Source organism: Zingiber officinale, chromosome 3B (genome assembly GCF_018446385.1).
Source record: "Zingiber officinale cultivar Zhangliang chromosome 3B, Zo_v1.1, whole genome shotgun sequence".
Classification (NCBI taxonomy): Eukaryota; Viridiplantae; Streptophyta; class Magnoliopsida; order Zingiberales; family Zingiberaceae; genus Zingiber; species Zingiber officinale.
This window is the reverse complement of record NC_055991.1, coordinates 12,054,732-12,115,178: the sequence shown is the minus strand read 5'-3', so window position 1 is coordinate 12,115,178 and position 60,447 is coordinate 12,054,732. Positions and strand designations below refer to the sequence as shown.

General features: G+C 37.2%; 1 protein-coding gene and 3 non-coding genes across 4 annotated transcripts; 1 reads left to right on the top strand and 3 right to left on the bottom strand.

Annotated features, from left to right (window-relative positions):
- The first annotated feature begins 13,968 nt into the window (after nucleotides 1-13,968).
- On the top strand, nucleotides 13,969-14,074 carry LOC121968864. Its single transcript, XR_006108390.1, has one exon. It is a non-coding gene; the product is annotated as a small nucleolar RNA R71 (small nucleolar RNA).
- A 19,762-nt stretch (nucleotides 14,075-33,836) lies between these two features.
- On the bottom strand, nucleotides 33,837-37,800 carry LOC122055914 (rRNA 2'-O-methyltransferase fibrillarin 1-like). The gene is made up of 7 exons (XM_042617603.1): nucleotides 37,753-37,800; nucleotides 37,297-37,616; nucleotides 37,121-37,216; nucleotides 36,417-36,494; nucleotides 36,146-36,322; nucleotides 34,302-34,370; nucleotides 33,837-34,206 (listed from the first exon to the last, which is right to left on the bottom strand). Exons 1-7 carry the CDS (start codon nucleotides 37,766-37,768, stop codon nucleotides 34,024-34,026), a joined length of 939 nt encoding a protein of 312 aa, XP_042473537.1. The 5' UTR covers nucleotides 37,769-37,800; the 3' UTR covers nucleotides 33,837-34,023.
- LOC121968965 lies at nucleotides 35,308-35,379 on the bottom strand. Its single transcript, XR_006108468.1, has one exon. It is a non-coding gene; the product is annotated as a small nucleolar RNA snoR60 (small nucleolar RNA).
- Nucleotides 35,649-35,720, bottom strand: LOC121968966. Its single transcript, XR_006108469.1, has one exon. It is a non-coding gene; the product is annotated as a small nucleolar RNA snoR60 (small nucleolar RNA).
- Nucleotides 37,801-60,447: the final 22,647 nt, after the last annotated feature.

The window sequence follows — 60,447 nt, the reverse complement described above, 5'->3', positions numbered from 1 at the left end:
AATTTATAATTTTTGAGAACTATATATTTTGGGAAATTATGTCTTATTGAAAATTTAAATTGACCTTTTTGAATTATAAAAATATGTTAGTAATTACACATTTTCGGAAATTCAGTTGAGATTACATCAGTATTAATTTTTTGGGGGTCTTTTTATAATCTTATAATTTTAATCTTCACTTTTATTTTCTAATGTGATAAAATAAAGAGTTAGATGCTGTTTTTGAGTTGCATCATGGGAATATTCTCTAATCCCAGCATTTGCATCAAATTCTTCTGTCTTTAGTTCTGAGATAAATTTTTTATTTGATAATCTTCTTTCAATTTTTTTTGGCAATTTTAAACCATCAATTTTTTTTTATATTTTAATGTTTTTTTTATAAATCATGCTAGTTGTTTGGGATGAAGGATTTGAATTTAATTGTCTGGGATGAAGGATTTGAATTTCAATAAATTGTTACGTTACTGTAAGTATATGATTACATCGTCAGTAATAAAAAAATATCGAACTTATAGGGATTGGATTTAAGCATTAGAGACTTAGCACGATGAATTAGCTAAACAATCAAATATTGTAAATTTACGCACTAAAGTCGAGAGAGAAGTAGAGAAAAGAGAGAGCTAGGAAAGACATTTGGTTGAGGAAATTTGGTCTAGTGAAGTGTTTTAAGAGTTCGGTTTCGTTGTGACGCTAATTAATGTACTATGAATTGTCCATCACCTATCCTCTATCCTTATACACATGTAGGAAGTTTAACTCAATTTCGATACTATCCCGCAATGATCATGTTGGAGTGCTATCTCTAATGGTATTCGATGTCATTAAGTATAAGTAAACTAGGAAGCCCGGTTAAAGGGATACCCTTCTTACTAGGGCCCCGGTCATACAATCGCTAGATTATACAAGAAACTTATTAACATAGGATTAGAAATAACCCATTAAACCTAATTCAATGCTTCCTTGTAGAGAATCGTTCTCCCTTTCAAGATGACACTCTAGATGTCCAGTAAAAAGGATACCCTTATCATTAGAGCCCACAATCATATGATCTAGAGCATCCCTTTTACGGGACAAATAAATCAATACAATCATTCAATTAAATATGATATTTAGGCACAAATACTTCACACACACATTTAATTAAATAAATACAAAGCATAAGCATGTCATACAGATAGGAAATTGACAAATTCAAAGAGTATACATTAATTATACATCACAACTACTCCCTTAATCCTAAAACAAATGAATCTACTCCAAAACAAGAGGAGATGAATCTAAAGACATAGAAATTGCAAGCTTAAAAATCCAATCTAAGAAGAAGAGGGAGAAAAACTTAGCCAAGATGACGAGAGGTTTTCGGATCCAACCCTATGCTTCCGGAGTTGAAGGAGAGGACAGAATCAACTTCGGATCGTCAATCAGAGCACGAAGGATGAGCAGATCTGGACCAAAATCGGTCTCCTCAAAGGGAAGACCTTCCTCCCCTTGAAATGGGGAAGAACACCTCTTATATAGAGCAGGGAACGACCCCAAGCACAGGTCGTGTCATGGCCGTACCTTTTGGCACGACCAGGACTTGAAGCGGCTTTAGAAGAAGCACACGACCGTGTGCTTTCACACGGCTTGAGCTTGATTGGTCTCTGGTCGGGAGACACGATCGTGTCAAACTACACTGCTTGACATTGACTGAGCTCTGCTTAGGGGACACAGCCATGTGAAACCACATGGCCTACCTGGGATAGACTCTGGTGAAGGTGCACAGCTGTGCTAGGGGGCATGGCCATGGCTTGCTTGCTCTTGGGTGATGAGGCACGGTCGTGCCAGGGGGCATGACCGTGCCAGGGGGCACGACCGGGCTTTGCCCTTCTTCTAGGGTTGCTCCGAAGCACACCTTAACTTCATTTTTGCTCAAAAAATGCATTCTATCAAGAACAAAACAAGCATGAGCAGACTTTTGATAAAAAGAGTAATTATGTTGAAAATATAATGAAGAGAAGTATAATAGCATAGAACATACTCGAAGAAAATAAGTGAATGCGCGTCAAGACATGCATAAAAGTGTATAAAATTGTTGGTGCAATATCCCTTAGGTCAAGGTTGACTGGTTTGACCAAGCTTGAGTCTTGGTCATAGTTTTGATGTTTGACAATACATGTAGACACATGGACAATGCAGGTGCAGTTGTTCATATGGGGAGATTCTGATCAGGGACTGATCAGTGTGAATGAAGAAGAGTCAAGTAGGTCAAAAGTGACCGGATACCTGACTGGAAAGTCCTAGTGAGTAAAGCTAGGCAGAAGGAAATCCTGGTGAGTAAAGCCAGGTGAAAGTCCTAGTGAGTGAAGCTAGGCAGATGGAAAACCCTAGTGAGTGAAGCTAGGTGAAAGCCCTGGTGAGTGAAGCCAGGCAAGGGAAAATCCAGATGGATCAAGGATGATCAGACATCTGGTGTTGGGAAGTCCAAGTAGGTCAAAGGATTGACTGGATACTTGGCACGAAGAGAAAAGTCCAAGTGGGTCAAAGGGATTGACCGGACACTTGGTGGGGAGTTCTGGCAGGTCAAGGGAGTGACCAGATGCTAGGTATGATGTACCAACAGGTCAAGGTTGACTGGATGTTGGTTTGAGAGGCTTGGGACTTGGTTTTGGGTAAAAACCAAGAGCTGGATCGATCAGTGGATCGATCCAGGCCTTTCCTAGCGAACAGAGAGCCTCTGAATCGATCAGTGGATCGATCCAGAGGTCCCAATCGATCAGCCGATCGATTGGGACGCTGCTGCTTCGCGCGATAAGCGCTGGATCGATCCGTGGATCGATCCAGGCATTTTTTCAGAGCACAGAGGCGCTCTGGATCGATCTGTGAATCGATCCAAAGCCTCCCCGATCGATTGGGAGTTTTCGAATCGATCGGGATCCGACCGTTGCGTCGTATTTGAGCTGCAGGCAGGCGTCTCCTTCAGTAGTTCTTCCCCGATTCATCTCAGATCTCTCGCCAGCTCCTCCACAGCTCTCTCAAAGCTCAGATCGCCAGTTCTTGAAGGATCTTGGAGGTTTTTCCAAGTCAAGAGGCGGATCAAAGGCAAGGAGAAAAGTTAGGGTTAGGGTTTTCTACGCTTATTGTAAGCTTATGCTTGTATTCTTGTATCCCTTCCCTTTCTTTTATACTGAGAGTCTTGTATGGCTTCTCCGACTTCGGTAGTTACCGAAAAGGAGGTTTTTATTAGTGGAGGGTGCGTGAGTAGGTGTGGATCCTTGGACTAGTCACCTCTTGTGAGGTGGATACCAAGTAAACCAACCTTGTTAGCGTTGTGTGATTTGTTTCTGTATTTTTCGCTGCACATCTTCGAAGAAACAAGCAACGACGAGCATCTAGCACGCGACGAGCTATTCACCCCCCCTCTAGCTACTTTTCGGTCCTAACAAGTGGTCTCAGAGCGAGGTCGCTCTTCATCGGAATCATCGCCGGAAGGGTCAAGCATAACAAGAAGAGCTAGAGGGTGAAGAAGTTGAAGCAAAATTGTCAAAGTCAAAGAAATTCAAAAGCTCAACTTCTACAATGGAATTTCGAGATGGCCTCGGATTCGACACGAGGGTGGCTCCACCATACACTTCCACGAGCTTCGATTCTTGGAAATCAAGAATCGAAAATTTTCTTATGATGGAGATAGAGCAATGGTTTGCTCTTATGGAAGGCTTCAAGACTCCAACAAACTCAAAGGGCAAAGTTCTCAAGAGGAGCAAATGGAGCCAAGAGCAAGTCCAAAGGTGCGAGGCCAATGACAAAGTGACCAAGCTTTTGGTCAATTTATTGCCAAGCACCATCCTTTGCAAAATTGGAGAATTTGAAGATGCAAAGGAATTATGGAGTAAATTGGCCAAGCTTCATGAAGAGATCCCCTCCACTGTACAAGAGTAAGAAGAATCCAGAGAGGGTGACTTTTTGGAGCAAGACCAAGAGGAGGACTCCAAGGTTGAGAGATGCTCAACCTTCGAAGAAGAAGTCCAAGAAGAAGCTTCACCTTCAAGGGAGTGCAATGAAGAGAATAAGGAGGGAGCATACTCCTTGTTCCATGTACAAGATGATGAAGCCTCCACCTCTAGGATTGAGGGGGAGTGTAGATCAATGAACCCGGAGCAAGAAGAGGCCTTCACATCCGGGTCAAGTGAAGAAGAAGAAGATGGTGCCACCTCCAAAATTCAAGAAATATCAAATGGAGGAGCAAGTGTCATCCCTACACAAGAAGGTATAAATATTTCAATTAAAAATAAAAATCATATAATATGTTTTGAGTGTAGGGAAAGTGGGCACTACAAGAGCAAGTGTCCCAACTTGGCCAAGAAGAAGGGTCAAGTGACACAAAAGGGCAAGGAGAAGCCCAAGGAGACCACCCCCGTGACAAAGAAGAGCAAGGAGCACATTGTGTGCTTCTTGTGTCAACAAAAAGGGCATTACCGAAGTCAATGCCCCAAGGGGAAGAAGATGGTCAAGGCTTAAGGAGGCACTAGTCAAGGGGGAGCCTCCAAGGTAAAGAAGAAGGTAACATTTATTGAGCCTACCCCTTTACATTATGGTAAAAAGAATGATAGTTCTAATTGTTATCATCTTAATGCAATTTACCATAAGAATAGAAAGCATAAGGGTGTTAAGGAAAAGCATGTGGCCCTACATGCCAAGACTACCCAACCTAAGGTTAGGAAGGTAGATAAAAATTTGGGCAAGAACACTAAGGATAATAGATACAAGCCCAAGAATAAAAATGCTCATGGATCAAATGAAAAATCAAATACTAAGGACTTAGTAAGGGAAAATCAAGTCTTGAGGTCAAGACTTGATAAGTTAGAAAAGACCCTAAAAAAATTGGAAGATATCCTATTAGGGCAAAATGAGCATAACCTAGGTTTAGGGGTACAAAAGCCATCCAATGGCCATAGAGGTTTGGGATACAAACCCAAAGCTAAAAAGGATGTGCCTAGTTATCATAGGGTTCCATATAGTTATGGAACAAGCCCTAAGTCTAGTGGGCAAGCCAAAAATACAAGGGAAGATATCCCTAGAAGTATCTTTGCAACCAAAGTGACTAAGACGTCTAAGAAGTCTAAGAAAGTCACTAACAAGGTATCTAGGGAAGTTATCCCTAGTGAGTACCTAGAGCATCCAAGGAGCACCAATAGGTATTGGGTTCCTAGGAGCATCTTCTCTACCCCATAGATGGGTTAGAGAGTGTCAACTCCGATTAGAAGGGTAGTTAACCCAACTTTGAGGAAATTGACACTCAAGAAGCATTTTCAAGGTTTTTGTAACCTTTGAAAATGAAATGGAATTATTATTTACTCTTTGAAAGAGTAAAATGTGCCTAATGGTGGAAAATTTGATTTTATCTTTAATGGCATAAATTGGGAAAACCTAGAGAAATACCAAGTTGGGATTTTGGTATTCTCTTAAGAATTTAAGGCAATCCAGGCCTTGATTTATGTGCTTACTCTTGAGGAAAAATGGAATATGCCAACATTTGAGGATATGCTTAATTTTTAAGTGGCATGAACAAATCAAGAGAAATAGAAATGTCAATTTAGGTTTTGGCACTTCTTTGAAGCATTTAGGGCAATCTAGGTTTAATGTTTTAAGTTAAAACAAGTGGAGATAGCTACGTGGTTAAGAATACTTAGATAGGCAATCTAGGTATATTTTATTTATGCTAATCCTTGCCATGATTGTTTGCCCATCATATGTCATGACATCATGTCTATTTTTACATTCATGTTTTATTATGAAAAATCCAAAAAATACCATGTCATGACATTCATACATCATGTAGTTATAGGATATTTTCGTTTGAGAAATTATTTCCTTTTGATGTATGTCATAACATATTCATGCATTAAGCTTAATTCCTTGTAATTAAGGACAAATGACATTTAACAATACTTATTAACAAGTGACATCCTAGATGGATGTCTAATATCTCTAAAATACCTGGATAGATATGCATGCTCCCTAGAATAGGGCAAAACCAAAATCTCACATCTCACAAGGACTATAATGTGACTTGTATGTGTTTTAGTGCACATTAGATACAAGTGAGATGTTAGGAAGATGAATAAAACTCAAGATGCTGATTTAGTGCATTCTTTTGAGTTTAGGGTCATCAAAACACATAGTTATGTGTTTTCCCATCATTGGGAAAACTAATGTACAAGTCATGTGCATTAAGCCCAAGGAATGTGATGGGATATTGGTTTTGAAAATTATTTTAAAATGCTTTTGGAAAACCTTGGTGAAGGCTATCTTTTGATAGTAAATCACCATTGAATAGTTAGACACAAACTTGAAGAAAATGCTAAAGTTTAAGCAAGTTTTCAAGCTTGTGTCAATATTTAAAAATATAATGTATTTTCATAGAAAATTATTTTTCCATGATAAAGTATGCCCTAAATAATGTATACACGAAATTTCATGAATTTTGGATTTTTGTAGAATTTTCTAGGGGTTTCTGAAGTTGGCTGAATTTGAAATTCAGCAACTATCAGAGCTCTGATCGATCCATGGATCGATTGGAGTGTATGAATCGATCAGTGGATCGATTCATAAGGCAATTCTCGCGAGCAGAAGCTCGCTGGATCGATCAGTCGATCGATCTACACATCTTGAATCGATCAGTGGATCGATTCAGCTAGGTTCAATCGATTGGAACCCAACTCCAATCGATCCAGGATTCTGATTTTGGATGGGAAAGCTTATTTTCAGCATTTTGAACCTATTTTAGTCTAGGTAACCATTCCTAACCCCTCAAAATACATTTGTATACATAAAAAGGGTATTTTCATGTTGAAAACAAGGATGATTTGGTTAAGGGAGACTAAGTTGAAGTTTAGGTTGAGGTTTGCTTCAAATTTTTGAACATTTGAACCTCAAAACTTCTAAATTTGGGCTTCCTAAAGGTTTAGGGATTCCAAGTCATTGTTGGTGCAATGACAGAAGTTACTACCATGTCTTTAGGGGGAGGGACTCTTTAAAGACATGAAAAAATTTTCATGAACCTTGGAAGGTGGTTAACCTTCTTTTCAGAAAATGCTCATGAATAAGCGTTTGAATTTGAAAAGGGGAGTGGATATCCTCATTATTTCAAGTGGTATTTCAAATGTAGGGAAAATGAAGGGTATGGGACCTTCATTATGATGTTGATCACGACCATGAGTATCTCTTCAGAGGGGGAGATAGTGGTTGTTTGATGTGTGCCAATAGGGGGAGAATGTGTGATTTAAGTTAGGCCTTCATTACCTATGGGGGAGGTCATAGGGGGAGAATGAAGGGAACCAACATTCATACTTTGGCATGAAGAGAGTTAAGGCTGTGGGATTAGCTTAACTCAGAGTAGTCCTAACTTAAAGGTATTGTCAAACATCAAAAAGGGGGAGATTGTTGGTGCAATATCCCTTAGGTCAAGGTTGACTGATTTGACCAAGCTTGAGTCTTGGTCATAGTTTCGATATTTGACAATACATGTAGACACATGGACAATGCAGGTGCAGTTGTTCATATGGGGAGATTCTGATCAGGGACTGATCAGTGTGAATGAAGAAGAGTCAAGTAGGCCAAAAGTGACCGGATACCTGACTGGAAAGTCCTAGTGAGTAAAGCTAGGCAGAAGGAAATCCTGGTGAGTAAAGCCAGGTGAAAGTCCTAGTGAGTGAAGCTAGGCAAATGGAAAACCCTAGTGAGTGAAGCTAGGTGAAAGCCCTGGTGAGTGAAGCCAGGCAAGGGAAAATCCAGATGGATCAAGGATGATCAGACATCTGGTGTTGGGAAGTCCAAGTAGGTCAAAGGATTGACTGGATACTTGGCACGAAGAGAAAAGTCCAAGTGGGTCAAAGGGATTGACCGGACACTTGGTGGGGAGTTCTGGCAGGTCAAGGGAGTGATCAGATGCTAGGTATGATGTACCAACAGGTCAAGGTTGACCGGATGTTGGTTTGAGAGGCTTGGGACTTGGTTTTGGGCAAAAACCAAGAGCTGGATCGATCAGTGGATCGATCCAGGCCTTTCCTAGCGAACAGAGAGCCTCTGAATCGATCAGTGGATCGATCCAGAGGTCCCAATCGATCAGCCGATCGATTGGGACGCTGCTGCTTCGTGCGATAAGCGCTGGATCGATTCGTGGATCGATCCAGACATTTTTCCAGAGCACAGAGGCGCTCTGGATCGATCTGTGAATCGATCCAAAGCCTCCCCGATCGATTGGGAGTTTTCGAATCGATCGGGATCTGACCGTTGCGTCGTATTTGAGCTGCAGGCAGGCGTCTCCGTGAGTTCTTCCCGATTCATCTCAGATCTCTCGCCAGCTCCTCCACAGCTCTCTCAAAGCTCAGATCGCCAGTTCTTGAAGGATCTTGGAGGTTTTTCCAAGTCAAGAGGCGGATCAAAGGCAAGGAGAAAAGTTAAGGTTAGGGTTTTCTACGCTTATTGTAAGCTTGTGCTTGTATTCTTGTATCCCTTCCCTTTCTTTTGTACTGAGAGTCTTGTAGGGCTTCTCCGCCTTCGGTAGTTACCGAAAAGGAGGTTTTTATTAGTGGAGGGTGCGTGAGTAGGTGTGGATCCTTGGACTAGTCACCTCTTGTGAGGTGGATACCAAGTAAACCAACCTTGTTAGCGTTGTGTGATTTGTTTCTGTATTTTCCGCTGCACATCTTCGAAGAAACAAGTAACGACGAGCATCTAGCACGCGACGAGCTATTCACCCCCCCTCTAGCTACTTTTCGTTCATAACAAAAATCTACACACATCACACCCCTAGATTTGAACCTTTGCTTGCCCTCAAGTAAAATTCCGTAATCTAGATTCATGTGCTAATATAGTGCATCATAATCTCTAGTGAAACATTTTAACTCTATCAACTAGTTTCATTGGTGAACATGATCATAGAATAACCTAAGTGTGACCTAAATGTGACCTAAATGTAAGTTCTCATGCATAGTGCGATGAGTGACTGAAGCTTTACAAGTTTCAATTCATAATCATAGTCAAATCGTCATCATCCAACTGAATTCCTTGTGTTTCCGATGATAGATATTTACCTGTCACACACTTGATTCATTTTTCTTAATCTACCCAAGGTCTTAAAGGTGTGCTCGATATCAAGAGAAACATGACATTTATTTTTTCAATAACCTAACTCGGTCTCAAAGGGATAACTTGCTAGTTTTTACTTGCGAAACTATTTTTTATATCTCTTATTCTATTTTTTTTCAAAGTAATTACATTATGGATTACATGAATTTCATTTATATATTTTTTTATTGGGATATTTTAATTTTTTCAAGCAAGCTTACATGACTCGAGCATTATCTAGTAACCAAGATATTGTCTAAGAAATTACCATGGAAACTTAAGTACTAAACAAATTTAATGAATCATGACTATTTCAAAGTTATCTACTATTCAAACTTAGGCAAAGTGAAAATGAGATTCTTAAAATAGGCCACTACTCAAATTTTTCTTAATACAACACAATGCTCACTTCATGCTACCAGAGATAGAAAAAAGAAGTTCAGTAGACATACTAGCACTATTTCTCATAATAACATGAATCAAGAAATGAATATGTAATAATTTTGTTATCAGACAAGTTAGTAGTAAGGTGAAGATTGATGTTCTCTGATGCCATAAACAATCAAAGCAAAACAACCAAAGCAACTAAAGAAAACTGTAATCAAAATGAAAACTAACATGAAATCAAGCAAAATGCAACTGAAATGAACTAAAATGCAAGGAAAGTATATGTACAACTCCCCTAAACTTAAACTTTTCATCATGTCCTGATGAAATCAATATGGTGGAGGAGGGGGATGTGGTGAGCCTCATGGGGGAGGGTAGGGGGTAAGGAGGTAGATCTGCAGGACGAGGAGAACGTGGTCGAGCAAAGAATCTAGGCACTCCAGGAAGGTGACGAATATACTAATGATATTGGAAAAGAGTGGCCACTTGTTGTCTGATAATGTCCATGGAGCGCCTAAAATCCTCTATTTTCTTTTAATCAGTGTTATAATCACAAATAAATTCTGCCACCTAGCCTTCAAAGTTCCTCGTAAACTAAAATTGATCATGTACTTGTTGGAATTGTTCGTCAGACATTTAAAGGTGACCCTCCAAGAATTGTTGTTGGGAACTATGGTTTGGATGATCGGTTAGCTTCGAGTGTCTAGATAACGAGGGTTCAGGGTGTTCTACAGGGGTGGAGGCAAACTCAGGAGTTACACCCCTAATAATCCAGTTGGCGTGGTTGCAAACCATGATACGTTCAGAATTGGGTAGAGGGAGTGGAAATCCATCCCTCTTGAAAAAGGCAAAGTCGTTCTCATCCCGACAGATCATTTTCATGGCAAGGTATGTATCAATATCGATTTTACAATTATTATGAATAACATTCAAACCATAAAGTGCACATTCTAAATGTAAAGCAATTTGGGTTATCAAACCACCAAAAACTATTGTTCCCATAGTTGCCTTCCCGGATCTCATAAGTGTTTGTAAAAAGTAGAACCTGGTATCCAATTCAACTCTATTTAACATTTCTTAAAATGAATAAGGCTCCACCTTTTTAACCTCCCGACCACTTTCTTCTCTATACTGAAAATGGATTTACTCATTACACGATGGAGATATCAAAATACGAGGTTTTGCATGTGTGAAGCTTTAAATTGAGAAGAGTCCTAGGGTTCATTTAAACTAATAATTGAATTTCAAAAAATATTGCTATTAAAATTATAATTAAATTTGCTAGATCCCCCTTAAGTAGGTCGAAATAATTATTAAAGTCATATAGAGACCATTGAAAATCCTGATTAATTAGCCTAAAGCAGATTCTACCATCATAATCTTCTTTAGAGGTAAAGTTGGTCTCTAGTAAACTAAAAAACTTTAGGGCAAGGCGGGAATAAGTTGGTTGGTATGAGTATATCATATCATTCCAATCGAAAGCACTAATTAACCAATCAACATCATCCTTAATCCTCAAGACTTCCATGGTAGTAGGATCTAAATATATAGTGCAAACTAATTTACGAGTAACGAGAGAATTAAATCTAAATTTTTTCATATTATTTCTAAAGATAATACCAAATTCATTATCGTTACCTTCGTCGCGTGTAATCTATTTGCCTTTATCCTTGGAAGAAGCATTCCGTTTGCCTTTGTCCTTCCTTGGGTCATTCTCTCTACTTGATCCTTCACTTCCACATTGGATCCTCTTCAAAATGTTAGACATGGTTGAAAGAAAAGTAGGGGAGAGCGATTATTGAAGAGAAAAGAAAGTGTTCTTGAAGAAGGAAAGAGGGATCTTGAGAGAGGGGGGAGAAGATCTTGGAGAGGAGTGAAGATTTTGGAGAAAAATGAGGAGGAGAGCTCTTAGATCTAGATTTAGGTCTTGGAAGAGGATATATTGGAGAAGAAATTCAAGATGGAGACATTGAGGAAGAAGAAGGTTGTTGACTCTTGCTTAAGGTTGAGGAAATAGGAAACTTGGAGATGGAAAGAGAGGAGAGAGTTGAAGAGGAAGAAGAGATTTTTTTGGGGGGGGGGGGGGGGGGGGGGGGGGGGCGTGCCTGCCTCCCACAGCCGTGCCTTATAGGCACGAACAAGCCGTGTTGTGCTCGGCTGGTCTGGCACGACCCTGTCAATTTTTTTTTGAAGTACGACTTCGCACATGGTCGTGTCAAAGGACACAACCACACCTTGTTCCTCTCGGCCAAACTCACACAACCGTGTCAAATGACACATCCACAGCTTGTTCCTCTCAGCCAATACTCACACGATCGTGTCAAATGACACGACCACAGCTTGTTCTTCTCTGGAGAGAAGACACGGCCATGTCATGAGGTGTGTGCTTCATCGAGTTTCTCCACAGTCTTCCTCCTTTCCATCTTCAAGGGTGCCTCCATGCCCATGGGAAGGTCATGGCCAACTCGTAAAGGCCATAATAAACTTGAAAATAAAATTAAAAAAGTGCATTAGACTCAATGATAAAGAAAAATAAAGACAAATGAAAAATAAATTCTTGGGTTGACTCTCATGCCGCGTTTATTTTAGGTTTTTAGCTCAACCTCATCTTAGCTCAACTTAGAGCTAAATCCTTGGACGGGTGCTTTTCCCTCCGAAGGTGGTTGTTTCTTGTTTTTTCTTCATCTGGGCTCTCACCAGATAGATGTATTTTTTTATTTTTATTGGGGGCCTCCTTTCATTATTTACCAGACAAGGTACAACATTTGGCGGCCTCCCATGAGGGTGAAACATCCTTGTATCAAGTTGGAATTCATCCAACCTGCTTCAACTATTTTTTTAAAAAAAACATGATTAGAGGATTTAGATAAATCTAATTCTAGCTTTTCCTTGCCTATCACCAAAGATAATTTATAATTCTTCACATCAATTAAAGTTTTTGCAGTGGAGAGGAATGCCCTTCCAAGAATTAAAGGAATCTTGGGATCCTCCTCCATGTTTAGAATGAAAAAGTCGTTGAGGATGATGCAACTCCCCACCTCCATTGGTACGTCTTCAATGATACCCATTGGGTATCTACATGAATGATCCGTAAGTTGCAATGTCATAATGGTCAACTTAAAGTTTTTGAGACCTTATTACAAATTGAAAAAGGAATAAGACAAACACTAGCTCCCAAATCACAGAAAGCTTTACCAATGATTATGATTCCTATTTTACATGGAATTGAAAAACTCCCTGGATCTTGAAGCTTTGGAGGTACGGTGTCCATCAATAGAGCGTTGCACTCCTTGGTCAATGCCACAGTCTCATAGCCTTCCTTCTTGCTTCTACTGGGTATGATCTCTTTCAAAAATTTGGCAAAATTTTGGCATTTGATGCAATACATCTATTAAAGGAATTTTGATGCAGAGTTCTTTGACTTTCTCTAGAAATTTACCAAATTCTTCATCCTTCTTGATGTTGGTAAGTCTTTGGGGAAAAGGAATTTCTTGACATTGGATTATTGGTGGAGGAAGCTCTTCAATCTAAACGGTACTCTCCTCTTCTTCTTGAGTGGTATCTATATGAGATGAGGAAGGAGAGGGCTCTCCTTGAGTGTCAATTTTTTTATCGAAAGTAGTCACTTGGGGATCTCCCAATGTTTGTCTGCTTCGAAGCTCAATCTTATTACAGTGCTTAACAGGGTTTATACATGACTTTCCTGGAAAAACCCCTGGTGCTTTTGAGGATGATGAAGCTATCTGTGCCACCTGACTATCAAGCATTTTCATATGCTTTTTAGAATTTTCCATCCTTTGATTAAGTTTCTTAAGTTCGTTTTTCATCTCTAATTGTGTAGCTAGAATCTTCTCAAGTAATTTTTATATTCAGGACAGTTGATAGCTTTGTTGTGGTTGTTGTGGTGGTGGATAGCTTTGTTATTTCCCCGGTTGATAACTTTAACATTGCCGAATGGGTTGTCCTTAATTTTGGTTATTTTTGTAGGAGAAGTTGGGATGATTCTTCCAATCTAGATTATATGCATTAGAGTATGGATTATTTTGTCATGTGTTGAAGCTACCGATAGTGTCACATTGTTCGTTTTAAGCTAATTGAGCAAAGATAGCTCCAAGCGAGTAAGCTTCTTGAGCATGTTCTGTGTTTCCACACGATTCACATATTCCTACAATTGCATTCACCGTGTTGGTCTCCATTGATTTAATCTTCTTTGTTAAAGCATCCATTTTTGCTGATATTATGCTTATAGCATCAACGTCATATTTGCTGAGTACCTTAATGGGATTCCCAAGTGGAGAACTTACACTTCTTTCTGACGTCCACTGATAATGATTAAGAGCCACACTCTCTATTATTTCTTTGGTTTCATCAAGACTCTTGTTCATAAGGGCTTCTCCGACCGCAGAGTCAAGAGATACCTTCGTATGATAATTGATTCCATTATAGAATGTATGAATCACTGACTATTTTTTCAAGTCATGGTGTGGGCATAGTCTGAACATATTTTTGAATCTATCTCACGCTTCATAGAGAGATTCAGTGTCAGAGTGTCTGAAGTTAGCAATTAAATTCCGTATATGTGTTGCCTTAGTAGGTGGGTAGAACTTATTGGTGCAATTGTCCCTGGTTAAAGTTGACCAGTATAACTCAAGCTTGAGTTTTAATATTTGATAATATATAGAGATTGCAGGTGCAATTATCTATTTGAAAGATTGTTAGTACAATTCCCCATTAGTCAAAGGTTGACCAGTTTGATATGAGAGAGTAGTCAAGTAGGTCAAGGTTAACTGGATACTTGATTGAGAAAGTCCAACTAGAGGTTAGACAAGGGCAAGACCAACGATATGGTTGGCAGAAGAAGAAAAACTAAGTGGGTCAATGTTGATCAGACTCTTTGTGTTAGAAGTCCCAGTGAGTGAAATCGGACAGTGAGAAAAATCCTGATGAGTGAAACTAAGCAGTTGAAAAGTCCTAGTGAGTGAACACAAGCAGTTGGAAAGTCCTGGTGAGTGAATCCAGACAGATAGAAAGTCCTGGTGAGTGAAGTTAGGCAGCTGGGAAATCTTAGTGAGTGAAGCTAGACAATGAGAAAATCTTAGTGAGTGAAGTCAGATGAGAAAATCCTAGTGAATGAAGCTAGGTGGAGAAAAGTCTTGGTGAGTGAAACTATACATTGAAAAATCCAGGTGGGTCAAAGGTTGATCGGACACCTGATGTTTGGAAGTCCAAGTGAGTCATAGAGGATCAGACACTTGGCATAAGAAGAAAAGTCCAGGTGGCTCAAAGGTTGACCAGACACCTGGTGTTTGGAAGTCTAAGTGGGTCATAGAGGACCGAGTATTTGGCATGAGGAGAAAAGTTTAGGTCAATGGATTGACCGAACACTTGGTAGAGAAGTCTCAATAGGTGACGGTTGACCTAATGTTGGCAAGGAAACCCTAGACTTGGATTAAGCAAGTTAGCACTGGGAAATCAATCGGGGTAATCAATTAGCTCTAAGATAATCGATTAGGAGGTCTTGCGAGAACACGGAAAGAGCTCGAATCGATTGGGCCAAGCCTAATCGATTGGACCAATCTATTAGGGTCAATTGATTAGGGCCAAGAGATTCGTGAAGAGGAGTTCATGAAAATAAGTCTGAATCAATTGGTCTAATTGATTCTGCCACTGCTAATCGATTGGGTCAATCGATTAGGGAGTGTTTTGTCGCGAGAAGAGGGAATCCATTGAGGCAATTGATTAAGAAGACTTAATCAATTAAGACATTTTTACGAGTGAACAGAGAGTTACAGAATTGATTGGGTAATAGATTAAGGCTCTCTGAATCGATCGGGATGACTCTCCAATCGATTAGGGTTCGAAAAAAGAGTCACTCTACAGGTGTTGGATGGTCGGATGACATGGTAGTCGATTAGGGAAAACCTGAATCGATTGAGAGGCGCCGAAGAACCCTAGAAAAGGGTTTTTTTGGATATTTCGAACTAGAACTCTAGCACATAGTTTCTACATGACACACGACTAGTTCTTGGAGACTTAGAGTGAAGTGCTGCTACATTTCCAAGTTGATCAAGATGTGTTTCCAAGCAAGAAGAGAGCAAACTAGGGTTTCACTGTTGTAATCTTGTAGGACTTCATTTGTATTAGCTTCTCATCTTTTTCTTCTTGTATTTCTTCATGTGTGAGTTTGCACAAGACTTCTCCACCTCCGGATTATTTTCGAGAAGGAGCTCTTTCATAGTATATGTGTGAGAGAGGACCAGATCCTTGGATTAGTCACATCAAGGAGGTAGATACCAAGCAAATCCTTATGTTAGTATTGGAGAGTTCTTTGCTTCAAGTATTCCGCTACAAATCATCTTCATTGAAGCGAGTGAGCTATTCAACCCCCCTCTAGCTCCTCTTGGTCACAACAAAACTTATCAAGAAATAATTGCTCACACTGTTTCAAAGATGTAATGTTGTTTGCAGGTAATGAAGAGAGCTATAGTTTTTCTTTATCATGTAAAGAAAAGCCAAATAAGAACAATCTAACTACTTCGGCTGGTACCTCATTTATCTTCATTATTCCACATATTTCATAAAAAATCTCTAGGTGATGATTAGGATTCTTGTGTGGTCCTCCTCCAAACTGATATTGTTACATCATAGTTATTACTACAGACTTTATCTCAAAATTATTAGCTTCGATAGATGGTCTTGTGATGCTAGACCAGAGTCCTCAAGCATAAGGTGCTACGTAATCTTTGAGAGATTTGTTTGTCATCTCTGTTTTTGCTTGTTCTTCTTATTGCTTCTACAAGTTTCTTCTTCTCTGGAAAGTCCTATCGATCACAGGATCAATAGGTAATAAATCTCCAACAGGGTTAGATCTATGCATACAAGAACAAAACTTAATATAATCAAATGGAAGTGCAGAAATTAAATTGCAAAAAAATATAAAGTGCAGAAAAGAAAATACTAAAATTAAAATAAGAAAATGCAAGATATATACAAAAAGAAAATATAGAAATATTTACAAAAAAAGGGAAAAAATGTTTAGACTAACTCAAGTGTTCGTCAACTAATGTTAAATGCACAATCCCTGGCAATGACATCAAAAATTTGTTACGCTACTATAAGTGCATGGTTATTTCGTCAGTAATAAAAGATATCGAATTCACAGGGATTGAATTTAAGCACAAGAGACTTAGCACGGTGAATTAGCTAAATAATCAAATGTTGTGAATTTACACACTAAAGTTGAGAGAGAAATAGAGAAAAGAGAGCTAGGAAAGATGGTTGGTTGAGGAAATTTGGTCTAGTGAAATGTTCTAGGAGTTCAGTTTTGTTGTGACGCTAATTAATGTACTATGAATTGCCCATCACCCATGCTCTATCCTTATACACATGTAGGAAGTCTAACTCATATCGATACTACCATGCAATGGTCATGTCGGAGTGCTATCTCTAATGGTATCCGATGTCATTAAGTAGGAGTAATCTAGGAAGTCCAGTTAAAGGGATACCCTTGTCACTGGGGCCTCAGTCATACAATATCTAGATTACACAAGACAATTATTAACATAGGATTAAAAATAACCCATTAAGCCTAATTCAATGCTTTCTTGTAAAGAATCGTCCTCTCTTTCAAGACGATACTCTAGATGTCCGGTAAAAGGAATACCCTTGTCACTAGGACCCTCGGTCATATGATCTAGAGCATCCCCTTTACGAGATGAATAAATTAATACAATCATTCAATCAAACATGATATTTAAGCACAAATACTTCACGCACACATTTAATCAAATAAATACAAAGCATAAGCATGTCATACAGATAGGAAATTGACAATTTCAAAGAGTATACATTAATTTGCAAGCTTAGAAATCAAATCTAAGAAGAAGAGGGGGAAAAGCTTAGCCAAGATGACGAGAGGTCTTCGAATCCAATCCTATACTTCCAGAGTTGAAGGAGAGGATAGAATCTGCTTTGGATCATTAATTGAAGTGCGAAGGATGAGCAGATTTGGACCAAAATTGGTTTCCCCAAAGGGAAGACATTCCTCCCCTTGAAATGGGGAAGAACACCCCTTATATAGAGCAGGGCATGCCCCCAGGCATGGGTTGTGTCACGGTCGTGCCTCTTGGCACGACCAAGGCTTGAAGCGGCTCTTGAAGAAGCACACTGTCGTGTGCTTTCACATGACCTGAGCTTGATTTGTCTCTGGTAGGGAGATACAATCGTGTGAAACTACACTGCCTGACCTTGACTAAGCTCTATTCGTGACACGATCGTGTGAAACCACACGACCTGCTCTGGGATAAACTCTGGTGAAGAGGCACGACCGTACCAGGGAACATGACCGTAGCCTGCTTTAATTTCTCTTAGTTGGTGAGGCACGACCATGTCAAGGGGCATGATCGGACTCTATCTTTCTTCTAGGGTTGCTCTGAATCACGTCTAACTCTATTTTCACTCCAAAAATATATCCTATCAAGAACAAAATAGGCATGAGCAGAATTCTGATAAAGAGAATAATTATGTTGAAAATATGATAAAGAGTAACGTAATAAGATATAATACAAATAAATATATGTCAAAACATATATAAAAGTATATAAATTCTACGTACCTCGTAAATACAATTTGGTCTCCTACATAACGTGTGGAGTGCCAAAATGAGGGTGAGATAGTAGATCTGCTTGTGGTCGTCACTCACGTATTATTGTCTATTATTATTATTTTAAAAAATTTAGATGTTTAAGCTATTAATCTTGATGATTTTATTCTTTGAAATATAAGTTATGTATATTTTGAGGTCAATTTCTAGAATTTTCATTCTGAAATTTGAATTCTTACTATACATCAGTGGAGCTGCTATCCATCGTCTTGTACTAACAACGTTACGTTAGGGGATAACATGGTTTCGTCTTATAAAGGAGAAAATTATATTTTCAATCTTGTAATTTGTATCTTTTTCAATTTTAATCTTGTTATGATTTAATTTATGTTCTTAGTCCTGTAACTTGTAATATTTTTTAATTTTAGTCATTTTTCCTCCAAAATTAAAATTTTTCAACGAAAAAGTCTAGTTTGTGGTTGGAATATAAAAAGCACATGGGTCATAAAAAATCAAAATCCCCCAATTCAATTTACAACTCATCATTTTTTGTTGAAAAATTTCAATTTTAGAGGAAAAAGGATTGAAATTGGAAAATATTAAAATTACAAGACTAAAAATATAAATTAACTCATAATAGGATTAAAATTGGAAAAAATATAAGTTACAGGATTAAAAATATAATTTTCTCTCTTATAAAGTATACGCATAGTTTTAAAAGTGAATTTAAAAACTAGAAGACTCGGGGACACCCAAATTTTAGTCGAACAAAAAAGACTGAACTCATAACTTCGAACCATTACGTCGCCAAGAAATAAATGTAAATCACAATTTTGCATCGAAATGGAGTAGATTGTAATTTTGTAATGGTAGGAATGTAAAATTAGAAAATTTCGAGGTCATTTGGGCTATTACGGTTTAAAATAAAATTATAAAACTTACGGGGCAATCTATGATGATGGATGTTATGGTAGCTACCCGAATTGAGGACACAAATGTAGATTAAGAAACTTCGAGGGGAAGTTTCTAATATTGTTGGATTTTGATACCCTTTAACGTTAAAATTTATAATTTGAAACTATCTCTCAAAGGTGAATTGTTGAATTTGAAAGTTTTTTAAATATCAAACTCGAATAGTGTGAATTAATCATCCATGTATAATTGCAGTGACTCCGGGGCATTGTGACCCCACGCGTCACGTGAATAGTAAAGCTCGAGCTTCTTCACGGATTGGAAATAAATAGGAAGAGAATCAGAAAAATGATTACTAATAGGGTGTTGCGAATGGATTCGATAAAAATCACGTTTGAATTAAAAAATTTTAAATTTGGATTGGGTCCGGATTGAAAAATTTTGGATTGAAAATTTTTAAGAATTTGGATGGACTCTTTAGGGTTTAGTGGATTTTTAAGATTAAATTCAATTTTATTTAAAAAATTAAGATATTATATATATAGAGTATGTTAATGATAGGATATTGAGATTAAAGTAAAGAATTATAAAGAAAATAGTAAAAAAAAGATCATTTTGAATTAGATTTTTTTTTGACTTATTCGGATCGAATTCGAATTGGTCAGATGTAGAAGTTTCAAATTGGAATCAGATTCAGATTGAAATCTAAAAAAAAAATTGATCTGACTTATATTCAATCCATTTAAATTGACATCTCTGTTATTTATTAGTATTCCATTTTAAGTGATTGAAAGAAAAGGGATAGAGTTACGAACAGAGGAAATATATATATATATATATAAAAAGGATTTAAGATTTGAATATTAACTTTATGATTTAATGGATTTTTTTTTAATAAACGGGTAGCTTAAAAAGATTAAGCTCATGAGGTTAGATAGGTTAGTCAACATAAATTGAATAATAAAATATCAACCAAATAAATATATATATATATATATATATATATATATATTTGCGAATTTTATTTTTTAAAACATTAAAAAATATATAATAGACTGACAAAAACTAAATTTTTTATTGTTGATAAAATAACTTCCATTGAATTAAGATTCTAATCCTAAATATGCTCTGCCAGTTGATCAAAACTATTTGGCTTTAAAATTTATTGGACAGCGTAATCCAAGATGGACAATTTCATAGTAATTCGTTGGGCGTCGTGAATTTAAGATTTTTACTCATCACAAAGATAAATATAATTACACACAAATGGATGTATATATATATATATATATATATATATAATTTGTTTTACTCAATACAGAATTTATACAATTAATTTAATCTAATTCTATAAGATATTTAGGTGACATTTGATTAAATGATGGGAATGACTATGGGTATAGGTTTGATAGTAAGGTGGAATGAGAATGAGAATGAGAATGAAAATGAAACCCACCTAGTTATATGAGTTTTGTTGATTCCCAAAAATCTAGAAATCATTCCCAAATTGTCATTCTCAAACTCACAAACCAAACACTATCTTTTACTATCATTCCATTCTCTCATTTCCAAACCCATCAACCAAACACCCCCTTAGTCTTTCTATTACATAATTTATAGATCAAATAAACCCTTAAGCACAGTATGTAAAATATGATTTGGATTTCAATATATTTGTTTTTTCCTTTCAAAGCTTTCAAGTTTAGTCTTGTTTCTGAGCACTAGCCTAGTAGTGTTGTCACGCCCCAGAAGAGTCTTTGACCGAAGAAATTTCAGCAACATCTCCCCTGTACGGGTGATAATCTGAAGCATTACTACATACCAAATATACATCAGCCACACTCGGCTGGAATATATATAGAATAGAAATATCATAACTACGCAGTTTAATATACTCAGCCTACCCGGCTCGACAAAAATGAAATAAACCACGCAGTTTAATAAGCCTACACGGCTGAATCCAAAACACACAGCAGCGGAAGACGTGAAACGATACGAACGTAAAACCAACAACGATACTAACAAAATACCTGTCATCACAGACTTGACCCAAAATTCACATCGACTTATTTAAAAATAAAATACACAAAATCAATATACCACCCCAAATGGTAACAAAACCAAAACAAAAATTATCCTCGAGCGTGACGTAGGACCCAGGACTGGCAGCCGACATCTCTCCAAGCATCCATGACTCATCTATCTGTTACCTGGTGGAAGAAAACCATTTTGTGGGGTGGTGAGTATTGGAACTCAGCGGGTAAGGAAAGAGATAGTGCATGAACATAACATGTAAGTAGAGAGTGTCAACAGTATACAGCCTCATAAGAAGAATATCAGATACTATAATAGAACCAAAATAAATGCTCATACCTGAAACCATATCCTAGGCTAGGTATAGTAGGTCAGAACTGGTACTAATCTGCTACAGTTCAGCTCATACTACAAAGGTAATAAGCAAGGTATATACAAATTTCCAATGACTAAACATCTACAATGAGAATATATCTCAACATAAGTAAGCATATCAGCATATGTGAACAACAACAGTAAGCAATAATAGCATATATAGACAGCAGCAGCCAAAGCAAATATAATAACAACAGCGTATGCACGGATGGTCACTCCCGCCCACCTCTCTGCATCATGACCCCTGTATGGTCGAGAGGCCGGGTCAGTGACAGACTGTACACCACTCCAGCTACTACTCACACGAGTGGCCGAGGGGACAGTTGTATAGTAGCTAACTAGCTACATCTGCGACGGGGTCCCTATTGCTCGTACTTCAGCTACCACTCACACGAGTGACCGAGTGCGGCACGACAGGACAAGCGGTATCAACTCCAGCTACCACTCTCTCGAGTGGCCGAGGATGCGGCATGCATGCAATGACATGATGCGAACAATGCAACAGTCGTCATATATATAAGCGGAAACAAGTATGCTACATGAAGCCAGCATGCTCAATATAGTACATAAATAAACAACAGTCAAAGCATACAAACATGGTATCTAGTATCTGCTACTGATCATGGACAACAACAAGAGACTGTATAGATATGGAACGAATTTCTCAAAGATTACGTGGAAGTATCAAGCGCAGGAAAGTAAGAGTGGAGTCAAGGTAAACAGTCTTTATCCAAAATAATTCATGCATTAAGGTCAAAGAACTAAAAGAAAACAAAGCAAGAAGTACCCGCCTTTATTGCGAAGATCGTGCCAAACCAACCCGACGTCAAATCACCCGTATCGAATCAAAATCATGCAAACACATGATGCATATTTAACTAATTTCATAAATAACAACTAGCTAAACCGAACCCCAACCTAATTAGCGGAAACCCTAATCTAACTATGAACCTCGATTCATCCAAATTCATCATCAATTAAGCGTACAAATCAGCAATGAGATTCTAAATTCATAATTCAGATTTAACTAGCTACCACACCTCAAGAATAAGTTACCAACAATCAGATGTACTCCACACAACTCCCACACTAAAATTTCGGACTAAACAACTCAAGAAACCAAGATCACAACAGTACTGCATCATCACAAAGAATCAAATCACATAGAAGACTCGCAACCTATCTGAAACCTTGTGACCTGAAAAGGGAATCAAACAAAACCAAGCTTCACTTATCTGTCTAGAATTTAGGAATGGTAGGAGAAACAAGAGCCTTTTCAATTCAAAACCATGGAATTGCATTAGAGTTCACTGCATCAGTTTCCCAAATTCTGCAGCTATTCAAGAAACAAAGCAACATCGTATAGAATCTGAACTCGATCCCTACTCAAATCGTCAAGGAGAAGCCAAACTAAACCACTTCCAATCGTAAACACCAAAATCCATTGTAAAATCTCAAGAGGAAACACAGAATGAAGCAAGATCAAGGAAGGAAAACAAACTTGAATCGTGACACACCCAATCAATCGGGCAATAGAAAACCCTAGGTTCCAAATCCTTACCCCACTAACCTTATATCTACATATTAGAGAGTACTTGCCGGCTGCTGTTCGCGAGAGGGAGAGGTGAAGGCTGGTGCTCGTATGAGGGAAGGAGAACCGGCGGCTGGGCCTCATCGTGACCGGCGCTGAGGCCTCGTCTTCGGTGCTGGCGGAAGGAGGAAAGGCCGACGGTGTTCGGGGGTGCCCGTGCAAGGGAGAACGAAGAAGGCAGGAGTTCGGCAGAGGGAGAGGTTCGGCGGTGCGAGGAGAGGGTGCGGGACGAAGGTGGAATCGGGAGAGGGAGTTCGGGCGGTGGTGCTGGCTAGGGCACGAGGAATAAAACTTAGGGTAATTAATATAAACCTTAGGTTAATTAAAATAATCAACTCCCTAATAAATAAGTATTCCAAACAGACTTTTTCTCAAACTCAGTAATGCATCCCCATTAAATACGTCATACGAGCTCTGATTAATTCTAGAAAAATTTCTAAAAATTCCAATAAGATTATTCGTTCATTAATATTATTATTTAATTATTATTTGGTTCGGTATTTTACAAGTGCCCTAATATTCTTAAGGCTTTATGCTACCATCCAAAATATCTAGTGCTATAAAAGATCTAACATCTAGTATAGTTAAGCTTGACAGGTTTGATGGCGGCAATTTCATTCGTTGGAAGAAGAGGGTTCATTTTCTCTGGATGGCTCTAAAGATGGTTTATGTGCTCAATACCCTAAAGACAACGTATAAAGGAGAGGAGGAGGAGACATTGGGCGAACTTCATGCAAAACAGAAGTGGGAGACAAACGATGAAATTTGTAGAGGTCACATCCTCAACGTCATGGAGGACAATCTGTTTGACGTCTACCATACGGTAGGAACTGCCAAGGAGCTGTGGGTAAAACTTGAGGCAAGGTATATAAGAGAAGATTTCACAAGTAAGAAATTTCTTATCTCAATATTCTTCAATTATAAAATGATGGGCAATAGACCATCATGTAAAAATTCACTAAATTGGAAAGAATGTTAAAGCATTTTTCTCAATACAATTTAATTATAGATAAGACAATAATTGTTAGTACTTTGATTGATAAACTTCTCCCCTTTTGAAAAGACTTCAAGAGAGATCTTAAGCATTAAAAAAAGAAGATATCTCACTTGAAAGTTAGCTAACTCTCTTCGTATTAAAGAAGAATTGAGAAATTTGTAAACCCTTCCATCAAAGGAGGATGACAAAGGCAATGAGCCAACCATTAAGGTGAATGTCATAGAAGAAATTCAAAACAGAAAATTCAAAAAAAAAGGTTTTCTATGGCAAGGACAATGGAAAAATCAAGAAAAAGAAAAGCAACTGCTATCATTGCAAGAAGGAGGGACACTACAAATATGAGTGTCATCTTCTTAAGAAGAATGGAAATGCTTCAAACTTTCAAGACAAAGACAATGACAATCACTGTTTTTGCTCCGAAAATAGTGATTGTCATTCCGGTGCGTCGACAATCACTGTTTTTGCTTCGAAAGTTATCCTTGTCAACACAAAACCAAACAAAGAGCAGATATCCGAACAAAAGAGTATATATGATGAGTACATGATAAAAGAGGCGATCATGTAAAGAATATATGCGTATAAAGCAAGTGAATGTGCGTTAAAACATGCATAAACGATCATAATATTTACGACATCATCGCACCACCGTTTGTCGATCGTCGGGCATCGACGTCAATCACCTCTGCCCTGATTTCCCACGATCATCTCATTTCTCTTCCTTACTCCTCCTGAACGTCGGTCGCCACTTGCAAGCTCCTGTTGATCGTGTCGGCACCTATCGACGATCGTTGCTCCTCTCTTGCTCATCACTGACGGTCATCTAAGTCTTGTTCTAGCAGCCGACCTCCCTTCTGGCATCTCATCTTTGGTCGCAGATACCAAAGGGGCTTCAGACAGCCAAGCTTCCGATCGTGCCCTAGAACTACCTTCGTGTAACGTCCGAAAATTCTCAAATTATTTTTAGAAATATTCTATGATTTTTTTGGAATTATTAGATATTTTTCCGGAATTTTCCGAGTAGCGGAAGTAGCAAAAATTATTAGAAAAGTAAAATGGCTTAAGCGGGAATCGAACCCGGGACCTCTCGGGTCCGCTAAACCTTTAGTTAGCCTTAGTAACCGGTGAACCCAGTAGGGCCGTGCTGAAAGAGAAGGGAAACATTTATATTTATATTTGAGTTGGGCCTAGTTACCCACTTAATATAAATTAAAAACTTAAGTTGGTTTGGGTTATTTTTAGTTGGGTTCGGCAACATCTCTTTCTCAAAAACCCTCACCGCCGAACACCCTCTCCTTCTCCTCTTCCTTCTCTCGGCGCCCAAACAAGCCAAAGCCAACCCTAGGGTTCCCTCCCTAGGGCCCTAAGAGCACCTTCCGGCAGCGATTCCAACACAAGAACGTTCCCCTCCGCGAGAAGGACGCGTTGGGGCGAGGAGATTATCGAAAGGATCGTCTCCACCGGAATTTTAACGATTAGATTTGTAAGAAATCTAGCACGCAAGGTAAGAAACCCCTCACCTGCAGTATAAGTAGCTCCGTTTGGTTTTATACGCACTAGTTTAGCTATATGCAGTTTTTATCGACGCATAGGGTGAATTTGACCCTCCTCGCAGATTTAGGGATTTAGTGAGTACTTCTAGATGGGCCGGATACGTATTCCCTCTTCAGTGGGGGTTCCTAGACGTTGTCGGGTGCCTAGAAGTGGTCTCCCTAATAGAGGGGAGAGTTGGGGCACACTAGGTGTTCGATAAAATAGCTAGTTAAGTTAAAATGCAAATTAGACATTTTAATAGCTCAGTTAAATGTATTAGAAGCATTTAAATCAGTAAATCAGTTTATTTTAGCTTATATGGGACTACGGTCCAATGGGTGGGCTCCCACAGTCGCCTCTAGGTTCAGACAACCTAGCTCTAGGTTCAGATAACCTAGACAGCAAAACAGATTAGCTATATTCAGTATTTTATTTTCAGTGGCACTGTACTGGATCAGATATCCATTGGGTTGGACTCCCACAGTCATCCCTAGGTTCAGATAACCTAGTTAACCCTACTAAATTCGGGACTTGCAAGCCCGGGTCTAGTTAGGGATGCGCGCACAGCAAGTACAGTTGCCGGGCCCAAACAGCATGATTATATATTTTCACTTATTATGAATTAGTTTTCAAAGCTCAAATTAGTTATGTTAGTTGAGTTGGAATTCAGTATCAGTTTAGCTACAGTTTAGCTTATTATATGTTCAGTTCAGTTATCTTTATTGATTCATATGATTGGTTGTCATGCCATGATTGTATGCTTATATGTCATGCCATGTTTAGTTTATTCAGTATACTTAGCATATCTTTTCAAACAGCATGATTTAAAATCATAATTGCATCGTATGCATGTTTTAGTGAGGTAGATGGTTTCTTACTAAGCTTTTTAGCTTACAGATACTCTTTTCCTTATACTGTAAAAGGAAAATGGACTAGCAGTGGAGGCTGGGGGTCAATGCAGATCGAGATGGTGTGTGTGACAGGAACATGGAATAAAAGATCCTTAGGGGATCTAGCAAGCTTAAACAATTGAACTTTTAGTATTTCTATTTTCACGCACTTTGAATTGTTAAATGCTACGAACTAGTAAACCATGCTTTATATCCAGTTTAGAATGCTAGCTTTATGTCATTAGAATATATTCTATGGATTGTATAAGTGAAATGTGAGATTTTGGCACGAACAAGTGCTGAAATCAGAGCTTAACTGCAAAATCAGAAACCCCAATCGATCGGTGGATCGATTGGGGGGTCCCAATCGATCAGCTGATCGATCGAGAAAATTGCTCCGCGAACAGTAGGTTTCTGGATCGATCAGCCGATCGATCCAGCAATTTCTGTCGCGAACAGAAGGTTCGGGGATCGATCACTGGATCGATTGGTTAGTCTGGATCGATCAGCCGATCGATCCAGAATATCGTCCCGAGCACAGTAGCGTGCTGGATCGATCACTGGATCGATCCAACCTATGTCCCGCGTACAGTAGCCGGCTGAATCGATCCCTGGATCGATCCGACGTTCCAATCGATCAATGGATCGATTGGGAGGTCTGATAGCAGCTGGAAAACATTTATTTCAGTTCCTTGACCATAGGGGATGTAGTATACGCCAGATATACTTTAGATTACACCCTTTAGCATGTATAGTATCAAGAAATGTTAGCAGCTTAGAAAATTTCAAATTAGTACAGCTTCCGCACTTAGATTTAATGATGATCATGGAATAGTTTAGCAACGATTAATGTAACGATCGGCCTCACAGCCTAGTCAGTAGAAGGCGGGTCGTTACACTTCGAGCCGCCTCTTCCTGATCTGGCACCGGCTCACTGAGTGCCAGCATCTATTAACCTAGCGCCACCATCAGCATCTAATTGCTTGCTACCATCGCCGAAGAAGAGGGAAGTTAGGTAAAGATTCTTGTTAACTTCAACAGTGATGTGGATTTAGGTAAATTATTGTTAGAATTTCTAGCTAGTTGGATTTGGGATTGTTTTCTAAATGGCAGTGGAGGATTACGTGCAGTTGCTTGGTTCCAGCTTTGGGCCCAGCCACTGTAGCTCCGATTGTGAGCAACAACACGGTCGAATTTAGGTGAGTTTTTTATGGATTGGTGTTGGAATATCCGAAATTTAAAGCTATGTTTAGGTTTTAAGACTTTTGGTGCTTGATCAATTTCTCTGTTTTCATAGCTTTGGTTGGCAGTGTTGTTCTGACCATCTTTCCGACAGCAAGGGGTTTTCTGGAAATGGGTTGATTCAAAAGCAAACAGATTAGGGATGTTGATTCGAGATGGGCGTCTCGACGTAGGATTTCTGGTCGCGATCTTCTTTTTGTGACGGGTAACTTGACTTATCTTTTAGATATTGTCATTTGATATGCATAGTGGATTTTAATTAGTAATAATTTTGTTATATCTGCATCGGTATGTCCCCTCGGATGGGTCTAATGGCTAGCACATGAGGTGTTGCCACAATGAGGTCTGGGGTTCAAATCTCGGCAAAGCCGAGGTAAATACCTCCCTTATGTGCTTGTCATTATTCCAAAGGCTAGTAGCCGTCTGTGATTTACCTCCTCCGTGTTGGTCCTAGGATGAGTTGGCGGGGGCGCTGAGGGCGAGCGTATTCGCCTTTTTGCCACAATTGATTCCTTCAGCATGCTTATTTATTAGCTGTTTTACATCCATTACCCTCTTGATTATTTATGCTCATAGAGGTAGTGACATATCATGCCTTATGATATACCGGACTAGACATTTACCATATCTGATACGTGTACCTAGATCTTCTTATTTGAGCCATTTATTTTTTGTACATGTTTTATGGAGGTAGATATGGTCAGGATTTTCATGCTTAGTGTCATGCACCATCTCGCATGATTGCATGTTGAGCGATTATTGGCTCCATTATTGTTGAGCACATCGCCAGTTATATGAATCTGCACACACAACCACTCATGAGTTAGTGGTTTTTATTCAGGTAGGGTGTGTTACAGCAGGTTGCTTTGTCAGTGCTCCGCTAGTCCACTTATAGGTAGCGTAACGCAGCGTGGTAGCAGAACAGGAATCCCTCCTCTAGACTGGCTCAGGGAGATGAGAGCATTGAGCTCCCCCACTTATGATTTGGGGTAGGAGGATAGGTATACTCCGACAGTATCCTGTCCACTCGGTCACTCAGGAGCAGTGATGGCAGAGTGCACAGTTGTCACAGCCCTACCCACTCGGTCTCACCATCGTATGTGAGATGATTGACTGGCATCAGGGGTGACCAGGACATGTCATTTGCATCATATACATGATTGCATTTATTTCTTGTGTTTACTACACTTTGTTTGTTGCATATTTGGTGGATGCATATGATTGACATGCATACATGAGATATGACATTTTCGGTCTGACGACCTTATTATTCTGATAGGAGGTCCTGGTGAGTACAGCTTCTCCCATTTCCTTCAGTTTTGCATTTTCCATTATTATTCCAGGAGACTATACGCATAATTTTTACTATTGGTTATTTTCTACTATGCATGTCAACTTGGTATCCGCTAAGTGTTGGACTCACCCTGTTGATATATTTTCTATATCAGGTTGAAGCTGTCAGGAGGTTCCAGTCGCTAGTCCCCACTAGGTGTCGAGGTGATTTTATATATATTCGGATTTGTGTTTCCTTGTTAGTGAACTACATACTTGTGATGTATGTGTTTTGCACTTTGGATTTTATATCGTGCTTCGGGTCTGATGCCCACATTTCCACTGCAAAGGTTTTCTGAGGTGTGTGTTTCCCTCGTTATAGTGGAGTAGGAATTATTATAAATTGCGTGGTTGTGTAGTCAGTCGAAGGCTGATTTATTATTAACTGCATGGATTGTTTATCTTTGTCTATTATATATTCCAGCCGTGTTGGCTGATGGTTGTGAGCCCTGAGGGCTTTGTAGATGAGTTTCAGATTATCACTCGTACAGGGGAGATGTTATCGAAATTTCCTCGGTAGGGACTCCCTCGGGGCATGACAAATACTCCGTCCGTCCAGAGTTGAGTTCACCTAAACCCAACTCTGGCCTTCTCCTTGAATAGTTTTCCTTCCCGGCTTCTTGTCCCTCGTAAGCACTGTGCGCGTCCTTCTCATCCGCTGGTGTACTCTTCCATAGTACCTCGTCCCTCCGATGCACTAACCCGTTAACTCACTTCCTGTGTCATCCTTCTCGCTAGCTGCATCTTCCACTCGACTTCTTATGTTTCTAAGTCCCTACACAGTTAGACACAAAGCATAAGAAATGCAGAACCTAACTTAACTTAGTTGATTACATCAAAACCAACCCCGGGGTACTTACAAAATGTATATTTTTGAATGGTGAGTTACATGAAGAGGTGTATATGAAACAACCAGAAGGGTTTGTGGCACCTGGACAAGAGCACAAAGTGTGTAAACTTGTGAAGTCATTGTATGGACTTAAACAAGCTCCAAAGAAATGACATCAAAAATTTTATCAAGTAATACTTGCTAGTGGATTCAAAATCAATGAATCAGATAAATATATATATAGCAACTATTCAAATGGCAAAGGTGTCATAATATGTTTGTATATGGATGACATGTTGATCTTCGGTTCAAACCTAGAGCAAGTCTTAGAAATCAAAAAATTGCTATCAAGCAAGTTTGATATGAAAGATATAGGAGAAGTTGATGTCATCTTAGGTATAAAGATCAAAAGATAACAAGGATCAATCCTACTCTCATAGTCTCATTATATTGAGAAGGTTCTCAAAATATTTAATCACTATGATTGTAAATCGGCTTTACCTCTCTTGGACCCTAAAATTGACCATGTCAAGAATGAGGGTTCGACAGTATCACAGTTGGAATATTCACAAGCGATAGAAAGCTTGATGTATGTCATGACTTGTACTCGTCTGGATATTACTTATGTAGTAGGGGTGTTAAGTAGGTATACAAGTAAACCCAACAAACAATATTGGTTAGGTGTTACAAGAATTCTGAGATATCTCAAAAACATAATAAATTATAGTATAAGATATAAGGGAGATCTTTCAGTATTTGAAGGATACTCAAATGCTAGTTGGATACCGAATAAAGATGATCACTCTTTAACAAGTGGTTGGATCTTTACTCTAGGTGATGGAGTTGTTTCCTGGGCATCCAAGAAACAAATATGCATAACCGACTCCACCATAATAGCTGAGTTTGTAGCTTTAACTGTAGCTAGCAAGGAAGTCGAATGGCTAAGAAACTTGTTGTATGAGACACCAATGTGGCCAAAGCCTATCTCTCCTATAACTATACATTGTGATAGCACAAGTATGATTGCCAAGGCTTATAGTGAGGTCTATAATGACAAGTCAAGACATATTAGAGTGAGACATAGTATAGTTAAAGACTTGATAAAAAGTGGAGTCATAACCATAGATTATGTTAAATCCAAAGAAAACTTAGCTGATTTTTTAATAAAATGATTAACTAGATATATAATTGAAAGAACCTCCATTGAGATGTGGTGAAAAGTAAACTTTCAACAATGGAAACATCAATCTAACACTACCACATTGCATAGTCTTGGATTCAATGTAGTAAAAAGTACATTAGACAAAAATTGAAACACTATATCAAAGGTAAGTGTTTAAATTCTCGCTGGTAAAGTGAGGATGAACTTAGTGATTCTTAATAAGTCTTAAAAAATATCATAAATGGCATGGGCATTTGAGAACTTACTTATATGAATGTAGGATTTAATTATCCATCAAAATTTTGGACTTAAACTTTGACACATACATGAAAGGATTGTTTCATTACACAAAGTGTATATTGTTTATAACAATTGGAAAGAGGTGAATATGTGTGTGATGATTCATGTGGTTTGTTACATAAACCTTTAGTTCAAAGCTTAGCTGCTAAAATAGTTTACAAACTTATAAGAAACCATCAAAAAGATAGTGGTTCAATCAAAATAAACCATTATTAATGCACAAATTATCAAGATGTGTTTTGTAATCCATGGATAAAATATTTTTAATTATTGAAAATGGTGAGAGATTGTTGGATATTTTAAATAAATAAAAAGATTTGAAGGAAAAGTCGTGACTTTTAGTCATTTCAATATCATGATGTGCTTGATTGTTTATAAAAAAATTAAGTTGGATGAAAAATAAAACACATTCTTGCTCTCCTTTCCTTTATTTTTTTAAATTGACTTACTCAATGCAAAGTTTAGGCAATTAGCTTCATTTAATCCTATAGGATATTTAGTATTTATGTTGCACAATTTATAAACCAAATAAAACCTTGAGGATAATATTTGAAATACGATTTGGAGATCAATACATTTGTTCTTTCTTTTCAAAGCTTTCAAGTTTGATCTTATTTCTGAGCACTAGCCTAGTAGTACACCAACAATCCGACCATAGCATCTTGCATCTTGACTACAACAGACCACAAATTGACCGTGGCCTTGCCCGTTGCGTTGCGAGGTCATGGGTAAGGCTCGACTTAGCCATGAGGTTGCGACCATGACATCGTGGCCTCACCACGAGGAGTCTTCCGAGTAAACATAGCATAAAGATCAAGTGCTAATTAAGATAAAATTAGCAGAATAACAATCATTTATTAAGACTGTCAAACTGTTCATGCTTAAAATTTGGCAAATAAAAGAAGAGAATGTTAAGAAAGGCGATGCTATATATATTTTATTTTTTTCCTTGAAAACAAAATTCAGGCTCGGGGGACGGATCAAATTGGCAATACTTCGATTAAGCCAAATCAGAAAGACAATTACAGATAAAGCCATTGCATGGGAGACCAGATCTGTTGGTAAAAACAAAGTGGATTAGGAGTTGGACTATTCGTAATTATGGTTGGATTATGATCATAATCCGATTGTAATTAGTTACGATCTGGTCATAATTAATTACGATCTCTTTTTGAATTCACCATCCCCATTAGGTTATAATTTTGGTCGGAATGAACGGCCGAAAGTCACCCGGAGGCCGCTAGAAGTAGGAAAGTGTCCAAGTTACTGAGCGCTGAGCGGGAATCGCATCCAATTATGATCGGATCATGATCACGATCCAATCGTAATTATAAATAATTCATCCTCTAATCCATATTTTTTTGTTTAGAGCAAGAGATGCTCCCTACACAGATTAGTTGGTCAATAGTCGATCCATTTAACACAGGTTAAAGATTTGATTATTATTATTATAGCACTTTTCAGTCAACCAATTTAGCTTTCTTTTCAGCACCTTAACGGTTGCAAGGTCAACGCCTCCCACGCATTCGCCGCCTCTCTTGATGTTTGTGTGCAATGCAGCTTGATCTTGAGCTTGAGTTTGATCCTCAGCCTCTTGGATTGCACAACAAATCTGCATTGGTATGCATGAACACACAGGAGCTGTGCTTGCTAAGGCTTGATAGAGGTTGGATCCTGCTAAGCATATATAGCATCAAACAAGCAAGGTCATCCATAATTCGTCTCAAGTTAAGTTGTGCCCAGTATAGATAACCTAATAGAGGTCGGGCTATGTCAGACTAGACCTAACGTGGGAGTTGTGCCTGCCGAGGCTAGATAGAGGTTGGATCACGCTAAGCAACGAGGACAGATGCCCTAAAGTAATCCACATCTCAAATTGAGTTAGGATACCAACAATAACAAGCATCTCGCCTCAAGACAAGTCGAGATGTGATTCAATTTTTTCTTGATACCCGCACTGAAGGCAACTTCATGCACGAACTCCTTTGCCCACTTGATAGATGCAAGTGAGAGTTTTATGTGCATAAGAGTAGTGTTCCTACCCAACTCAATTGAGCAAAAACAAGCTTAACACTAAAATCAAATGACATGGAGGTTCCAATCGCCTAAGAAGACTAGGAAAGCGATGAAGGGATAGCCTTGACCACACGGTTCAAAGAAAGTGCCAATGAAGAGGAGAAAGGGACAAAGAGTACAATGAAACTTAATGAATGAAATGTTGAAGAACAAGAAGTCACAAGAGGGCTTTGACCCCTCTTCATCATTAATCCATCTAAACTTTTAAGGAAAAAAAAAACACTATTGCCAAGTGCCAACCAATGCTTGATCGCCACCCAGTGTCGACGATCACCAATTAACCATCAATCTAAACCCTAAACTCTAAAACCCCAAATAAGTGAATTCAAAGTTACATTCTACTATGAGGCAATAGAAACCCTTTTCTAGGTTACATCCATAGCTACGAAGCATCAGCTAATTCTACTAACCATCTGATGAATGACAGATAATCGACAACAGAAGATTCCTATTATATAACAAAATAGTATGACAAATATATAAGATAATATTGATAGACTTGATTCTCAAAATTCAACGTTCTTTTCATGCATTTGTAAACAAAATGACTTGAATGCAAACATAAAAAATTCTCACCTAGATAATATTTATTGAAAGAAATTCAATACAATACAAAGAGGTGGACAACACTTGCTCAGAGCAATTGAGATAAATCCTTATCTTTCAGAGGCAACTTTCTGTTTCTTAAGCATGCGATAGCCACCAACAACACAGGCATGGTCCCTTTCAAATGGTTCCAAAGTGACTTGCTCTGAAGGTTTGAATTGTTCTGCCTGGAGCTTTTTCACTTCCTGGGCAAAAACAGCCTCGGAAGGAACAGTGGAGTCAATGCAGTTGGCCTGTGACAGGGAGCACGCAGACAATATACAATGAGTACTGAAATAAATGATAACCTAGATCGGAAGTATATAGATGAAAGGAAAATCTAGGTTACCTTAATTGAAATCACAAAATGTCCACCATTCTTCAAGAAGTATGAAGCATTCAGAGCCAAGATTCTTGCCTGCAAGAATACTATAGCCAATGAAAAACTTAAAAAAATCAAGTTTAAAAAGCTAATATCGCACCACAAATGGATAATACATTCTGTCCTCTAGTTTTTCCTTAACCATAGGTTGCTTCTCACCCATCAACAGAGTCAAGAATAATCAGTAAATTCCTTGACAATCCACTTAGCTACATAGACTGGGAAGAGACGCTAAATACCAGAGTTGCTTTGGTAGTTGAAAACTTTATGTACCGCTCATATTATTGGAGCAGTGAAGGGGTATAATAGTGGAAATAATTCCCAAACATAAAGGACTAAAGACAACTAAACATTAGAGATGGATATTATCTTGAACTAGAAAACAATTAGTTAAAAACTTACTATTTAATTAGAAAAGGAATTGAGAGATAATCACACAAATTAGACTTCTCATGCAATACATTATCATCCGTTGTAGACAAAATCAGAGGTTGTCAATTGTAAGGGTGAGGAAGCATATCATTTATAGTTCCTTGGCATGTGTATTATAAATATATTTTCACATTTTAACAATTTTTCATATTTCCTACATTGTCAATTATTAGACTAATAGGGTCTTTATATTGCAGTTGGCAATCAGCAAAGTAACTTTACCAATGAGTTTCTTGTAACCAAAAGCAGACAGCAATCATTTCAACTAGAAAAGTTCATTTACAAATACTATTTATGCTAATCATCTTAAGTAATATTTAAGCCACCACAAATCAACCAATCAGACAAAGAAAGAAACAGCACAAGAAATTTTATGGAATAAAAGGGAAATAATGTTAATCATATCAAGAGTCCCTTAAGATGTAATATATTATGAAGCATAAATATTAAATGAAATCTGCCAAAAACTGCTATGAGCATAAAATTTAAAATGAAAACAACCAAAAAACTGCAATGTGCATATAAGGAACTAGAGTTAATGTGCATCAGAAACTCGAATCTGCATCATCCATGATGTCCTGAAGGGGAATCCGAGTAACTTCATCATATGCATGGAACTTCTAAATCAAAATTGAAACCAATCTTGGAAAATTCAACATTTAATATCAAAACAAAAGTTTCTTCATTTTAATACAAAATTGTAGTTTGCAACATGTCCAAATTTCTGTGTAGTTAAAAAGTTGATGACTGAAATAAAATAATGGCATATAGCCCATGATAACTCAAAATGATATTCTGAAGGATGTCAATAACTTGAACAAAGTCAATAACTTGATTGCAAAAAAATAAAAGACTGACATTGGAATAATTTGTCCACTCATATGCATCAAAAACTCAAATCTGTATCATCCATGTTGTCTTAAAGGGGAATCCGAGTAAATTCAACTTATGCATGAAATTTTATATCAAAGACTAAATAAATATTCAAGAAAAAAAAAATCAAAGTACATTGAAACAAAAGCTTCCTAATATTAAGATGAATATCATAAATTCTTGCATGTTCAAATCTGATGTTGAGTTAGTGTCGCCCACCAAAATAAGATGAATGAGAGTCCATAATAACTCAAAAATGACAAAATTCAAGGATATCAATCACTTCAACAAATCAAAATCATTTTATTGATGCATCATAAAAAAATGCCACTAGCACAATAAGCAAAAAAAGAAAACAATTTCCCAGGAATAATGCTTCAACTCCAATTGAAGACTCTAATTATATACAATTCATGTATACCTCCAAACTTTCCAAATTAAAAATTAGATTGGGATCAAGGCAAATGGCATGTTGAACTACATGAATCTAGTGCTAAAATCCTTACCTGATCAGGCTGAGCCACATCTGAAAAAATAACATCCACCATGCCAACCAACATCCTATATCTAGCAGGATGTCTAGCATCCTCTATTATGGGAATCACATTAGTACGCTTTTTGGCCATATTTACAAGATCTCTACCACTTCGATGTGAGAATTCCACAGCATACACAACTCCTGTCTGTAAAAATGAAAAATAATAAGAAATACATATTGAATTGTATTTTATCCAACAAATTTAGCACTAGAAACCATAAAACTTTAGATAAACTTACAGGTCCAACAATGTCAGAAACATGAGACACTGTAGTCCCTGATGCACCACCAAGATACAGAACACGAGTGCCAGGAGCCTAAATATAAAACATAACATTACTGCAATAATAATAAACCATCAATGCAGAATATCAAGCAATAAAGAAAAGAGCCAGTGAAAAAAATGTTTTAGCTTGTCTTTACAAATCCAGGTCAAAAAGAAATAATTAGATGGCCATAATCAAGTGTACCAAACTGCTTCTAGGTACAATTAACGCTGAAATCTGTCACACTTATACTTCATAAAATCAATCTGATTAAAAGCATGAACTCTTCATTAAAATGAATGTTTTGAAGAAAAAACCAAGAAATTATATAAAATTTCAGTGTGGCAACTGCCCTCTTATAGAGCTTGGCAGCTTGATTGGGCTTTAACGGTCATACATATCACAAACTCAAAACATTCAGCAACAAAAACAGCAACTAAGAACAATGGACAGAGAGATGCATGCTTGAGCTATTATGTTAGACCACTAGATGAAAAGGCAATATCTGATGTCTACTATATTGCCAATATATCTTTTGAATTTTGATCATCAGTAAGGAGTGAAATTATAAGTTGGTGATTATCAACAGAAACTTACTATAAGACCATCTAGCCACACATCAAACACAGAATAATGACTAGCAATCTAAGACTTTTGAGTAATCATGGAGAACTTACAATCCAAATGTTGTCCACGCCACCAATTATAGCTGCTGCAAGTTTTGACCGGAACGGATTCCATATCCTGTACTCAACTTTAGTCCCATCCTCATTCTACAATAGCAAGACAAAGTTAAATATCACTAACACAGAAAACACAATGATCACAGATAATGTGAAGACAGATAAATCACCTGAACAGAAACTCGCTTCTCGCCATAAACAGATTCACCAGAGACCATGTTCTTCGTGCAGAGCGCGTCTTCTTTCCCTTTAGCCAGGAAAACTCCATCATGCCGGTGTGGCTGGACAACAACCTTGCTCCCGCCCTTCATACCCCCGCCCCGGCCTCCGCCGCGGCCTCCACCACGGCCGCTTCCTCCCCTACCTCCTCGTCCGCCTCCACGGCCCCTTCCACCACCACGGCCTTCTGCCCCACCGCCTCGACCTCCGAATCCTCTCCCCCTGCCTCTCCCTCCTCCACCATCGCTCCGGCCCCTGAAGCTACCACCGCCTGATGAAAAACATCAGAACCCAAACCTACTTAGCATCATTTTCTTCCTCCCAACAAATTAACAAAATGATGAAAGATGATTCTTTCAGCAATCACTAAAATGAAAAGAGAGCTGCTGCAATGAACAAATACTAACCCCTTGGAGGCCTCATGTCGGCGACTAGGTATTCTGCAACGAGAAGAATGATAGAGACGCAAAACTAGGGAAGATGATATTTATAGAGACAGCAAGTTAGGGTTTAGGGTTTGGTGATGGAGCCAAGATATGACTAGTGTGTCTCGATTGAATCGTGGCCGTCCATTTTGGTTTAGTTAAGTGTTAAACACATTGAGTTAAGTAAGAAAGACATTAAATGTAGTTCTAAATGGGGTTGGTACGAGTATTGGAAATGAAAACTCTATTCAAATCTTAAGATCTTTAAAATTTTAACGATGATAAAAAGTCAACTAAGAGAGAATAGGAGAAAATAATTAAAAGTTGAAACTTTAAAATTGTAAAAGTAAATTTGAAGTTGAAACTAAGTCGAAACTCTAAAATTAAGAATGATAATGAGTCGAGTTCGGGTTGGATTTTATATCTTCTGTTCTCATATCTATTGGGTATAGGATCTTTGATGGATATACTTATGCCCCCAAGATATAGCGCAGATGGTGGGCGCATAGTATTTCTGGCGTAATAGCCAGGGGTCGATTCTGACGACCTGGGGTTTTTGTCTTGTTTATATCCAACTATTATCATTATACAAAAATATATTAAAATTAACCACCTATTAAAAATATATATATAATTAAAAAATAGATTAAACATCTATATAATCTCCTTCTAATATCAACAAAAATAGTAAGTTAATTTTAGAAAAAGAATTTTTCTTTTTAATATATATATATATATATATTATTTAATCGAATATTCGAGTCGGATATTAATAGTCCCTCCATACCATCAGATTCGGATGAAATTATCATCCCTATCTAAGGGGGCATTTGGTATGAGCATGGGAATGAAAATCGGAATGGGAATCATTATATTGTGGAATGGGAATGGGAATGGGTATGAGCATGGATATCACTCTTAAAAGCAATGTTTGGTTAGTTGCATACTTTCTATCGGAATAAATCAATATTTCCTTTTTTACCCTTAAAGGAAAATAAGAGAAAAAAATTAGATGTGAGAGAAAAATATGATGAAAGAGAATGATGAGAGAGAAAGTATAATGAGAGAGAAAGTGTGATGAGAAAGAATGAAGAGAGAGAAAGTGTGATGAGAGAAAATGAGAAAAGAGAGTGTGATAGAAGAGAGCATGATGAGAGAAGATGAGAGATAAAATATGATGGGAAAGGATGAAGAGATAGAAAATGTAATGAGAAAAAATGAGGGGAGAGAGAGTGTGTGATGAGAGAGATTGAGGAGAGAGAAAGTATGATGAGAGAGAAAGTGTGATGAGAAAAAAAGAGAACAGTGAGTGTGATGGAAGAGATTGAGAAGAGAGAAAGTATGATGAGAGAGAAAGTATGATGAAAGAGAAAGTGTGTTGAGGAAAAAAAAGGAGGGAGTGTGACAAGAGAGATTGAGGAGAGAGAAAGTGTGATGAGAGCGAAAGTATGATGAGAAAAAAAAAAGACAGTGTGATGGGAGAGATTGAGGAGAGAGAAAGTATGATGAGAGAGAAAGTATGATGAAAAAAAGGAAGAGAGTGTGATGAGAGAGATTGAGGAGAGAGAAAGTATGATGAGAGAGAAAATGTAATGAAAAAAAAGAGGAAAGAGAGTGTGGTAGGAGAGAGAAAGTGTGTGATAAAATGATGAGAGAGAAAATATGATGAGAGAGAACAAGGAGAGAGAAGTGATATGAAGAAAAAATAAATAAATAAATTTTGATATTTGATATTAAGGGAGAAAATTTTAGTTTTAAGTCAAGGGTAGTTTTGGAATAAGAAAATATTTTGATTGATGAAAATAGGGTAATGACTCATTGAAGGGGAGGTACATAAGAATGAGCTATTACCCAATTTCAAGGATTTATTCCCTTATTTGTATTCCTATTCCTATAATCCAAACATTAACAATGGTAATAAATGATTCTCATTCCCATTCCCCACTCCTATTCCCCTAAACCAAACGTCCCCTAAAATCTCAAAAGTAAATTTGAAACCTTAACCTTGAAGGGTACTAGAGATTGTCTTCTTTTTTTTTTTTCTAGAGTAACTTTAATTATTTGTCAAATAAAATTTTACAAAGAAAAACATGATGCAATTATTGTTCCCAAAGTTTTATGAAGTTTGACCGTAAAATATGATAATATAATCAATGTAATTGAGGAGGTTAAAGATTTCTTAATTTTTCCTTTGATGAACTATTAGATTCTTCATGAGCCCAAACGAAATAGATTAGTTGAGAAAAATAAAGAAAAGATATCTAAAGCTTCTCAAGTGAGGGGAGACTAAAAAAAAAGGGAAAATTTTATTGTAAGAGGACATGAAAGAGGAGACTTTCATAGTAGAAAATGATAGAAGATGTAAATTAGATTTAGAGATAACAAGTAGATTCAAGTTGAAAGTAAATACACTTGCTATGGGGACTAACGGTGGTAAAATAAAATTACTATACAATGTCTTTTTTGTTCTAGTTCGGCACATAATTTGTTAAGTATTATAGTTGATGGTGGGTGGCTATGTAGTTTTGTTAATGGAACATGTGTTTTTACACACAAAAATTCTAGGCAATCCATTGTTAGTATGCAAATAACAGAAAATAAAATGTTTTCACTTAAAACTGTTAGTGTAAGTCCTAAGAGTCAATCAAGAATTGATTGACTTAGAACATTTTGTATCATATTTCATTAATAAAAAGTAAAATTTATGATTATTATATTACTTCAGATTTGTGTCAAATGAATAAGTATAATAATGTTCTAGGATAGTAGGTTCTAGTCTACAACATATCAATTAATTAAATTGATAATGAGAGACTGTAAATATATATAGACACTACTCTTAACTATTCCTAATCAAGTATTAATATAAAAGAAAATATTAATGCATTGAGACTAGCATGTAGGTCAATTGATGACTTATTTTCATAAGTCATGGATATGAGATATCAAGTTAACACATGAGTATATATTAGAGAATATATATTGAATTGACACGCAATGAGAATGTTTCATGGATCGTTATATGAGTGTCATAAAATTCTCATAATGACTATTGGTATAAATAGTCTTTAGACCTGAAGTCACTATGGTTCCCTATATTGAATCAATCACACGTGAGAGGGGGTGAATCACGTAGTTTTCAAAAACTCGTCTTTTTGTTTTAAAATCAAAGTATGAATGCAACGAAAAACTAAGAAGAATGAGAACACAAGAAGACACGAACGGTTTACTTGGTTCGGAGTCTTTGGCGACTCCTACTCTAAGACCTAGGTCCCGCAGACCTATCGACGGGTAATCCACTAAAAGCCTCTTTCGGTACCTCCGAAAGAGGAAATCGAGTACAAAAAAAAGTTGAACAAGTGCAACACACTGCACATGTCCTTTTGCATAAAATTAATTACAAAAGAAAATTACCGACACTTAAAGATTAAAGTGGGGGCGTTCGTGTCGATGTCGATCTGCCAGCCATGATCAGAAGTCATCGGACAGCCGCTAGGCATAGAAGCTTTGTAGCAAAGTCGTAGTGGGAGCCCGAAGCAATCGGAACTTCAAATGAACGCGCAATAGCTCATATAAGTGTTGTTGTCTAATGCCTTCTTGAGACAGCCTTATAAAAGGCATGGAAGGCGCCTTCCATAGCCATAGAAGGCGCCTCCAATGAGGCAAGTTCGATCTCGAACAGTCCGATGCTTATCCATGACTTCGACCAAATTTTATCTCGCGGAAGGCGCCTTCCATGGCTATGGAAGGTGTCTTCTATGAACAATACGAAGGCACCTTCTATCTGTTGAATCGAGAATTCACTAGAGGGGGGTGAATAGCGATTTAAAAAAACTTTATCGAGTAAGCACGCAGCAGAAAAAGAGAAGCAAAAAGAGAGCAATGCTAACACAAGTAATCTTTTACTTGGTTCGGAGCCTATGTCGACTCCTACGCCAAGGTCCGCACTCGTTGAGTGCTTTCGTTGGGCAATCACTAATAATTCGAAAAAGATATTACAAATGCAGTACAGGAATTAATTAGTAAAAGAAAAACCAACAATAAAAGTAAGACAGAAAATGAACTTGTCAGAGAGCCTTCGCAGCGTCGCAGAGCACAGAAGAGCAGATCGTGAGTTGTTGTATTGTGACTCCAGCCTTTACCCTCCTTATATAGGAGGTTCGGGGCGCTTGGATCCCTTCGGGCGCCCTGAATATGACGTAGCCGAGTCAACCAGGGATCTTCACATGGCGAGGTGACGTTGCGGATAAAAATTACCTTCGGGCGCCCGGATCCCTTCTGGGCGCCCGGACCCTTGTTTTCCAGCATTCTCCATCCTACAAGAAAACGTTAGTCCGAGGCAATGTAAATTATATTTCCTGCAACACAGAGTATTATCACAGTTTATAATAAAACAGGATAGTAATTAGATTCTATCTCCTCGAGATCAGAATCTAGTCACGATCTCGACTTAGATATCCGAAATGGATCTAAGTCAGATCGACGCCTAATGTTCCCTTTCCGGGAACGCGTCCTCACAGTCACTCCCCTCCAGTGACTTACTGTAAAATACTGAACAATTAATGATTAAATGATAAGGTTATTTGAGGAAATAATCTTATTGAAATTTTTAAAAAATTTTAGAAATTTTTCTGGAATTAATCAGAGCTCGTACAACATATTTAAGGGGGATGCACTTATGGGCTTGAGAAAAGCATGTTTGGAATAACCGAAAGTGAGAGTTGATTAAGGAATCAACTTAGGGTTTAATTGTGTTAAACCTAAGTATAGCTATAAAAAGCTCCACATCCCTAAATTTCTTACCCGACATCTCCTTTCCCCTCTCCACCGTCGCATCTCCCTCTCCCTCTCGCGCCGAACCTCTTCTCCCCAAATCCACCGCCGGCTCTCCTCTCCTCCGTCGATCCATGACTGCCGAATCCCCCTCTTCCCCGAGCCCTTCCTCTCGCAAGTTCCTGCACCACAATAGTCGGCGACCGTCTCCTCCTCCTCACGCGAGCACCACAGCCGCCGGTCTCCTTTCCTCCTCGCACGGGCACCATAGCCGGCGATCTCTCCCTCTGTTGAACCACAGTCACCGTCCATGTTGGGAGCCGTCGTCACACCCTTCAATTATGCCAAGCCCAGTGATCGATCCACCTCTCCATCTTCACCGCGTCGTGTCCTAGCTATGATCGCCGGTGTCGCTGGTCGTTGCGAGGGTCGCGGATCTCGTCTCCACCTCCATCTCCTGCTCCATTGTCGTTGCTACTCTCTTCCACCCCACAACCACCGCGGTGTTGGTTGCTACTCGGAAAACCTAGAGGTTCCACTGTACAAAAATTTTGTACAAAAGTCTGAACCTTTTCCTAGCTACCATGTGTTCTTTTAAATTAAATTTTGGATCGCCTGCGGAACTTAACACGTTTGATCCAAAACTTAATCTATTTGTTCTTTTGGGTTTTGACTTGGATCTCCTGCGGAACTTAACACGTTTGATCCAAATCACCTAAGTTATTAATTCCATTAAATATTAATTTCCAAAATTGGTTCCCAGTATTGACGTGGCGAGGCACATGACCTTCTTGGATATGGGAGCAACCACCACCGACTAGACAAAACCTTTTAAGGAAAGCTAATATTTAATTTCCTAAAATAACTTTAGGTCAACCGAAAAGAACAATCAAATCACAAGGAAAAGAAAAACAAAAGAACACTATATCGAAAACAAATTCGAAACACTAGAATCGTATGCCTCTTTTATTTAGTATTATTTTCAAAAATAACTAGTATGATGCGGAAAGAAAAATTACTAGTTATACCTTTTAGAAAGACCTCTTGATCTTCTACCGTATTCCTCTTCTAACCTCGGACGTTGTGTGGGCAACGATCTTCCAAGATGAGAACCACCTAGGCACCTTCTTCCTTCTTCCTTCAAGTTTCGGCCAAGCACAAGAACTTCCAAAGGATGAAGAATTTTCCACCAACCAAGCTCCAAGGGATGCATGCTTTTTCTCCTTCTTCTCCTTCCTTGATCCGGCCACATCCTCCAAGCTCCAAGAGATGATAGATTTCGGCCACAACAAGAGGAGAGAAGAGAAAGGGAAGGGCCGGCCACCACACCAAGGAAAAGAGGGAGAAAAATAGAATAGAGTCCTTAGCCTTGAAGCCTCCTCTACCCCCTCTTTTATAATCCTTGGTCTTGGCAAATAAGGAAAATTTAATAAAAACTTCCTTAATTCTTTTGCCATTGAAAAGGAAAATTTATTTAATTAAAACAATTTTCTCTTTTCAAATTACAATGGTCGGCCATAACAAATAATATCTCCAAGCAAATAAAATTTTAAACACCAATTAAAACTTCCTTATTTGCTTCCGGAAATTTATAAAAATTTCTCCAATAATTTTATCCATTCATGATTGGTTTATAAAAATGAAATTTAATAAATTAAAATCTTTCTTTTAAACATGTGGATAAAAAGAAAGTTATCTCTATAAATTAAAATCTCTTTTAATCTACAAATAAGGAAAGATATCAAATCTTTTCTTAATCTTTTGTAGAAACTTATAAAAGAGAATATTTAATTTTAAACTCTCTTTTAAATCATGAACATGGTTAAAAAGGAAAGTTTTCTTAAAATTTAAAATCCTCCTTTAATCAACAAATAAGGAAAGAATTCAAATTTTAAACTCACTTTTAAACATGTAGATGATTTACAAATAAGGAAAGTTTTTACCAAAACTTAAAACCATCCTTTTAAACTACAAATAAGGAAAGAGATTAATCTATTCTCTTAATCTTTTGTAGAAAGCTATAAAAGGAAATTTTTAATTTTTAAACTCTCTTTTAAAATCATGATATCCACATAAGAAATAATTTTAATAAAAATCCTTTTTAATATTCTAGTGGCCGGCCACCTAAGCTTGGGACCCAAGCTTTGGCCGGCCACCTACATGGCTCATCCACTTGGTCTTGGCCGGCCCTAGCTTGGTTTCCAAGCTAGCTTGGCCGGCCCCATTGAATGGGTAAGAAGGTGGGTATGCGGTGGGTATAAATCTCTATATACTAGAGGCTACGATAGAGACCGAGAGGAGGAATTAGTTTTGGTCTCCCGATAAAATTAAGCATCCCGTGCTCCCCCCGAACACACAACTTAATTTTATCAATAATAATTCATTCCACTAGAGAACTATTATTGAACTACCGCACCAATCCCAAATTACATTTTGGGCTCCTTTTTATCATGAGTGTGTTAGTCTCCCTGTGTTTAAGATAACAAATGTCCACTAATTAAGTAAGTTACTGACAACTCACTTAATTAATATCTAGCTCCAAAAGTAGTACCACTCAACTTCATCGTCATGTCGGACTAAGTCCACCTGCAGGGTTTAACATGACAATCCTTATGAGATCCTCTTGGGGACATTCTCAACCTAGATTACTAGGACACAGTTTCCTTCTATAATCAACAACACACACTATAAGTAATATCATTTCCCAACTTATCGGGCTTATTGATTCATCGAACTAAATCTCACCCATTGATAAATTAAAGAAATAAATATCAAATATATGTGCTTGTTATTATATTAAGATTAAGAACACACACTTTCATAATAACTGAGGTCTTTGTTCCTTTATAAAGTCAGTATAAAAGAAACGACCTCTAATGGTCCTACTCAATACACTCTTAGTGTACTAGTGTAATTATATAGTTAAGATAAACTAACACCTAATTATACTACGACCTTCCAATGGTTTGTTCCTTTCCATCATGGTCGTGAGCTACTGTTTATAATTTATACGGTACTGATAACATGATCTTCTGTGTGTGACACCACACACCATGTTATCTACAATATAAATTAATTGAACAACTACATTTATCACAAATGTAGACATTTGACCAATGTGATTCTTATTTCTAGATAAATGTTTTATACCAAAAGTAAGGCTTTTAGTATACATTTTAACAATCTCCCACTTATACTAAAAGACTAAGCTGCCATATCTGCTGCCATACATCTGATTCCCATGTCTTTCAAAAAACTCTTGCCTTAAGGACCTTAGGTTATCATCTGATGCAATCTAGGCGGCAACAACTTCTCCTCGTTATACAATTTCTCGTATTGGGTAGTACTTGCGCTCTATTGTGTTTACCTGCCTTATAGACTTATGGTTTCTTCGAGTTTGTTACTGCACCAATATCATTACAATGAATTGTAATAATCTTTGGACAAACTAGAAATCATATCTAAGTCTATCTTGAGGTTATTGATTCATTTATCTTTTATGGCTACCTCAGAGGCTTGCCATATACTCAGCTTCTATGGTGGAGTCCAGATAAACACCTATGCTTATCACTCTTCTATAGTTATGACTTTACCTCCTAAAGTAAACACAAAACCCCGAGGTTGACTTACTATTGTCCTTATCGATTGGAAATCAAAATCCGTGCAACCCACATGGACCAAATTAACTGCCTTGTAAGCTAGCATATAATCTTATGTGCCTCTAAGGTACTTTAATATATGCTTTACTGCAGTCCAATGTCCTTGTCCAGGGTTACTTTGATATCTGCTAACTATGCCCTTGGCAAAACAGATTTCTGATCTCGTGCATAGCATACATTAGGCTTCCGATAGCCGAAGCATAAAGATCTGCCTTCATTTTCTCTATCTCCTTTGATGTCTTCGAAGACATCTCTTTAGATAAAGCTACTCCAAGCCCAAAAGGTAAGAAATCTTTCTTTGGAGTTCTGCATGCTTAAAACGAGCAAGGATTTTTTTTCGATATATGAAGCTTGGGATAATTAAAATATTCTTTTCTTGCGATCCCTTATTACTTTGATCCCAAGAATATATTCATTCTCCCAAGTCCTTCATATCAAATTGCTTGGACAATCATACCCTTACTTCTGACAATATTTTGATATTATTTCCAACTACCAAAAATGTTATCTACGTATAGTACAAGAAATACCACCACGTTTCCATCACACTTTTTGTATACACAAGACTTATCCGATTACTAAATAAATCCATAGGTCTGGATTCCTTTGATAAACCGGATGTTCCAAGACCTTGAAGCTTTGCCTCAGTCCATAGACTGATTGAGCTTGCACATGAAATGTTCTTTGCCCTTTACAATGAACCCTTCTGGTTGCTTTGTATGGATGCTTTTTTCAAGACTTCCATTAAGGAATGCTGTCTTGACATCCACTTGCTAAATAGATAAAAGAATCCGGATAGACTTAAGCATGACTACCAGTGAAAAAGTTTCCTTTTTCATCAAGCCTTGCTTTGAAAGTTTCCACCTTCCCGTCTATCCATCTTTTCCTATTGTAGACATATTTTCACCCAATGGCTTTTACACCATCTGGTGGTTCTACAAGCTTCCAGATTTGATTAGAATACATATATTTTAATTATGTATTCATTGCTCTTTGCCAAGATGTTGCATCTTTATTTTGGAGTGTTTCATCATATTTCCGGGATCAGACTCATGTTCATTTGGGATCAAGTCCAAAAACTCTCCCAAAACATGAATCCTTTTGGTTGTTTGACAACCCTCCCACTATGATGATGTACTGCCTATAATTGTGTATCAATTATGACACGTGTTGCAGTTTCTTGTGATATTTCATCTTGTACAGTTGGTACTAGATTAGACATGTCCTTTATAATTTCTTTAAGAACAAATTTACTTATGGGCTTGTAGTTTATTACATAGTCCTTTTCTAAAAATCGATCATTGATGCTAACAATGACCTTCTGATTTTTAAGACTATAAACCTACTTTCATTTCTCTAGGATAACTTACAAACAAGTGAATTCCTGTCCAACTTATCATTGTCTCTCTTCAGCATATGTGCTGGACTACCCGAATTCGAATATGCTTCAAAATAGGCTTATGCCTATTTAGCAATTCTATATGAGTAGAGAGTTCTAACTTTGGAAGGTACTATATTCACTTCCGTTTTCAGAGTATATCCTTAAAATGAATTTGGTAATTTTCCAAATAACTCATCATCAATCTACTTATTTCCATAAGAGTCCTATACCTTCCTTTTTCTACACCATTCTGTATGGGTGTACCAGGTGCAGTTAGTTGGGATTGAATCCCTACTTCTGATAAGTGACTCCTAAATTCTCCCAAGAGGTACTTGCCACTATGATCCATAGTGACTTTTACTTTAACATTTCTCCGCATCAGCCTTATACTCTTTGAACTAATCAAAGTACTTAGTCTTGCGGTACATTAAGTAAATTTATTTATATCTTGAATAGTTGTCTATAAAATAGACAAAATATTCAATACTACCTCTTGTCTGGATAGTCATAGGATCATACAAATCAGAATGAACCAATTCCAACATATATTTGGCTTCATACCCCTTAGACTTAAAAGTTTCTTGGTTATTTTTCCTTCCAAGTAAGACTCGCAGGTTGGAAAGATTTCCACTACCAATGAACCCAAAAGTTCATCAGCTACCAATGAATCCTACTCAAGTTAATATAACCTAGCCTTAGATGCCAAAGATATATTGGTTCATTTCCGAAGGTTGCTTCCTCTTAAAGTTAGAAGATGTGTTATAATTTCCATTTATTACATCGTGGGAGTTATTGGATTATAAATTGTCAACCAACATACCAGAATAGATAACTTCTCTATTTTCTTTGATAACAATTTTGTTATCAAAATAGACACAATATCTATTCTATAATAGTTTAGAAACTGAAATCAGGTTCTTTCTAAACTTAGTACGTAAAGACAATTTCTAATAATCCATATTTTATTCCTATTAAAGGATAAACATCTCCCACTGCAACAGCTGCCACTTTTACAGCAGTGCCCATGTGGACGGTGTTTTTATTTTCATTTAGTTGTCGGGTTTCCTGGAACCCTGCAATGAATTGCGGTCATGATTAATGGCATCTGTATCTACACTCCAGGTTCTGGTAGATAACACCACTAAACATGTTTCAACTAATGAATTAAATACACCTATATTGTTCTTTAGTTCTAAAAGGACAGACTATCTTAATGTCCAAGTCCTATTTCCAATTATAACAATCGGGACTACTAAGTCTTTTCTATAGTATAACAACTAGGGAATTGACAAACATTTTAAATCCTAAGAATCACAAAAATATTTGGTCAAGATCAATTCCTTAAAATCCCCATGAATTTTGTATGCCACGATAGTGTGGACGTATACAAAATCAAAGAAGAGATTTTATCCATTAATTTTATTATCTCGTCAACTTTACTTTATGACGAATAAAATTAATAGTTGATCTTTCTTTGATCAAATATTTGGTCAAAACTTTTGAATTTAAAATAACATTGATTCCTCAAACAATATTATTTAAATTCACCAACACCTCAAACACCGTGAATTTTGCATGCCACGATAGTGTGGACGTATACAAAATTAAACATTTATAAGAGGAGAGGTTTACCCATTAATTATCTTGTCAATAAATCTTTATGACAAATAAAATTACCTCAAACACCGTGAATTTTGTATGCCACGATAGTGTGGACGTATACAAAATCAAACATTTGTAAGAGGGGTTTTTAATTTTATTATCTTGTCAACTTATTTATTTGACAAATCAATAGTTGATTTTCTTCGGTCACACAAATAATAGCAGTGACTCCGATGGGGAGGATACTATTAGACGTGTCTAAGTGTATACCATTACTTGACACTAAGTCCATTAATAAGATTATGCCTCTTCCGATGGGGAAGATCACATGCTCTTAATTAACTTCCTATAGTCATCCAAAATGAAAGTTTAGTCTAGTGATCCGCAAACAAGCTCATCCGATATGGAGGAAGGCACTCAGAGCCAACGCGCAAGCTTGTTGCATCACTTATAAACCAGTAATGGAGACCGTGGAATTTAATTAAAAATAAATCCCTCTCCCACTTAGTTATTTAAAGTGAGGAATTTTGACTATGCTAGCCTACTTAGCATGCATACTAACAAGCACACACAACACAGCATAAAAAGCAATAAACAGAAAAACTAATTTTCAACTATTATGGCTTTTATCTATTGCTGTCCTCCGTGTGTCGCCAACCCTAGCTGCTGCCATCTTTGGCCACCGCCACCGGGTCTAGTTGTCGCATCCATCTTGCTCCTTGTTCCGCTGTGCCTCTGGTCCTCAAAAGGTTCCACGCCTTGCAAGATTCGATCCGCGACATAAATAGAATTTTACATTCTCGATCCTATATTCCTCGAAGGAATGTACATGTAAACTAGATCGAACATAAAATAAAATTTACATCCATCGATCCTATATTCCATAAAAGGAATGTACATGCAACTAGATCAAAAATAAAATCCTAATAAAACTAAATACAGCTCTTTTATAATACAATCATGCACACACAATAAATGCCCTTGACATGTCCAAGGGTCCAATCACACACATAATAACTATAAGCCATAATAGTTGGATCATGCATCCACAAAGTTAGCACATCCTACTATTATCCTGCCTAAATTATGTATGACATGTGCATAATTAAACTAATACCAAATACACAGAGGCAAAACCCTAGCTCTGATACCAATTGTTGGTTGCTACTCGGAAAACCTAGAGGTTCCACTGTACAAAAATTTTGTACAAAGGTCTGAACCTTTTCCTAGCTACCATGTGTTCTTTTAAATTAAATTTTGGATCGCCTGCGGAACTTAACATGTTTGATCCAAAACTTAATATATTTGTTCTTTTAGGTTTTGACTTGGATCTCCTGCGGAACTTAACACGTTTGATCCAAATCACCTAAGTTATTAATTCCATTAAATATTAATTTCCAAAATTGGTTCCCAGTATTGACGTGGCGAGGCACATGACCTTCTTGGATATGGGAGCAACCACCACCGACTAGACAAAACCTTTTAAGGAAAGCTAATATTTAATTTCCTAAAATAACTTTAGGTCAACCGAAAAGAACAATCAAATCACAAGGAAAAGAAAAACAAAAGAACACTATATCAAAAACAAATTCGAAACACTAGAATCGTATGCCTCTTGTATTTAGTATTATTTCCAAAAATAACTAGTATGATGCGGAAAGAAAAATTACTAGTTATACCTTTTAGAAAGACCTCTTGATCTTCTACCGTATTCCTCTTCTAACCTCGGACGTTGTGTGGGCAACGATCTTCCAAGATGAGAACCACCTAGGCACCTTCTTCTTTCTTCCTTCAAGTTTCGGCCAAGATATCAAATCTTTCTTTTAAACATGTGGATAAAAAGAAAGTTATCTCTATAAATTAAAATCTCTTTTAATCTACAAATAAGGAAAGATATCAAATCTTTTCTTAATCTTTTGTAGAAACTTATAAAAGAGAATATTTAATTTTAAACTCTCTTTTAAATCATGAACATGGTTAAAAAGGAAAGTTTTCTTAAAATTTAAAATCCTCCTTTAATCAACAAATAAGGAAAGATTTCAAATTTTAAACTCTCTTTTAAACATGTAGATGATTTACAAATAAGGAAAGTTTTTACCAAAAATTAAAACCATCCTTTTAAACTATAAATAAGGAAAGAGATTAATCTCTTCTCTTAATCTTTTGTAGAAAGATATAAAAGGAAATTTTTAATTTTTAAACTCTCTTTTAAAATCATGATATCCACATAAGAAATAATTTTAATAAAAATCCTTTTTAATATTCTAGTGGCCGGCCACCTACATGGCTCATCCACTTGGTCTTGGTCGGCCCTAGCTTGGTTTCCAAGCTAGCTTGGCTGGCCCCATTGAATGGGTAAGAAGGTGGGTATGCGGTGGGTATAAATCTCTATATACTAGAGGCTACGATAGGGACCGAGAGGAGGAATTAGTTTTGGTCTCCCGATAAAATTAAGCATCCCGTGCTCGTCCCGAACACACAACTTAATTTTATCAATAATAATTCATTCCACTAGAGAACTATTATTGAACTATCGCACCAATCCCAAATTACATTTTGGGCTCCTTCTTATCATGAGTGTGTTAGTCTCCCTGTGTTTAAGATAACAAATGTCCACTAATTAAGTAAGTTACTGACAACTCACTTAATTAATATCTAGCTCCAAAAGCAGTACCACTCAACTTCATCGTCATGTCAGACTAAGTCCACCTGCAGGGTTTAACATGACAATCCTTATGAGCTCCTCTTGGGGACATTCTCAACCTAGATTACTAGGACACAGTTTCTTTCTATAATCAACAACACACACTATAAGTAATATCATTTCCCAACTTATCGGGCTTATTGATTCATCGAACTAAATCTCACCCATTGATAAATTAAAGGAATAAATATCAAATATATGTGCTTGTTATTATATTAAGATTAAGAACACACACTTCCATAATAACTGAGGTCTTTGTTCCTTTATAAAGTCAGTATAAAAGAAACGACCTCTAATGATCCTACTCAATACACTCTTAGTGTACTAGTGTAATTATATAGTTAAGATAAACTAACACCTAATTACACTACAACCTTCCAATGGTTTGTTCCTTTCCATCATGGTCGTGAGCTACTGTTTATAATTTATAAGGTACTGATAACATGATCTTCTGTGTGTGACACCACACACCATGTTATCTACAATATAAATTAATTGAACAACTACATTTATCACAAATGTAGACATTTGACCAATGTGATTCTTATTTCTAGATAAATGTTTTATACCAAAAGCAAGGCTTTTAGTATACATTCTAACACGCGGACCACTGGAAAAGAAGAGGCAAGCTTCTACACCCTCATAGCTTCATCCACAGTCGATTGCCATTGTTACTCATCACTAGAGGAGTTGTAGGGTAACAAAATCTTTAACCCAGTTAGATCTATTCATTGATTTGGTTAATTGAACATTGTTGAGGTCGATTTGAGTTACTTGAGTTATGATGCTTGAGAGTTAATTCAAGTTAGCTTAATCCAGTGTAGTTGTGATTTTTGTGGATGGGTTGATCAATTGGTAATGAAGTAATTGAGTTTAGATTGATTATGCTTCTAGTATACCCTAATTGGAGGTTAAATGATTAGGGTTGCTTAATCTATTTAGTCATGAAATTAGAAATTCATTTATGAGTTGATTTCTCTAGTTGAATTAATTCACCAGGATGTTATCTACGAAGAAGTATTGGATTATCAAAAGGAATGGAAACATAGTTACCTAATCGTATTAGGATTGAGTTTTGGGGTTTAGCAAGTTGTTATATATGTGATTAGCTAAATCATATATCATATTATTTGCAGGACGTTGATTTGAGATGAGCGTATCGACGTGAGATTATTTACCATAATCGACATATAAAGGCGGGTACTTATTGCTTTGTTTCTTTTAGTACTTTGACCTTGGTGCATGAACTATTTTGGACAAGAAACTGTTTTTACCTTGACTCCACTCTTATTTTCTTGCGCTTGATACTTCCACTCGATCTTTGAGAAACTCATTTTCAAATCTATACAGTCTCTTGTTGTTGTCCATGATAAGTAGCAGATACTAGATACCATATTTGTATGCTTTGACTGTTATTTATTTATGTACCGTATTGAACATGCTGGCCTCATGTAGCATACCTAATTTTTGCTTATATTTGTATGATGACTGTTGCATTTGGCACATCATATCATGTCATGCATGTCAACGATCAATTCTCCCTTGCGGTCGAGAGAGTCGTTGACCGGGGTTGCATCCTCGGCCACTCGAGAGAGTGGTAGCTGGAGTTGATGCCGCTTGTCCTGTCGTGCCGCACTCAGCCACTCATGGGTAGTGGTAGCTGGGGTTACGAGTAGCAGGGATCCATCACATATGTAGCTAGTTAGCTACTATGCAACTGTCTCCTTGGCCACTTGAGAGAGTGATAGCTAGAGTGGCGTACAGTCTGTCACTGACTCGGCCTCTCGACCATACAAGGGGTCATGGTGCAGAGAGGTGGGCAGGAGTGATCATCTGTGCATACACTGTTTGTTATTATAATTGCTTTGGCTGCTGCTGTTTATATATGTTGTTATTGCTTACTTACTGTTGTTGCTCACTTATGCTGCTATGCTTGCTTATGTTGAGATATACCCTCGTTGTAGGTGTGTAATCCTTGGTTTACTTATTGGAAGTTTGTATATACCTTACACATTTCCTCTGTAGTTATGAGCATACTGTAGCATATTAGTACTACTTATGACCTTCTATTACTAGCCTAGGATATGGTTTCAGGTATGAGCATTTATTATGATTTTGTTTTAGTATCTGCTACTCCCCTTATGAGACTGTATTCCTTTTGGCATTCTCTATTTGTTTATATATGTTCATGCATTATCTTTCCTTACCCGCTGAGTTCCAATACTCACCACCTCGCAAATTGGTTTTCTTTCGCCAGGTAACAGGTAGATGAGTCATGGATGCTTGGAGAGTTTTGGCTGCCAGTCCCACGTCACACTCGAAGATAGTTTTCTTTTTGGGTTTTGTTACTGTTTGGGTGGTATGTTAATTTTGCGTATTTTGCTCTTGAACAAGTCGATATGGATTTTTGGAGTCTAGTCTGGTGGTTGCAGGTATTTTAGTTAGTGACTTTGTTGGTTTTACATTCGTATTATTTAATGATTTTCCGCTGCGTTTGATACAGTCATGTGAGCTGTTATTATACTGCATGGTTGTGTATTTACTTTTATCCGTGTGGGCTTATTATACTGCGTGGTTGTGTTTATTTTGTTCCAGCCGAGTGGACTGATGATATAAACTGCGTGGTTGTTTATATATTCCAGCCGTATGTGGCTGATGTATATTTTGTATGTAGTAATGCTTCAGATTGTCATCCGTACAGGGGAGATGTTGCCGAAATTTCTTCTAATAGGGACTACCTGGGGCGTGACACTTACCTTAACTTACCAGCCAAACGTCCCGTCAGCCCTTCGACCTGTTTGAACTTCGTGCCAGCTATCCGGTCAGCCCGTTGACCTAGCTGGACTTCGTGTCAAACGTCTGGTCAGCCTGTCGACCCATTTGGACTTCGTTCCAGCTATCCGGTCGGCCCGTTGACCTAGCTGGGCTTCGTGCCAGACATCAGGTCAGCCCGTCGACCTGTCTGGGCTTCTCCTGCATACTCAGTCAGAGTGTTAAATAACAACGAAACTAACTTAACATATTTTTTCATTCATCAAAATTTGAGTTAGACCGTTAGTGCTAACCGCACCAACAATCTCCCCCTTTTTGATGCAATGACAACCTGGTTAAGTTAGTGAAAAAATATGCAAGAAAAAATATGCAAGAAAAAATAAGCATTTATAAGGTTGTTAAGTTAACTTTATTTTAAATTTTGTTGTTTAACTAACTTAAACCACCGCTTTGTTTTAAATTTTATTGTTTAACTAACTTAAACCACCTAACCCTCCCCCTTTGACATTCATCAAAAATCAACATAGAATAAAAAAATGCAAGGAAGTCTAGAAATGTAAGTCATATTAGCTTAGGGGGGTTTAAGCTAGAAATATAAAAAGATAACTTAAGCTTTTACCTTTTTCAAGAAAATAGTTAACTTTAGAAAGATGACTTAAATATAGGTAACTTTAAAATTTGTAATTTTAACTTAAATTTTTTTTAAAAAATAAGTTCTGCAAAACTATTAGGGTTAAGTCCAATTTTCAAATCAAGATTTCAAAACTAAATTAGATTTTATTTCCCAAGACTTAGTTTAAATCTGTTTTCAAACCTAAGTTTGTTTTAAGTAAATTTTCAAAAATATGTTTTGAAAACTAAGTAGAGTATAATTTTCAAACCTAAATTTAAATAGTCCAATTAAGGAAGTCTAACTTTCAAAACTAAGTTTGAAAATTTTGAAACACTTAGCTAGTGTTAAACTGATTTAAAAAGAGATATTTTTCAAAATAGGTATAAAAATAATTAATCCTCCCCCTGAACATGACATTACAAAAGTTGTCTAACCAATTAGCTACTTACTAACTATTAGAGGATAGCAGCTTTCACTTGGTTAGTTAGGTTAAGTCTAATTCTAATCAATTAGTGTTTGACTAAACTGACTGACTTAATCTGATTAATGTCTATTTGGTATTTAACGCCCAGACTTATGCCGATGTACTGAAATAAGTATCTTAAGTCCAGGCAATTTGCCTATGCATCTCACCCCTTTCAATGTTCGACAATCACAAACAAGAGAATCCTAGGGTGTTGGTGAGATGCTCAAGTATTAGCCCTAAGGGAACATGCTTTCTAAGGAATTGTTCTAGTCTAAGACTAAAATTGATTTAAAATTCTAGAAGTGGAAGATTTTAAAAAAGATTTTATCCTAGAATTTGAAAATACTATTTTTGAAAACAGTTTTTGCAATTTTAGTATCCTAGTTTATTAAACACATCAGGATAAATCATTGTCAGAGTCAAGATATACCTAAGTCGGAGTAACCCAGAATAGCATAAGTCAATGTCAAGGCCAAAATACAATGATCATAATAAATATACATAGTGATGATGAAGTCTATCGAGATGAGGAGGGGGGGGGTGGTCCGGATCCCAAGGAACGTAACATCTCGATCAACTCAGTGTGACGGGTCTGGTCATCCTCTCGGGAACTGGATAGATCACGTCGAAGGTCGGAGATCTCCTGTCTCACGTCTCGTCTCAAGTCGGAGACCTCTTGACGGAGACCCGTCATGGATAGCTCGAGTCTGACAACTCGATCACCTAGTGTGCGAGGAACGGGACGAGGTGCTCGGCCTGGAGGTGGAGGTGGTACAGGGGTCAGAGCGTCCTCGCCGAATAGTGCGACCATAAGCTCATCCTGCTCTGCCTCCTCATGGGCATCTAGGTCTGGTTGGTGTTGTGCCCCCCTTCGCCAAGATAGGACACCCTCATCATCTATATGGACACCTCCTAGAGAGAAGTTCCTAGGTCCTAAGACGTCGAACTCAGTCATGATTCGGATATCGCCTCGGGTGACGTTAATACGTAGGGAGGCGAAATATGCTGTCAAAATATGACAATACGGCATATGAATTCGAGCGCTGGTGGTGACCCCAGCTGAGTGGATAATGGTTTGAAAGATATGTAAACTAATATCTATATCTAATTTATGGCAAAGGGCATACAAGAGAAAGGAATAAAATGAACGCATCATTGTTATATCGCGAGTGGACGACGGTAAGATGTAGAAGACTAAAACCCTATAGAGTACATAATCGTGAACTCGAAGGGATACTGACCTAAACATAATCACAGTGGGTACTCTCTACAAAAATATGAGTAAATCGTATCTAGAGTAACGTGCGAGTAAGAATCACCAAATGGTAGATCCCTAGGAGGGTAACACTGAAAAGGGGACGTGGATGGTTGTAACTCTAAAAAGTCCTGAATAATGGTAGGAGCTAACGTGATATCCGTACCAGCTACCCTACTAGTATAAGTAAGATCATCTACCCTAACTAATTTGTTATAAAATTATGCGCATAAACTTATGTTTACTGAACTGGTACAGTAAACAAGGTTCTATAAGTTATAGTGGTTAATGACCTCTACAGCTGGAATACAGGAACATAAGAAAAACTGTCTCTCTAAGCACCTAGTCCTAATAGGCATATAAATGGTAGACTCAACCTAATCCTAAGTTCTTCAGTAGGGAACCTAGGGTCAACACTAGCAGTAGAGGACCCAGCACCAGATCTAGAACGTTTTCTACATTATATAAAAAACTATGCTAAGCATAGAAAAAATAAGTGAAATATTTAAAGAAAACTTAGGGGGGAAAAAGAAATTTACCGAGGCATCGTGAATAATATTTTTAGAAATGACGACCTCTGTTGACTCGCAGCCACGTAATGACCGAAGAAACGAGGAAAATTCTAATTAGCACTTCCTCTTTCGTTGAGGCTCGAAGAAAGCTTTTACAAGAGATAAATAAGTGTGGTGCAAGAGGAGGGGGTGCCCTGCCCCCCCTTTTATAGAGAGGTCTGGGCGCCCGTAATCACTCCGGGCGCCCGAAGTATAGTGGGGCGGGGCACCTGGAGTCCCTTCCGGGTTCCCCGGATTGCTATACCAGGGGTGCTCGCCCCTGGTTTTTTACCAGGGAAATTATTATTATTATTTGTTTAACATAATTGTTAAAGTTTGTTTTTAAAAAAAATTAAAAGAATTTTTAAAGTTTTCAAGAGATTTTTTAAAATAGTTTTTAAAGTTTTTAAAGTTTTTAAAAGAATTTTTAAAAGGATTTTTAAAGTTTTTCAAAAGAATATTTAAAATAAATTTTAAATTTTTTCAAAAGAATTTTTAAAGTAAATTTTAAAGTTTTTCAAAAGAATTTTTAAAATAATTTTTAAATTTTTCCAAAGATTTTTTAAAGCTTTTCAAAAGAATTTTTAAAATAATTTTTAAAGTTTTTCAAAAGAAAAAAAATCATTTTTAAAGTTTTTCAAAAGAATTTTTAAAATAAATTTTAAAGTTTTTCAAAATAATTTTTTAAAAAAAAAATTAAAAGTTTTTAAAATAATTTCTTAAAGTTTTTAAAAGAATTTTTAAATACTTATTTATTTATATATATATATATATTTATTTTATTTTATTTTATTTTAATTTAATTTAATTTAATTTAATTTATTTAAATTTAATTGATTTTAATTTAATTTAAATGATTTTAATTTAATTTAATTGATTCTATTTTAATTTAATTTAATTTAATTGATTTTATTTTAATTTATTTTATTTAAAATTTTAAATCTTTAGTCATCTCACCCGATCTATGTCTTCAATCAGAGAATCATATAATTTTGTGAGATGAATTAGGTTCAGTTTTAGGCTTTGGTTTAACTTTGTGTTAGATTCAGGTTTAGTTTTGGGCTCAACAAATAGGAATTCTCTAGATAAACTTTTGGGCTATAGTGAGTCACTTGGACATCATTAGAGTAACCATGCCTTCGAGGTTTTCGAAATAGTCCTATCCACTGAACTTAATACAAAACCTTGGTTTAACTGGTTAGAATCCATAAAGGGTAGCTTCGGGTTGTTCCATTTAGCCAAATGCACCAGGTCGAAGTCATATCTTCCTAGACATGAATAGACTAAGCTTCCCTAACGTATTATCATCCAAAACTTCACCGGTACCATAGGTCAAGTTAAACTTTGTCCCTTTCTAACTAGTCCTAATTACCCTGCCGAGTAGGTTAGTTTTGGTTATCCTATTAGATAGATTATTTTTGAAGGTGTCAGCTATTTTGGAGCCTCCCCCTGAATTATTGTCCTTTATTTTTGATTTTTAGTTCTTGGTTTATGTCTGTTCTTTTTATAATTATAATTGACTTAATGATATTCTAAGTTTTGGTGGGTTTTAAAATATTTAGATTTTGAATTTGTTGGTCTAGGTTTGTATTTTGGTTTTTGATTTGATTTATTCGATTTTACATAATATATTTTTTCTTTGGGTATGTAGTATTGGTTAAGTCCTACTTGCATGGTTAAGCACGCTTTCGGAACCCAAGCTTTACTTGAATGTTTGTATTGGGTTATTAATGATTTAAATGTTTTATTTGAACTTGACTTGTAGCCAAGTCCGGTTTTGTTGTAAATTACTTTTTGATTATTTAAAATTAGATCTAAATTCTTAGATCTTGTTGTAAATTTTTCTAAGAGGTCTTTTAATTTATTAATTTCTATTTTTAGTAATAAATTTTTCTCCTCAAGTGTTAGGTCTTGAGTTGGATTTTGAGTTTGTGATTTGTTCCTTGAGGTTTTGATTTTCCTCAAAGAGCAATTTGTTTTCATTTTCTATTGTAATTAATTTCCTATTTAAACATGCAATAATTTTAAAGAATTTTCTATTCAAATTAAAGTGTACCTCTTCGGGACCTTCGGAAACGAGTACGGACTCGTGGCTCGATTCGGGTTCAGACCCGTCTTCCGATTCATCCTCCGACTCTGCTTCGAGGGCCATCAATGCGAGGTGACTCTGGTGCTTCTGGTCTTCGGCCTCCGATTCTTTTGAGGATAAGTCGTCCCACGTTGCTTTGAGAGCCTTCTTTTTGGTTATCTTCGTCTTGTCACTCTTCAACCTCGGGCACTCGTTCTTGTAGTGTCCCTTCTTGTTGCATTCGAATCAGGTCACGTTTCTTGGTTCGTTTGGGGAGTTGATCTTTTACAGGTCCTTCTTGCTGAAGCTTTTCTTTCTCCTGGTGAACATCTTCCTTACCAGGTTCACCAGGTACTCTTCGTCTTTAGAATCCTAGTTAGACTCATCTTCAACCTCAGGCTTGGTCTTTGTTCTTTCCTTGGAGGAACCTGCAAATAAGGCAATACCTTTCTCGGTTCGAGCGTTAATTTGCTCGTGTAATTCTAATTCACAAAATAATTCATCTAATTTGAACTTAGATAATTTTTTTGAAATTTTGTAGGTATCCACGATAGATGCCCACAAATTATTACGCGAAAAAGCGTTTAATGCATACCTCATTAGATCGTGATTCTCCATTTGATGTCCTATCGCGTGAAGTCCGTTGAAGATGTCTTTGATCCTCGCGTGAAGCTGACTCGCCGTTTCTCCTTCTTGCATTTTAATATTAAATAATCTGTTTAAAAGAAGGTCATGTTTTATTACCTTAGCGTTGTGTGTTCCTTCGTGAAGTCTGATCAGCTTGTCCCATAACTCTTTAGCATTTTGATGTGGTCATACCCGGTTCAACTCTT

What these genes read in the sequence shown, in the direction of transcription:
- LOC122055914 (XM_042617603.1), bottom strand. An exon ending in AGAAGCGAGTTTCTGTTCAG is followed by an intron (nt 37,217 to 37,296) that starts GTGATTTATCTG and finishes TTGCTATTGTAG; the next exon opens with AATGAGGATGGGACTAAAGT. An exon ending in ATTTTGTGATTTCAATTAAG is followed by an intron (nt 34,207 to 34,301) that starts GTAACCTAGATT and finishes TCCCTGTCACAG; the next exon opens with GCCAACTGCATTGACTCCAC.